Source organism: Paramormyrops kingsleyae, chromosome 7 (assembly GCF_048594095.1).
Source record: "Paramormyrops kingsleyae isolate MSU_618 chromosome 7, PKINGS_0.4, whole genome shotgun sequence".
Classification (NCBI taxonomy): domain Eukaryota; kingdom Metazoa; phylum Chordata; class Actinopteri; order Osteoglossiformes; family Mormyridae; genus Paramormyrops; species Paramormyrops kingsleyae.
This window is the reverse complement of record NC_132803.1, coordinates 3,657,044-3,729,132: the sequence shown is the minus strand read 5'-3', so window position 1 is coordinate 3,729,132 and position 72,089 is coordinate 3,657,044. Positions and strand designations below refer to the sequence as shown.

The following is a 72,089-nucleotide window of genomic DNA, read 5'->3' as shown; positions in this document are numbered from 1 at the left end:
CTGCTGCAGCCGCCCAGAGGAAGTCTGCACGCATCTTAAAGGGGATAAGGGAAACTTCTTCAATCTTCTGTTGTCCATGTGATGGATGCACCCAGGCTTTCATCTGTCTCTGTGTAAGCCCCCTTCGACCAGCCCTCTGGCCTCTCCTGCGCTGCCCCCCACTGGTTGATAGATGGAGGTGAGACGTTCACTGTTCGGCTCTAGTACCTGGTGGACTGGGAGGGTTACGGTCTGGTGGAACATTCCTGGGTTCCTGGACTATTTTATCCTTGATCCTTCGCTAATTGCAAGTTACCCGCAACTGATCTGTATCACCCGTGTTTTGGTTTCATCAAGTTAACATATCAGACCTCCAAGCATTTGAACTGCATTTCCCTTGTACTTGGTGGTGAAATGTGTCTACTGCTTCTCTCAGATTATGCATGAAATTGACATTATGAGAAACTTGTGTCACAAGCACATTGTGAAGTTCTCTCACTATTTGGAAGGCAAGGACTTCATGTGTATCTTTTTGGAGCTGTGCAGCAGGGAGTTAAGACCCCTTTGTATGGGGCCTTTACAGACAACTTATGAAGGCTAAGTCTTCTTGCTAATTCAGCCTTGGCTTCCCCGTTTTCCAGTCTCTTGAACATATTTTGAGAGCTCGAAAAACTATGACATACCCTGAAGTTATGTACTATCTGCGTCAACTTGCATCTGGGTTGAAGTATCTCCACAGAAAAGGCATTCTCCACAGGGACATCAACCTGGGTATGTGTATAAAGCAGCACACTTACCTTAATCGGCCGTATGCATGTAGCTCATATGGATTTTTGTATACTGATAACTCTGCAGATGGTTAACTGTTATTAGGTGAAGTATTTGAGTTGTCATGTATGTGTCCATATTCAACCATCCACATGGATAAAGACCACATGCTTCTGTTTGACTGTCTGCACTGTGCCCTAATATAGCAATAGCGAGACATTACCGAAATACAAACACCTTTTTGTTTTTTTCTTTCAACCCAGGTAAACGCTACTGTTTGGTACATTACTTTTCTGGGATGTGGATTTGAAGGAGACTTATTGGTGTGTCATGGAGGTGCAGTACAGTCTGCCAGAGACCCTCTCTGAAGCAGCCTGGAAGCTAATTTCTGTAATTTTCCAGAAGGATCCATGTGATCGCCTCACGTTGGATCAGACACTCCAACATGAATTCCTCACTAAGGTTAGCACTCTTGTAAGCTGTTCTGCTGTAGTTTACTTGCTTGTGTGCCAGATTCACCGATATTTCTCAACTTTGTGGGAACAATTTGAGGATGGCCCCTTCCTGTTCTAACATGACTGCGTACCAGTGCACAGTGATTTGCTTAATAACATCTTGAACCACCATTCTAGGGCTTCACCCCTGTAAAATTGCCACCAAGCAGCTGTGTAACAGTGCCACAGTTTAAACAATCTAACCGGCTAACCGGGGCACGGACCTCCTTGGCAAGGACCGCCCAGCTGGGCAGGAATACCCGCTGACTAAAGCCCGGGAATGCCTCCGTCGCCTGCAGCGCCAGCTCACCGAGCGACGGGAGGAGCGCATCGCTCGGAGCATGGACGAGGCATCGGGGCCGGCGCCGCCTTCCGCCGCCATCGATCTGGAAGGTAAGCAGGGGAGAGATCGAGAGCAGCAGGAAGAAACTCCATCGCTCTTCCTGGGAGCCTGCTCTCTCCTCCCCGCCTGGGATGACACCGCCGCTGCCTGCCTGGCGAGCTTCCACCAGGAGAAGCCGCCTCTGTTGGAGGCATATCCTTACCGGCCGGAGCACATCGCCGGTAAGATGATCAGCCCGGTGAGAGACGCTATTCCCCGGGTCTCCAAAGCCCTTAAAGGGGCAGTCCGAAGCTTACCAGCTCCGGATCTGCCTGTTCCGGATCTACCTGCTCCGGACGCGCCTGTCCTGGACCCGCCTGCTCCGGACCTGCCAGCAGCACCGCCCGCTGCTGCCGCCGTTCTGCCAGCGGCACCGCCTGACCCGCCTGTCCTGCCTGCAGTCCCTGCAGCTGCCACCGCTCTGCCTGCGGCACTGTCCGAGGTGGCCGCGGATGCGCCCCCTGCTGGCCGCGTGATGGCGGCGCCCGCCGCGGCGCCCCCTGCTGGCCGTGTGATGGTGGCGCCCGCCGGGGCGCCCCCTGCTGGCCAGGAGCTGAGGATGCCCGCTGCAGCTCCGCCCGAGGGCCTGGCTTCGCTTCCGCCTACAGCGGAGCAAGCCACTCTGCCCGTGGCGCCCCCTGCTGGCCGCACGCCCAAAGCGCCGTCTGAGGCGCCCCCTACTGGCCGCACGCCCGGCAGGCACCACCACCACGTGGCCAGCAGGGGGCGCATCTGTGGCCACTCCCTTGCCCTTGCCCCGACAAGGCCGACACTCCCCAGGACCCCGCCTTTCCATATCCCATAAGGGACGGGGACATAGGCGTCGGGCCCGGGTCCCGCCCGCCCTGCCCCCTGGCTCGCCCGTTCGGCCCCTGGCTGTGGCTCGGTGGCTGCCTGCGGGTCCTCCGGCTCGGGGTCGGCGGTCGCCTTCGGGTCCCCTCCCGGTGCCTCGGTGCCGGTCCTCGGCGTCACCTCCGGCTCCATGTTGGTCGCCTCCGGGCCCCCCTGCTTCGGCGGGGCGTCGGACGGCGCCTTCCCTCTGTGTCTCCCTTCTCTGTCTGCTTGTCTGCGTTTCCTGTGCTTTGTCGGGTGCTTCTTCTCGTCTCTGTTTCTGTTTTGTGTCTCGGTCCTGTTTCCAGTGTCCCATTGATGTTTTGCTTCTGTCTTCCAGGTTTTGGGCCCCTCGTCTCGTCCGTCGCCTCCTCTCGGGCGTGCCCGGTGTGCGCGCCTTTGGGGGGGGGTTATGTCACGCCCCGCTCCGTCCGCTCCTAATGTGTGCCACGCCCACCTCGTTACCTTGTGTTCATCCCTGATTGTTCTCACCTGTGGCTCGTTACCCGTAGCTTGTCTTTTGTATTTAGTCTTTGTCTCAGTCAGTCTACCGAGATCCGTCATTGTATTGTTTCGATGTTTGTTCCTGTCAGCCTTCCCTCCGTGAATAAACCCCATTTGTCCGTCTTCATGGCTCCATTCGCCTGCTTTTCAGCTCGCCTATCCCGCGATCGTGACATACTGTATATATATACACTCACCTAAAGGATTATTAAGAACACCATACTAATAACGGTGTTTGACCCCCTTTGGCCTTCAGAACTGCCCTAATTCTACGTGGCATTGATTCAACAAGGTGCTGAAAGCATTCTTTAGAAATGTTGGCCCATATTGATAGGATAGCATCTTGCAGTTGATGGAGATTTGTGGGATGCACATCCAGGGCATGAAGCTCCCGTTCCACCACATCCCAAAGATGCTCTATTGGGTTGAGATCTGGTGACTGTGGGGGCCATTGTAGTACAGTGAACTCATTGTCATGTTCAAGAAACCAATTTGAAATCATTCGAGCTTTGTGACATGGTGCATTATCCTGCTGGAAGTAGCCATCAGAGGATGGGTACATGGTGGTCATAAAGGGATGGACATGGTCAGAAACAATGCTCAGGTAGGCCGTGGCATTTAAACGATGCCCAATTGGCACTAAGGGGCCTAAAGTGTGCCAAGAAAACATCCCCCACACCATTACACCACCACCACCAGCCTGCACAGTGGTAACAAGGCATGATGGATCCATGTTCTCATTCTGTTTACGCCAAATTCTGACTCTACCATTTGAATGTCTCAACAGAAATCGAGACTCATCAGACCAGGCAACATTTTTCCAGTCTTCAACTGTCCAATTTTGGTGAGCTCGTGCAAATTGTAGCCTCTTTTTCCTATTTGTAGTGGAGATGAGTGGTACCCGGTGGGGTCTTCTGCTGTTGTAGCCCATCTGTCTCAAGGTTGTGCGTGTTGTGGCTTCACAAATGCTTTGCTGCATACCTCGGTTGTAACGAGTGGTTACTTCAGTCAAAGTTGCTCTTCTATCAGCTTGAATCAGTCTGCCCATTCTCCTCTGACCTCTAGCATCAACAAGGCATTTTCACCCACAGGACTGCCGCATACTGGATGTTTTTCCCTTTGCACACCATTCTTTGTAAACCCTAGAAATGGTTGTGCGTGAAAATCCCAGTAACTGAGCAGATTGTGAAATACTCAGACCGGCCCGTCTGGCACCAACAACCAGGCCACGCTCAAAATTGCTTAAATCACCTTTCTTTCCCATTCTGACATTCAGTTTGGAGTTCAGGAGATTGTCTTGACCAGGACCACACCCCTAAATGCATTGAAGCAACTGCCATGTGATTGGTTAATTAGATAATTGCATTAATGAGAAATTGAACAGGTGTTCCTAATAATCCTTTAGGTGAGTGTATATATATATAATGGCATGATGCCATTTTTGAAATGATATTCCTGTGGGCGCCACTGTATGTGTGTCCCCTGTTTGCGATGCTCTACACTGTAACCGTGATATTGTATTCTTACTTTTGTAGCACCATGACCCCACATTAAACAGATTTATGTCACTATACTCAGGGCTGTGGCCAAAAAGGGGGGAGGGGGGATGTGGGGCTGAAGGGGACCCCAGTCAGCAAAATCTACTAAGGGAGACTCCTCTGGTCACAAGGGGGCCCAAGGCATCAGATAAATTTCTCAGGGGCCCCAGAGGTCCTTGCTACGCCCAAGTGTACGCTTATCTAAAGTGAATTGAATTTAATCTGACACATGGTCCCTTACATCTGTGATTCCAAACGTGTCCACTAGATGGCACCCTCTCCCCTTTGTAAGAAATTAAACACCCTCATCCACGCAGAACTTGATTCACTCTTGGCTCTCTTCCTGGGGAATTCAGTTACAGCCTTTTCAGTTCAGAAAAAATCATTCTTCACACCCAATTTAAAAGCATGTTGCAGACATACATGCACTGTAAAAAGAATACTGTAAAAAGTACAGTAACTGGTTGGCAGCAATTAGCTAGTAAGTTGCTGTAATACATTTCACAGTATTGTTACTGCAAATTTAATCACAGTACCTGTAAAATACCATAATTGTTTTTACAGTAATTATTACAGTACTGTAATTATCATCACAGTATGACGGTGCTGTATATTTCATCACAGCAAACATTAGACTACTGAAATAGCTTTTACAGCATGTAAACTGATAACAAAAATAGTTTATTATATAAAGTCATCAATATGTCAATGTAACAGATACAAAACATTTGTGCAAACAATTCAACAGCTATTAATAAACAGTTTCTAACAGTATGTAAATTGCTTAGCCTGGAATTATTTGTTTTAACTTCCCATGTGAATTTTCAGCTTAAAATAGTTAATTTGACTGTAAGGAAGCAGTTGTTAATCGTAACAGTATTTGCAAGTAATTTATTGTTTTACATTTGCTTTCTGTTTCCTACATTCAGTGCTAAAAACACGCAGTAACCTCATATTATAGGTTTACAAGATATTTGAACAAAAAAGTATTTTTAGCAAATAAAACAGTAAAATCCAAACAATTAAAATGTTTGGTTAAAATGTATCAAAAAACAAACACGTAATATGAACCAAAACTGTTGAATTTTAAATCATAAAATGCTTAAAACTGACTTTCTTGTTGCTGAACTGAACCCTGTTTCCGGAATTATACATCCTGAACCGGATACCACTTCCTGGGCTGGAGTCTTCTTTGCTGAAGAGGAAGGATAAAAAGGAATTGATTCCTGATGTAGACAAATATAGGCAAGACTGATGACAACTTTTGCTGGCTCCTTGCTTCCAACCAGAAATCCATTTATATGGTTCATTCATTGTTCTGCCAGTCATACTGAATAAAGTCCCTGATAAATGATGCCACATGTGGATTCAAGGACTCATTCTTCTGCTGGACCATCTTGCCAGTCCTTCTGCTCACCTGGACCTTGGAAGCACACTTACTCTGCTCTGGATTTATCCAGACAAAAAAATCTGTAAATACAAGACATTACTTTTCATTAGCTAAGGTGAAACCATTGATTTGAGTGATTTCTAATACATATAATGGTGTCTATACACAAAATTGAGACCATTGCAAAATTATCAGTTTCTCTGATTTTACTATTTATAGATATGTGTTTGAGTAAAATGAACATTGATGCATCCCATGCTAGCAGTGTATTTAACCAATATACATTGGAGGTGCTAATGCAGGTACTAGTTCTATTTTGGAAGCTAGGAGGATGAAAACAATGTTTAAATTGAAAATAAAATAAAACACTTTTCAGCTTTGTATAACTTCTCTAAATTATATTGTTTTCTGGTTTGTATGTATCTACTTCATTCATTTTGGAGCCAGGAATTAACAGACCAGACCTGCAGCAAAATTCTACCTCTGTTATATCATCATTTCCAATATCAACAGTATCATCAAGCACACCTGCATTATCACTGTCCACGCCTCCACCTCTACAAGCCCCCAAGTGCTTTGCATGATTCCTGCTAATGTGTGAGGTGAACGAAGATTTGACACTGAAGAGCTTCCGACAAACAATGAAAGGGCAAACATTTTTTCCCATCACTTATATGCCACTTTAAATGCTCAGACTTGAAAAACAGGAAGATTTGAATGTGCATTAATCAACCTGACAATTCAAATCCACATCCTTATGGGATCTAGCTGGTTTAGAGGTTGTGTGACTTCGGTACATGTGTGTTTGTAATGCACAAAATGTCTTGAAATTACAAGGGCACTTGGAAATCCCACATGGAAACCTGAAGTTTACAAGGTTCCTATGCTTGATACAGTATATCTAGGGACTGAGTATGCAGAGAAACAATATTGTTTGCACTTGAAAAACATATTTTACGCATAGCCTGCTAGTTTATGCCTGTACAAAGTGATTGTTGTGATTTTTTTTTTTTTTTTGCTGTACCTACTCAGTCTAAAAGAATCTGTGAGACGTTAACGTTGGAAAAGCAAAAATCTTAAAGCAGTGTAACGTATTACGCTTCCATGAGTCAGAAACGAGACCACTGTGTTTTAAAATTAAGCTAGGAACAGTCTTCCCTGCCATGAAGGGCATAACACAAAGACCAACAAAAATGTTGTGCTGTTTAAAGTCTCTCCTGTTGTAGCGTTTCGCCTTAGTCCGTTTCAGTGCGTGGATCCCAGAACAGATGGTAGTTACGAACGGCGCTATAGCTTGTTAGGGCTCCAACACTCATACACGAGGGCAAGCATGCGCGATTTTGATTTAAATGTTATCCGCCGATGTTACCCCTTGTACCAAATGTATTAAGTTAATGCCGCCAGATGATAAATTCTAGAAAACATTAACATGCTAGTTGTTTACTTTGGCAATATTGTGCACGGTAGCTTACAAGCAAGCTCTGAACGTATCTCTCCCGGTGCACTTTTAAAGTTACATACACGATGAGCGTTGCGCGACAAAACGTCACGAAATTAATGCAATAAATACACAACAACTACTAGCTATACACACTACTACTACTCCCAGTAAAAAATATAGAAAAGAGATATAATATAGAAGATAGAAAGACGTTGGTTCCTCGTCGTTCTACAGAAAACAAAAACTACAACAACTGTATTAGACATAATACAAAATACTACCGTCGAAAAAATCCCGCTCAATATTACTGTATTATGATTCACAGGAAAAGTATATTAAGTAATAATGCTGTGAATCATTGCCACTGAATATAAGAATCTGATCATATGAGAATAATATTATTTTACCCACTAAGGTTACTGACAACACACAGCGAGAGAAATGCCAAAGCGACCTTGCAGGTGTTATGCCGAAAAAGGCGTCCCTGCAGTAGAATGCATGCCTGTCTCTAAATGACCGATTGGTCGCTGATCTGAAACGAGTTGAGCTACTTTATCGAGTAAGGCTATCGTAGTGCTAATCAATAGCCCCCAAAAACCCGTAAAACTCTAACCCTAACCCCCAAAAAACCTCTAAAACCCAAACCCTAACCCCCAAAACACCCCAAAAACCCTAACCCTTACCCCTAAAAAACCCCTGACCCCCCAAAAACCCAAGCTCAACTCGTCGGAACACCGGCATGCATTCTAAGGCAGGGATGCCTTTTTCGGCATAATACCTGTTAGTAGATAACCCGGCCATCACTCACTTCTCACTGCACTGTTTCAGGCAGAAAGGCAGAATGTTATTTGCATCCAGGTAATCTACCATTTTCACTTGTTTGTCCGTTATGAGTGAAATTCCGTTATGTGCGAATCCGCTAAAACGGGACTATACTGTAATTCTACTATTAACATAACTTGGAATGAAATTTCTGGGCTTGTAGTAACGTTGTTAGCTTGAACATCGTTACTACACTTCTGATTGCCCTGTTTCAGGCAGAAAGGCAGACTGGGTCATTTTGGAGGAGACGGTGTCTTTGCTTCGGTGTGACTCAACCCTAAATAAGTGGCTTTACTGCTGGACTTGGAATGAAATTCCAAGTTCCTAATTAACCAATGAATTACCACATTTCGTGGGTCACTCAACACACACATTGTGTCCTAGGTGGTCATGGAGACTTGGTTGGTGATGTTGGGGGATTGGAAGCAGCCTAGGGTATCTACATCTATAGAATTTGCTTTGTCTTTCCTGCAGATTTCTCCAATAACCCAAAAGCAAGCAATTTAAGTGACATTTTAATCTATACGGCCTGCTAGTTTGTCTGATGGGCGGGGCTTTTCATGTAAACGGGATTAAAACTTTAAGTAGGAATGAGTGGCCACACAGAACACCTAGTCATGCTTATGTCATGTTTGCAAATATTTCTTATGAATTCCAGGAAATTTGATACATGAACCCATTTTCAATGTATAAATATTTTTATTAATTTGTTAATTTGAGACACTTATATACAGATTTGGTCTTATGAGATCAAAACAGAGTCAATGCATTATGTGGAATATCAAAGAAACACTGTTATGAGAACATCATATCTATTTAATTCACCAGAGTTTAGGAAATTTCAAGAAAATCTTATTTGGTTAATATAATTACACAAACCAAATACAGTACAATCCCGTTATAACGGACTTCAAGGGACCTGGCAAAACAGTCCGTTATATCCAAAGTCCATTATATCCAGAGTTGCTGTATGACCAGAACACAACTACAGGACACCATTTACTCATGCCACACCCCAGCAGACACACTTGTGGTACAGATTATTATATTGTTCATGTAGTAATCCAACTTTACCTGAGCAGATCTGTGACTATTAATAATCCCGACTACGTATCTGCGCGGATATCACCGGCACGCCACGCGCCTTGTAGGCAGAGCCTGCATGTCCGTTATAGCCGAACAAAACTACAGCTAAAAGTGGCCCTGGGGACCAAATTGTTTAAGAACATAAGAAATTTACAAACGAGAGGAGGCCATTCGGCCCATCAAGCTCGTTTGGGGAGAACTTAACTAATAACTCAGAGTTGTTAAAATCTTATCTAGCTCTGATTTAAAGGAACCCAGGGTTTTAACTTCCGCTACACTAGCAGGAAAACTATTCCATACTCTAACTACACACTGTGTAAAGAAGTGCTTCCTCAAATTCATTTTAAAATGTTCCACTTATGGCCACGAGTTCTAGTATTTAAACTAATATTGAAATAGCCATTTGGCTGAACAGCATCCAGACCTGTAAGAATCTTATAGACCTGGATCATGTCCCCTCTTAGTCTCCTTTGCTCAAGGCTAAACAGATTCAGCTCAGCTAACCTCTCCTCATAAGACATTCCTCTTAGACCAGGAATCATTCTCGTAGCCCTCCGTTGCACCTTTTCTAAGGCAGCAATGTCCTTCTTAAGGTATGATGACCAAACCTGCACACAATATTCTAGGTGGGGTCTTACCAAGGAATTATATGAATGTAACATCAGCTCCCTTGACTTAAACTCCACACACTTAGAGATATAACCCAACATTATATTGGCCTTTTTTATTGCTTCCCCACACTGGCGGGAGTGGGACGTGGAAGCATCAACATACACGTCGAGATCTTTCTCATAATCAGCTACCTTTATTTCAGTGGAACCCAAATATCTGTACTTTATATTTCTGCTCCCTGCATGGATTACCTTACATTTATCTGTGTTAAATTTCATCTGCCAGGTATCAGCCCATTCGCTAATTAAATCCAGATCCCGTTGTAGCCTCTCTGCTGCTAGATTAGTATCTGCTACACCACCCACCTTGGTGTTGTATGCAAATTTAACCAGTTTACTGTATGTATTCGTGTCAATATCATTAATGTAAATTAGGAACAATAGTGGTCCTAAAATTGAACCCTGCAGTACCCCACTATGTACGCAGACCCACTGTGACATTGTGCCTCTAATAACTACTCGCTGCTTCCTGTCAGTTAGCCAGTTTTCGATCCAAGCTGCTACAGTTCCTAAAATCCCTGCAGCTTTGACCTATAGCAAGAGCTGTTTGTGGGGGACAACATCAAAGGCTTTCTGGAAATCTAAGTAAATCACATCGTAGGCCTACACCTCCGACGCCTCGTCGGTCACCTGCGGGTCCCCCCATTCTGGCTCGTCAGTGGACGGCGCCTTTGCCTGCTGTGGCTTCCCCTCCCTCCTTGCCTTCGCCAGAGTCCCCTCCGACTTCCTCCTCGCCTCCCCTGGCCTCTTCGCCCCTTCCGAGGTCCCCTCCTGCTCCGGCCTCTCGGTCGCCGTGGTGGTGTTTCTTTACCGAATTTGCAGTTTTATTATTAGTCAGTTCAGATAAAAAACATAACTTGGTTCTTGGACAGACAAACTTCTTTATGGCTTTATGGATTGGAGGCCTCAGCTATAACGGCAAGATTACTTAAATCTCTTCCTTTCATTGATAACTTCAGTCAGATTAAGTCGGTTCTTAACAATCCAGTTATTTATAATACATTACTGACTTGGAGAGATGTAAAGAAATTTTTGAAAATCTCAAATTCAGTCTCATTATAATCTTCAATTGCTCTCAACCCAGATCTTCCTTCTCAGTTCAGAGGTTTTTGGCTGATGGGTTGGATGTCTAAGGGTCTTGTTAATTTCTCAGATTTGTTTGTCTAAGTAACTTTGAAATCTTTTGAAGATATCTCTTTGGCATATGGTCTTTCAAACCGAGATTCCTTTACATTTCTACAGATCAGACATTTCTTGGATTCTTCATTAAGGGAGAACAAAATCCATCTTGAGCTGTGCGAAATAGAGGACCAATTATTAAACTCTACTGCTCTTAAAGGAAAAATTTCAGAGTTATACAGTATACCTTATTGTCCGACTAGGTTCCTTCTTCTTGGGATGCCTTAAAATCTCCAGGTTGAGTATGCGCTTCTCCAGGTTGAGTGTGACGTCAGCCATCTGCACATATCCCAGTGTGGCATATAACTGCAGATAATGCTATTCTTGATAATTATGATGATCCCCTCCAGATGAGGATGTCATCCAAAGGACACCCCTCAGCTTCCAGCTTGCAGTCATTTCTGTCACCATTCTATGCTGAAAGTGTTGAGGGCTGAGGGAATCCCAAACTATAGAAGGTTGAAATTGATTAAATGTCACCTGCTCGTAGATTACATTCTTTGAGTTTATCAAAACCTACTTTCACAGCCTTGTACTGCTTCTATGTTGCGTCATTTAGTAGCAATTCTCTAAGCGCATCTTCAGCTTCATCTCCTGTGGTTTTCTGCATTTACATTTATTCAACAGGCGCTTTTGCCCAAAGTAGGATGAGCCAGTACCTGGAGCAACTGGGGTTCAGGGCCTTGCTCAGGGGCCCAATGGTGACATCACTCTGCCAACCATTGGATTTGAACCAGTGACCCTCTGATCACAGACATAGACTCACTGAGTCACATACCACCTGCCATGATGATGCAGGTTGTGGGTGAATCTTTAGATCCACCACCCTCTCTCCTGTGTGAAAGATGCACAGATGGGGGATGGGGAGATGATCTGGTCATCTTTAAAAATAAAGCACCCTGCAGAATCTGGCAGTCAATGAAATGGAAATAAAATAAAATAAAAATGTTAAGTTTTTTATTCTTTCTCTGTGGCCTGGTACCAAATGATCCACGGGCCAGTACCATTCCGGGGACTGGTGGTTGAGGGCCACAGGTTTAGAGAAACTGAGTGGATCAGGAGGCTGTATGATGAGCGTTGGGCTGGGGGGTCACTGCTGCTGTCATCTGTTGTTCCTTCATCTCTCAGCAATTGATTTAAAATCCTGGACAGTTTAGCTCATCTGATCACATCTGACATTACTCAAAAAATGCCATAAATACTATACCTTAACCACGATAAAACAGTAACTGTTTCTAAACACCATGTGTTTAAACTACATATTGATCAAAATGTTCCTCAGAATTTTCCACAGTGTTGACCCCTGCTCTAGACCCTGTTTGTGGGAGCTGCAGACCCCCTATATTTTGTCTCAGTGTGTAACACCCCCCACCCCCTGTTTTTCTCTTTTACATTCTTAAAGAAGAACAGAGCCACATAAACGAGACATGGCACATTTTACAGACAAGACAGTGACCACAAAAAAATGGAAAAACAATAGCTAGAAAAAATGACGTAGAAATATCTCAGGTTGCAGTAAATACAGCACAATTTATAGCACTTTTCACCGCACAGAAGCAATTAAAATCGAAATCAAAAGACTCACAATAATTATATTCACCTACTGATTATAATAGGAAAAGACTTTAATCAACAAAAGGCAGCTTTCCGCTCAGACTGCATGTCTGCTTATAAAGCACGGGCTGCCGAGCTGTGACCCTCACATGCTAAAACATGCTCATCACATCCACCCCTCAGCCAAGTTGTAGGTAGTTATAATGCACCTGGTACCAGGTGGTTACTAGTGCAAATCTCTCATGCCGCTGTGGTGATGATACATGCTCATCACCCCCCACCTCATAGCCGAGTTACGGGAAATTTTATTGAACAAAGTCATCACACAAATTCCTACGTTCTTCATTTATTGGATCCAAAGTTATGTCCCAGAGTGAAAAGGGAGAGAAACTGATGTCTCTATACCTTTGGGGGTGCAGTTTAAATGGATGCTTGCTCTGAAGTAATATGATGTGAATTTGCCATTTGGTGGAAACTGGGGGAGTTACAACTTGAACTGTATTATAATAGCATGTATAACAGCAGTTAGTACAATTCATTGAACCCCGTGGGGAAATTCCATTCTCCACCTATTCCATTTTGCTTCCCATCACATACAGACACATGTGTATGGAGGGCTAAGAGTGCCAAAATTAAATAAATAAATACACCAATAATTAATTAATTAAATGTGCCATGAATTGTTTAAAATGGGAAATGTAAAGATAAATTATTACTTAAATGTGTCATGAATTATTTAAAATGGGAAATAAAAATATCGTTAATTAAATGTGCCATGAATTATATCTACCATTAGAAATAAAATCATTATTAATTAATTACATGTGTCATTTATAATTATTTCACTATTTATTTAATTTTGGCACTTTCAGCACATCATGAATTAATTTTATCTGTCAGTGTGACCCATCAAAGTCAGTAGGCGGGACAAACAATGATCTATCTGGATCTTGTGCAGCCGATTGTTTTGGTCTGAAGCTGTGTCATTTCCAACATGGCGCTACCAATCATGGACCAGGCCCAATACTGCGCATGTATTCACATTTTGCGGCAGACTGTGATTCAGGGCATGGATGTCGTGTATCATCATTCATTGGTCACGTATTGTGAGATGGGTCATTGATGTTTATATTTATAGTTCAGCCGTCACTTTATTGTGGTATTTAAACCATATTGCTTTGCAGATTGTAATATTTGCATCTGTGTGCGCGTTGCTTTTAGTGCCGGTGTTCTGACAAAACATCCTACCTATCGAGACGTGCTATCGAGCCTTTCTGCGCATGTGCAGTTCCACCGTTTTGGGATTAGGGTTAGGTTGTAGGGGTTAGGGTTAGGGTAAGAGTTTTAGGGGGTTTTGGGGGGTTATGGTTAGGGTAAGAGTTAGGGTTAGGGCTATCGATTAGCACTACGGTAGGATGTTTTGATAAAGTAGGACGTTTTGTCAGAACACCGGACAGTAATCTTACACTTTCCCAATTGATATTGCTGAACAGATGCCTTTTCTTTAGAAATCGTAATAAAATTGGGGTGTATATCAATCTTGTGTACCCATATTGCTTATCAAGGGGCTGTGATATATGTACAGCATTTTCTAAAAAAAAAAAAGTCACTCCAAAATAATAGTTAAGAACTTTTATTTGCACAACATAAACAATGTTTATGTTGTGCGGTTTGGCCCAAGATAAAACAATCGGTCGTCTGTCAGAAACAAATATAATTTGCTTCATTTAGCACCACAAAACACAGCTGCCATAACTGACAGGAGTGTGTGGTAATTACACTGATACAATTAAGAAAAGAAATGACTAAGGAGAAAAAAGCAGGCTTAGTTTAAGTAACTTCACAGCACATCGAACTGGGAGTAGTACATAATGGTAACATTAAAGTAATGTCACCATTGACTAAAATTGATGGCCATACCCTGTATTTTACGTCGCTCCTTCTGAAGCACATTAGGCATTAAAGGCCTATGCGAAATAAAATCTTTTAAAGTCGAAGGACTCGATCATTATCCGGTTAATTCTCTTTCCTCTCGCTGTCGACATTATCATAAAAAATCAACAGACGATGAAATGTGACGCGATGCCATAAAAATAGCACGCCTTCTTCCAGAAGTCGCAAGCGTGCGCATGCGTAGTAGCGGAAGTTACATTTTCGGTAGTGACAGACACCCCTACCTATATATCGCTCAATTAAGGCCGTTGCGAAATTCTTCTTCTTCTTGATTATTATAGGTAGCAATGTAAAAACAAATACTGCCATCTATTGTCTCGGAGTATGTTGACGGGTCCCGTACCGATCCATTATCTGGGATCTATTTGTTTTGACTTGCTGTACAGGGTAACCAATCAGATGTTACTCTCGGTTGACGACCCGCAGTGACCCGCCTACTGACTTTGATGGGTCACACTGACAGATAAAATTAATTCATGATGTGGTGAAAGTGCCAAAATTAAATAAATAGTGAAATAATTATAAATGACACATGTAATTAATTAATAATGATTTTATTTCTAATGGTAGATATAATTCATGGCACATTTAATTAACGATATTTTTATTTCCCATTTTAAATAATTCATGACACATTTAAGTAATAATTTATCTTTATATTTCCCATTTTAAACAATTCATGACACATTTAATTAATTAATTATTGGTGTATTTATTTATTTAATTTTGGCACTCTTAGCCCTCCATACATGTGTAGGTAAGAACAGGTTTGGCAGTGAAGGGCAGCCACCTACTGCAGTGGCCCTGGAACTGGGGGTTAAGGGCCTTGCTCAAGGACTCACAGATATGTTCTGCCAAGGTTGGGCTTGAACCAGCAACCCTCCTAGGCTTTGTCTGCTGGGCCACATGCTCATGCAGCACATTTACAATATAACGATGTATAACATCAATCACTTGTCCTATTCAGGCTCACAGTGGGTCCAGAGCCCATCGGCACAAGGCAAGGAACAACCCAGAATGGGGCACCAACCCATCACAGGGCAGAGTCACACACCCACAGGTAATTTGGTAAATCCAATTAGCCTCAGCATCTTTATGTACTGTGTCAGGGGGGACTGGAGAATCAAGAGGAAACCCCACAACAACATGAGGATAACATGAAAACTCTACACACATGGAACCATAGCAGAGACTCAAACTCAGGTCCCGCACATTGGAGACAGCAGCGCTAACCACTGCACCACCATACGGCCACTTATCCTCCTATTATATTTCTAGATAAATGCCGTCTCAACAAAAAAACTGTCTTCCCTCAGAGGCTCCATGATTTTCACGCCATGCCAACCGCGTCACTGCCAGTATGCCAGGCTGCCTTTGGTGGTTGGCCCCCTGATGCTGTTGCCATTGCAATCAGGGAGCTGAACATGTGCTTCTCAACAAAAACAATGGAACAGTGTCACTGTAAATCCCAGAAGATCAGCGTCTCATCAAATGTTTTCATGAGTACAGGCCTCTGTATCTATAGCTTTCCCTGGATTCAACCAACCATGGATCAAAAACATGTTTGTTTACTCCAGCATCACCACAAATACATATGATGCCACTAGGTGATTTTTTTCTGCTCCATTTTATTCTTATGGGAGCACCATTGTAAATGCAGTCTGTCGTTGACTGAAACTTGTTATGTAGTGTGTGGCTGTACATACCGACCTGGTTCTGTGTCTTGTTGCGAGATTGTTGGTTTATGTTAACTTCAAGCACTCCATGTGTATTTTACTTTTACTATTTCAGTATTGTTCTGGCTTATAATTCTGCCTGATGACTGAATTGTCCATCCATCCATTATCTATACTGCCAATATATGGAGCCAATCCCAGCATCATTGGGTGAGAGGTAGGGTACTCCCTGACCAGGTTACCAGTCCACCACAGGGCCAACACAGACAAACAGCCACACCTATGGGCAATTTAGAGTAGCCAGCTGACCTAAGCTGTATGTCTTTGGACTGCGGGAGGAAACCCAAACATGCATGGGGAGAACATGCAAACTCCACACAGAAAGGTGGAGTGACCCGGGGATTGAACCCAGGACCTTCTTGCTGTGAGGCAACAGCGCTAACCACTGCACCACCATGCCACCCCAACTGAACTGTTTGCCTTTGAATTGTTGTTGCTTTGTTTGAGATGTCCCATTTACAGTTTCTTCCCTGACCTTTTCTCGAAACCCTTGAAAATTATTACATGGAGGCTCCATTCAGTGATGCTTGCTAACCTTGATCATTCATTGAACCAGTGGAAAGGTATCAAGGAAGTCAGAAAATAGTCAGACCAAAGATTGTATATAGGCCTAAACAGCTTTCTTACCCTCTATAATCAGAATGATAATGAATAGAGGTAGCAGATATGTAGAATCATTTATATGATTCCTCGCTACAGGGTTAAAAAAAACTCCCCAATGGCTACAAACTAAAACAAAATATGTTTGTACTGCAACATCATATATCTGTGTATGTTTTTGCATCAGTATTATTAACGTCTTGATTTTTTAATGTAGTTTTTATATGATTTTATTCGCATCTGAAATTAGTTTTAGGTGTGATTTCATAAATTTTATTTCTAGGGGTAGACGGAAAGTTGTAGGACTTTGCTGGCTGGTAAAAAAAAATGTCACGATGCAGTGCCATAGGTTACTTCTGTGGTTCATGTGTATTGCGTGAGAATCCTATAGGTAAACTAATCATTACTTTAGCTATATAGAATTTTAATGCTTTCACATGAAGAGCCCCACCTGAAACATAGAGAATGGGTGATGAAACCTCACCCACCCCAGTTATTCCTGAGAAGAAAACCAGCCCAGCTTGAGGCCATCAGAAGTATCTGCCCATGCTTGCCCTGAGGTGTTGTTCCAGGAAAACAGACACACAGGCATGTCAATAATGATATTATTGTCATTTTAAGACCATTTCATGCCACTGATATAATGATAATATAATAGCATAATAAGGCAAGGAGCAATGAACTTGTAATTCTTAAGAATTTTGAGACATTGGAATTTGAATGTAAAAAAAATGTAAATATCATAAATAAATAAAACATATATAGAATCAGACAACCAAAAATAGTTGAAATGAACTCTCAGACTCTGTTAACAAAAATTGCACTAAATATTAACATATTAAACATTTGGCAAAGGGGTATTGAGAGTCATTCACTCCACAGTTGTTGAGGCTCATCCTACGATTAGCCGCAAACCACCCAATCCCACTGTAACTGCACGGGCGGTGAATCAGCTGAGGGGAGGAAAGGCTACAGGGATGTCTGGTGTCCAGGGTGATCTTCTCCAGGCTGGTGGGAAGGCTGTCCTCCTGGTATTGCAAGCAATCTTTGCTTCCATTTGGGAGACGGGCTGACTGGAAAATGGGACTTCTTGTCCTTATCTGGAAAGGGAGGGGTTATTGCCTGGATTGCGGCAATTACAATGGGATAACACTGCTCTCAGTGCTTGGTAAGGTGCCTGCTAAGGTCATCCTTAATAGGATCCATGATCACTTGCTCACCTACCAGCACCCAGAGCAGTCTGATTATACTGTATGTCTAAGAATTCTTCCATCGACTGCATCCTGGCAGTGAGGGTTGTCGTCGAGTAGAAATGTGAATATCAGCAGAATTTCTTTGCAGCCTTCATCAATTTTCATAAAATATTCGACTCAGTTGATCGAGTTGCCCTGTAGGACATCCTGAGACTTTGCAGGATCCCCCCAAAGTTGCTGGACATCATGGCCGGCCTGTACACTGGTACTATGAGTGCTGTGCAGAGTGGAGGCAGAAACTCTGCGTTCTTCCCAGTTGATTCTGGGGTTCATCAAGGATGTGTTCTTACTCTTACTCTGTTCAATGCTTGCATGGACTGGGTGTTGGGCCAGGTTGTGGGGTCCAGCGGCTGTGAGGTATCTGTTGGTGACGAAAGGTTCACTGATCTTGGCTTTGCCGACAATGCTGTGATCTTCGCTGAGTCAGTGGAAGCTCTGATCAGGGCTTTCGAGAGACTGAGCAAGGAGTCTCAGTGTCTGGGCTTGAGAGTGTCCTGGATAAAAACCAAGATCCAAGCCTTTAATGAACTCTTGAGCACAGCCATCAGCAGTGAGTCTGCCTGCGGAGAGAACGTTGACCATGTAGAGTGGTTCACTTACCTCGGCAGAGACATTCATGCCTCTCATTTGAAGTCAGTAAACAGATTGGAAGACCATGAGGGGTCATGAGGTCGCTGAACAGGGGTGTGTGGCACTCTTGATATCTTTGTAAGAGGACAAAGGTCCAAGTCTTTAGAGTCCTGGTGCTCCGTGTTTTGCTGTATGGCTGCGAGACATGGACGCTATCCAATGACCTGAGACAAAGACTAGACTACTTTTGTGCTGTGTCTCTTCGGGTACTGCTGATTTAAGTTTGTGTTAATCGAGCGGGTGCTCAGGGAGTCACGAATGAGGCTCATTACCTGCATTGTGAGGGAGAGTCAGAAATGGCCATGTCGTGCGTTTCCCTGAGGGTCATCCGGCTCGCAGGATCCTCATTGCTGAGGACCTGAGCGGCTGGACTAGACCAAGGGGACGCGCATGTAACACCTGGCTGAGGCAGATGAACGGCCATTTCCAGAGTGTGGGACAGGAGTGCGTGTCGGCCTGGGGGGGGATCCCAAGGTATTTCATCCTGTGTGGTTTCATAAGTTTTTATTTTGAAGATGTAAATATATTTAGTTGTTATATGTTTTATTACAGGTTTTAGCAATTTTATTTCTTGGTGTAAATGGAAAGTTGTAAGACTTCTTTTTAAATTTAGTATAAAATACCCCACCTTACGATGTCATTCAGCAATGGTACCAGTTTTTACGCCAGTGGAAAACCAACACCTTGAAGTACTGTACTTTTGGTACTTTCTTGAAGTATGATACCTGGTGCCATGGAAAAGCATCCTAAATCAGCCCTTTAAATAACTGGCAGTGCCATAGCTACAGGATGACTTAATCTAACAATGGCCACAGACTGCCTTCACAAGGTGGGGGACATCACTCACATCACTCACATCACCCCTGGGCCGAGGCTCAATGGGCCCAAGCCGCAATCCACCCATGTCTCTGGCAGAGCCGCGGATTGCGCAAGCTAGCAGCAGCGGATAATTGTAACATCAACCCGCATGATGAGAATGGGCAGAACGGCTAACTGGTCCATGTCACAAAGTGATAAGAAGGTGAAAGATCACTTGTTAATTTCTCACTTTATAAAAACAGAAGAAAACAGAGCTTTGGTGGCGATGAAAATTCACACACCCAACGTAGTTATTCCTGAGAAGGAAACCAGCCCAACTTGTGACAACTATGAGTATCTGCCCACACCTGCCCTAAGTTGTTGTTCCAGGGAAAGTGAAGCACAGGCATGTGTGAAACGTGAGACTCGGTGTGAAAAGGTCTTTAGTGCCTTTAGTATGGATGGTGTGGGAGGTGAGGAAACATACAGGATCTTATAATTGTTCAATGCTGTCAATGTTTTGTTTTGAATCGAAAATTAACCTGCATTTGTATTGTTGGGGTGATGTGGTGGTGCAGTGGTTAAGCACTGTTGCCTCATACTTCTTAGACCAAGGTCTGAGTCTCCACCATGGCTCTGTATCGTGCATGTGTGAGTGTGCCCTGCGATGGGTTGGCGCCCCACCCTGGGTTATTCCCTGGGTTATTCCCTGCCTTGTGCCCTGCGATGGGTTGGCGCCCCACCCTGGGTTATTCCCTGCCTTGTGCCCTGCGATGGGTTGGTGCCCCACCCTGGGTTATTCCCTGCTTCCTCATTGGAAGGCGTGTCGGTGGGATTGAGGAGGTCTTTGTACTCCCTCCACCGACCCACAACGTCCCGAGCTGAGGTCAGCTGCACACCATCCCCACCATAAACAGTGTTGATGCTGCACCACTTTCCCGCCCTGAGACGCCAGATGGAGGACCAGAATCTCTTCGAAGCTGTCCGGAAGTCGTTCTCCATGGCCTCGCCAAACTCCTCCCATACCTGAGTTTTTGCCTCAGCGACCGCCGAAGCCGCATTCCGCTTGGCCCGCCGGTACTCATCAGCTGCTTCCGGAGTCCCACAGGCCAAAAAGGCCCGATAGGACTCCTTCTTCAGCTTGACGGCATCCATCACCACCGGTGTCCACCAGCGGATTCGGGGATTGCCGCCGCGACAAGCACCGACCACCTTACGGCCACAGCTCCGGTCAGCCGCCTCCACAATGGAGGCGCGGAACATGGCCCATTCGGACTCGATGTCCCCCGCCTCCCCCGGGACATGGGAGAAGTTCTGCCGGAGGTAGGAGTTGAAGCTCCTCCTGACAGGGGATTCTGCCAGACGTTCCCAACAGACCCGCACTATACGCTTGGGTCTGCCAGGTCTGACCGGCTTCCTCCCCCACCAGCGGAGCCAACCCACCACCAGGTGGTGATCGTATTGACAGCTCCGCCCCCCTCCTCACCCGAGTATCCAATACATGCAGCCGCAAGTCCGACGACACGACCACAAAGTCGATCATCAAACTGCAGCCTAGGGTGTCCTGGTGCCAATATTTAGTTGAAGAATATTGTTTGTATACTTCAACTTTTAGTTCTTTGGTTCTTTTGTTTTTTTTTATCATTTTTATATTGTTAACATGTAATGGTATTTCATTATGTATTTTGGGATTGGGTGCCAGGCAAACAGCAAATGTGCCTTTTGGGTCCCCAGGTGAAAAAGTTTGGGAACCTCTGGCTTATATACATCTATATAGTCCAGCAGTTATAGTCCAGCAGTTCTCAACCAGGGGGCCGTGGCCATTGCTATTAGTATATTTTCAAAATGAGATATAGGGTGACACAATACTATTTATATTGTATACATTTATTATGCATTAAAATTAATACCTTATTAAAGATTTTTAGTGGAAATGAATAGCATTGCTTCCTGGTTGTAAACGGCCAGAGAGTTTTGGTTGTGACGTTAGACAGAATCCCAGAATTTACAGCTAAAATCAGTCCTTTCCATTAGAATCATCTCACAGGGAAGCTGATGGAGAGGAAAGGCAATTAATCTTCGCTACTTGGTTCATTTTGTTTTATAACATTTAAAAAATATGGAAGCCTAATACCTTAAAATGGATTGGTGTCAGGTTTCTGTTGTTAAAGCCATTTGCCAAATAGGTACAGTATTTGATTTCAAGTTTTTATTTATTTATTCATTTATTTTACTTTCTTTCTTTTGATGTGCTGCTGGTTTCTTCGTTTCAAGTACCAGCACTTTTTCCTTCATTTTTATTATTCTTTATTTTGGGTTATATGCTGCGCAAAAGTCTTGAGCCTCCAATCATTTCTTTGTATTTTGCTTCCAAAGAGTCAGACTTTCTTCTTCTTTTTTAATGTAGTCTTGAGGAATAGGTCTCCAGGCTTCCTGAAGCTTTTGTCACTCATTTTCACTTCAATCCCTGTTCCTGACCAGTTTCAGAGGAATCCTTTTGGTTTGTTAAGCCACACACTGATCTACTTATGAATCATTAAAGCATAACAAAGCCGTCTTACTTATGGCATGAACCAGAGAAGAAACAGGTGCAGATGAGTACACATGATCGGGCTGGTGATGAGTATAATGGTTATGCTGAGTGAATGGTACACCTTATCTAAGCACTTTGTATCTTTAGGTATTTTGCAGCCTGTCGCAGTACAACATTTGTTCCCATTTCTTTAATTTAATCTACTCAATATCCCAAAGATAACCTATATGTAAAATGTTTTAAAAATAATATATAACTCTTATGTGTTTTACCCAAATCATAAAAGCTCTTTATATGACACTCAAAATAATTATATAATCCATATTAACTTTGTGTGTCATTGGACATACACTGTATTGCCAGAAGTATTGGGACACCCCTCCAAATCATTGAATTCAGGTGTTCCAGTCACTTCCATAGCCACAGGTGTATAAAATCAAGCACCTGGGTCTGCAGGCTGCTTCTACAAACATTTGCAAAAGACAAACTCAGTGAATTAAAGCATGGAACCGTGATAGGATGCCACCTGTGCAATAAGTCCATTTGTGAAATTTTCTCGCTACTACTGTAAATATTCCATGATCAATTGTTATTGGTACTATAACAAAGTGGAAGCAATTGGGAAGAACAGCAACTCAGCCACAAAGTGTTAGGCCACATAAAATCACAGAGCGAGGACAACACATGCTGAGGCATACAGTGTGCAGAATAACCAACTGTCTGCAGAGTCTAGAGCAGTGGAGATGTGTTTTCTGGAGTGATGAATCACACTTCTGCCAATCCGATGGACGAGTCTGGGTTTGGCGGTTTCCAGAAGAACGTTACTTGCCTGACTGCATTGTGCTAAGTGTAAACTTTTGGTGGAGGGGGGATTATGGTGTGGAGGAACTTGACTGGCCTGCACAGAGCCCTGACCTCAACCCGACAGAACACATTGGGATGAATTTCAGTGGAGACTGTGAGCCAGGCCTTCTCGTCCAACATCAGTGCCTGACCTCACAAATGCTCTCCTGGAAGAATGGTTAAAAATTCCCATAAACACACTGCTAAACCTTATGGACAGCCTTCTCAGAAGATTTGAAGCTGATATAGCTGCAAAGGGTGGCCCAACTCCATATTAAATCCTATATATTAAGAATGGGATGTCTTTAAAGTGTGTAAAGGTAGGTGTCCCAATACTTTTGGCTATATAGTGTATATGTCCTTTATTCATGTAAAATGCATATGAAATTAATGTTCTGTCAAACATATAAGTCCTACATTCTTATACAATACATATTACAGTTTTTCTCGATTGCTTAAACACACTTCTTGAAACTATGCCTCGTATTCTCAAAACAGTAAACACAAATCCGTAACGTCTCACCCAATTTCCGAAACATCGTATTTTCAGGTCAAAATGAAGCTCTACACTCAAAACCATTCACTGTTGCTGAAAAACCAAACTCTGCCCACAGACATCACACACAAGGCCTCAAAAACACACACACTACAACATAGTCTTACACATTGGTGCAATAAATTAAAAACAATATTGCCAAAACTGGCAAGTTATTTTGCTTGTGGTTCTTCCCCTCAAATATCTTTTCACATGATGAACACAAAAGACGCAACCAATGTATATACAGTGACACATTTTTATTCATGTACTATACAGTACAACACACACCAAAAACATTATTCCACCTCAGCATCCTGTCTTTGGTCTGGGTCAGGTCAGAGAATCTCATCCACATCACAGGCTATATTGGCCCTAGCCAGGCAGCGGGGGTAAAATCCTCATGCATGCCTGATCCACCCCTGGCATGCATCTACTGATATGTCTAGGCAGGCTTCTTCCTTTTTTTTTTTTTTCCCTTGTCGTGTACGGCAGTTTAGCAAGCAGGATGTTAGTCTGGGTGCTTTATTGTGCCAACACTTTTATTTTGCCAAGTGGAGCTTCGGATTTAAGCTCCTCTTGTTACTTGAGGTATACTCTTTATTAATCGGTTATATGTCATTGCGCCACAAAGCCGGAGCTGACAGGGGGGGGTTAGTGGGAAAAAAATAGAGAGAGAAAGTGAGAAAGGGGTGAGAGACAGAGGAAGTAGAAAAATAAATAAATGCATAATAAAAATAAAATAAGGAAGGGGGTCAGAGAGAGAGACAGGGAAAGAGAAATAATACATAAACAGTAGAACAAAAAAGAAGGAGTAATAAAAGAACAGCTTCTGCATCTTGCTGCTTTACACCGTATCATCACACCAGCTGCTGTATCTGAAAGATAAGATCCAGGGACACACACAAACAGTATACACACAAAGAAACCAGTGGTACTATTATGACATGGGAATATGCTTGTGTCAGTATCTGCTCCTGGAATTAAATACGTTACAGTTTTTCCCAATTGTTTACACACATTTTCTGAAAGCATGCCTCATATTGTCAGAACTCTACACACAAATCAAAAAACACACACACAATGAGCAAAACCCTTCAATTCTCCTGCAAAATGAAACTTTACATTCAAAACAATGTAATTTCTTTTCAAAATGGTATTTTGTTTTCAAATGACACACACAAACCATCATATGAATAGACATTTATAAGAACCAGTTGATCACTGATGTGCTTAATGTAAAACACTATGACCACTTCTCCATTCCTCATAATGACTTACTGTAAGCCTTTTTTTGTTCAGTGTTACACTTACTACAGATAGTACATAGGCCTACATAAGTGCACTGTAAAATATTTGAGAATATTGTTTTTATACAAAACACACAAATACACGGTACCAAATGTATTTTACTGTATTTTTCCCACAAAAACAATGTACACAGTGTTCATGCCAACCAACACAAAGTTGCACATACCGGGGTCTACATATACGAACAGAAGAATTTACTGAATACAGTTACAGTAAAAAAAAAAAAAACTATGCTGCATCCTCTCTTCTGTTTCGGTCTGGCCACAGCACCTCATCCACATCACAAGCAATGTTTGCCCTGGCCAAGCAGCGGGGGAAATATCGCCTAGCATGGCGAATCCAGCCATGAAAAGCATCAACTGCTATATCTCCACATGCATCGTCCATAGCTTGGAGAAGGGGTATATGTGTGTGTGGATTTCGGTCATGCACTTTCCATCTCCAGGCAGAAAAAAATTCCTCAATAGGATTGAGGAATGGAGAATATGGAGGGAGATAAACAACTAAAAAACGTGGGTGGGCAGTGAACCAGTTACGAACCAGAGCAGCCCGGTGGAAACTTACATTGTCCCAAATGACAACATACCTGAGCTGCTCTGGGCCATCCATCTGATCTGGTGGAATGAGTGTGTTGTGTAGGATTTCCAGGAATGTGATCAGATGGGCAGTGTTGTAGGGGCCAAGGGTAGCATGGTGATGGATGACACCATGGTTGGTAATTGCTGCACACATTGTGATGTTTCCACCTTTTACAGTTTTTCTCGATTGCTTAAACACACTTCTTGAAACTATGCCTCGTATTCTCAAAACAGTAAACACAAATCCATAACGTCTCACTCAATTTCCCAAACATCGTATTTTCAGGTCAAAATGAAGCTCTACACTCAAAACCATTCACTGTTGCTGAAAAACCAAACTTTGCCCACAGACATCACACACAAGGCCTCAAAAACACACACACTACAACATAGTCTTACACATTGGTGCAATAAATTAAAAACAATATTGCCAAAACTGGCAAGTTATGTTGCTTGTGGTTCTTCCCCTCAAAAATCTTTTCACATGATGAACACAAAAGACGCAACCAATGTATATACAGTGACACATTTTTATTCATGTACTATACAGTACAACACACCAAAAACATTATTCCACCTCAGCATCCTGTCTTTAGTCTGGGTCAGGCCAGAGAATCTCATCCACATCACAGGCTATATTGGCCCTAGCCAGGCAGCGGGGGTAAAATCCTCATGCATGCCTGATCCACCCCTGGCATGCATCTACTGATATGTCTAGGCAGGCTTCTTCCATGGCCTGGAGGAGGTGAACACGGACATAAGGTTCTGTCGTACACTTTCCACCACCATGCCGAAAATAACTCCTCTATCGGGTTTAGAAAGGGAGAGTATGCAGGCAGAAAGATGTTAGAAAACCTTGGGTTATTGGTAAACCAGTCATGAACCAGAGCAGCGCGATGGAAGCTGACGTTATCCAGCCTCACTACAACAACGTAGTGAGGCTGCTCTGGCTGTGCTGGTTCCCTGTAGTCCAGCTGGAACATATGTTGTCTTAGACCATCAAGAAAAGCAAGGAGAAGCATAGTGTTATAGGGTCCTAGAATGGCATGGCGGTGGAGTCCCCCTCGTTGGCTGATGGCTGCGCACATAGTGACATTCCCTCCACGCTGACTAGGGACATTTACAATAGCCCGATGGCCAATTATGTTCCTCCACCTCCACCTCGTCCTCCCTGATGTCCTGGACCTCCTTCTACTCCTCTTCCTCGACCTCCTCCTTTGCATCTCTTTGGATCCATTGTTTCAAACCTGAATGAGCTGACTTTGGCCCTTTTATCTATCCATCAAAGTTTCTGATTGGTGTGTGATAAATTTTGACTCCTAGTGTTTCCACTTGGTTAATTGTGTGCTAACTGAGCTTAAACTCTGCTGACTTAAGTTAACATTATTGAATGCTAGTGCTTTCTAAATGACCACATGGTGTAAGCACTGAAAAATGTAGGGATTTCTGTGTAGAGTTTTGCAGTAACAGTTCACCAAATTTGACTCATGTGTTAAAGCAGGGGAATAGTGTTTATAGTTCAGGGAAATGGGTGTGCTTTTTGAAAAATAGCATTATGGTTTTGAAATTTTAGTTCAAAAGATTGGTTATAGTGTTTTAGCAATCGAGAAAAACTGTAAATCACCTTTCTTTCCCATTCTGACATTCAGTTTGGAGTTCAGGAGATTGTCTTGACCAGGACCACACCCCTAAATGCATTGAAGCAACTGCCATGTGATTGGTTGATTAGATAATTGCATTAATGAGAAATTGAACAGGTGTTCCTAATAATCCTTTAGGTGAGTGTATATATATATACATACATACACACACACATACATACACACACACACACACATACATATACACACACACACACATGCATACATATATATGCACAAGCAGACCACCAGGAACACTGTCTAAATATTGTCGTACCCGTATCTGCATCTAAGAGGAGGGAGTGGAAGCCACACACCAACTTTCACACATACTCTCACACACACACACACACCCAGACAAGGAGAAAGAGGGGTGAAATAGGGGAAGAGAGCCCTAGGCTCTCCTGTGTGTGTGTGCGTTCTAAGTGTATGTGTGTTGATATGAAAGTGTGTGTATGTGTGTGCGTGTGCATATGTACGTGTATGTGCGTGTGTGTACGCATACGTGTATGTGTGCGTGTACGCATATGTGCATGTGTGTATGCCTGTGTGTTGTGAGTGTATGTATGAGTGTGCAGGTTAACATGGAATGATTCCCAGTGAGTGTGCGAGGCCACAACACCTGGCCCCTAGACGGCCGGGAGAGCCTCGACGGGTCATGGACCCAGCCGCCCCACAGCGGCCAGGTACCCGGGCCCCCGCCACCGGAAGGCTGCGCGCCCACCCAAGGAAGGCAGGGAAGGAGGCACCGGGCGCCCCCCACCGGCGAGCACGAGGCAGGAACACAATACTGGGGGCCGGCCACGCAGGCACGGATAGAGCCCGGAGCCCGGAGCACCCGCACACCCCATGGGGGCCCCGCCAGCCCCGGGGAGACCCGCCCCCCCCCCCAAGAACCCCCACCCGGGGGACCAGGGGGACGCCCCGAGAGCCACCAAGCACACCCGCCCCTGGCTACCCCGACCCCCCCTCCCCCAAGCCCAGATCCCAACCCTCCCTCCCCAGCCCCCGCACCCTCCCTCCCCCAAGTCCCCTCACTGCCGCCCCCACACCGCCCCATCATCCACGTGCTCCCCGTACCAGGCAGGCTTCTTCCATGGCCTGGAGGAGGTGAACACGGACATAAGGTTCTGTCGTACACTTTCCACCGCCATGCCGAAAATAACTCCTCTATCGGGTTTAGAAAGGGAGAGTATGCAGACAGAAAGATGTTAGAAAACCTTGGGTTATTGGAAACCAGTCATGAACCAGAGCAGCGCGATGGAAGCTGACGTTATCCAGCCTCACTACAACAACGTAGTGAGGCTGCTCTGGCTGTGCTGGTTCCCTGTAGTCCAGCTGGAACATATGTTGTCTTAGACCATCAAGCAAAGCAAGGAGAAGCATAGTGTTATAGGGTCCTAGAATGGCATGGCAGTGGAGTACCCCTCGTTGGCTGATGGCTGCGCACATAGTGACATTCCCTCCACGCTGACCAGGGACATTTACTATAGCCCGATGGCCAATTATGTTCCTCCCCCTCGTCCTCCACCTCGTCCTCCCTGATGTTCTGGACCTCCTTCTACTCCTCTTCCTCGACCTCCTCCTTTGCATCTCTATGGATCCATTGTTTCAAACCTGAATGAGCTGACTTTGGCCCTTTTATCTATCCATCAAAGTTTCTGATTGGTGTGTGATAAATTTTGACTCCTAGTGTTTCCACTTGGTTAATTGTGTGCTAACTGAGCTTAAACTCTGCTAACTTAAGTTAACATTATTGAATGCTAGTGCTTTCTAAATGACCACATGGTGTAAGCACTGAAAAATGTAGGGATTTGTGTGTAGAGTTTTGCAGTAACAGTTCACCAAATCTGACTCATGTGTTAAAGCAGGGGAATAGTGTTTATAGTTCAGGGAAATGGGTGTGCTTTTTGAAAAATAGCATTATGGTTTTGAAATTTTAGTTCAAAAGATTGGTTATAGTGTTTTAGCAATCGAGAAAAACTGTAAATGAGTGTGTCATCAGTCATATATGTCATTTATTTTTGTAAAATTAAATGAATGTTTTGTCAATGAATGAATTCAGTTTAACCATGGACAGTGGTTCCACACAGCTTGAATGATTATTTTGAAAAGGAAACATTTTTTTTCAGTTGATCTTTCAATTTGTGTTCTGAGAACATAACATAGTTGAGTTAATCACACAGAATTTTCTCATGTCTAATTCAAACCAAGTGAATGTGGAGAGATCATACAGTTATGGCCAAAATTTTTTGAGAATGACACAAATATCAATTTTCAAAATTTTCTGGCGCTTTAGTTTGATTAAACCAATTTGCATATACTCCAGAATGTTATGAAGAGTGATCAGATGAATTGCAATTAATTGCCAAGTTCCTCTTTGCCATAAAAATGAACTTTATCCCAAAAAACCCATTTCCAGCGCATTTCAGCCCTGCCACAAAAGGACCTGCTGACATCATTTCAGGGATTCTCTCCTTGACACAGGTGAGAGTGTTGATGAGGACAAGGCTGGAAATCACTGTCATGCTGATTGAGTTAGAATAACAGACTGGATGCTTTAATAGGAGGGTGGTGCTTGAAATCATTGTTCTTTCTCTGTTAACCACGGTTACCTGCAAGGAAACACATGCAGTCATCACTGCTTTGCACAAAAGGGGCTTCAAAGGCAAGGATATTGCTGCTAGTATGACTGCACCTAAATCAACCATTTATCGGATCATCAAGAATTTCAATGAAATTTAACGTAGATAAATGTAAGGTAATCCATGCAGGGAGCAGAAATATAAAGTACAGATATTTTATGGGTTCCACTGAAATAAAGGTAGCTGATTATGAGAAAGATCTTGGTGTGTATGTTGATGCTTCCATGTCCCACTCTCGCCAGTGTAGGGAAGCAATAAAAAAGGCCAATAGGATGTTGGGTTACTTCTCTAGGTGTGTGTAGTTTAAGTCAAAGGAGGTGATGCTACAATTATACAATTCCTTGGTAAGACCCCACCTAGAATATTGTGTGCAGGTTTGGTCACCATACCTTAAGAAGGACATTGCTGCCTTAGAAAAGGTGCAACGGAGGGCTACGAGAATGATTCCTGGTCTTAGAGGAATGTCTTATGAGGAGAGGTTAGCTGAGCTGAATCTGTATAGCCTTGAGCAAAGGAGACTAAGGGGGGACATGATCCAGGTCTGTTCAGCCAAATTTAGATGCTGTTCAGCCAAATGGCTACTTCAATATTAGTTTAAATACTAGAACTCGTGGCCATAAGTGAAAATTAGTGGGAGAACATTTTAAAACAAATTTGAGAAAGCACTTCTTTACACAGCATGTAGTCAGAGTATGGAATAGTTTTCCTGCTAGTGTAGCACAAGCTAAAACCCTGGGTTCCTTTAAATCAGAGCTAGATAAGATTTTAACAACTCTGAGCTATTAGTTAAGTTCTCCCCAAACGAGCTTGATTGGTCGAATGGCCTCCTCTCGTTTGTAAGTTTCTTTTGTTCTTATGTTCTTAAACAGAGAGGTTCACTTGTTGTGAAGAAGGCTTCAGGGCCCCCAAGAAAGTCCAGCAAGTGCCTGAACCGTCTCCTAAAGTTCATTCAGCTTAGGGATCGGGCCACCACCAGTGCAGAGCTCACTCAGGAATGGCGGCAGGCAGGTGTGAGTGTATCTGCATGCATAGTCAGGTGAAGACTTTTGTATGATCACCTGGTGTCAAGAAGGGCAGCAAAGAAGCAACTTCTCTCTAAGAAAAACATCAGGGACAGACTGATGTTCTGCAAAAGATACTGGGATTGGACTGCTGAGGACTGGGGTAAAGTTATTTTCTTTGTTGAATCCCCTTTTTGATTGTTTTTGGGCATCCAGAAAAAAGATTGTCCAGAGAAGCAAAGGTGAGCGCTACCATCAGTCCTGTGTCATGCCAACAGTAAAGCATCCTGAGACCATTCATGTGTGGGGCTACTTCTCAGCCAAGGGACTGGGCTCACTCAAAATTTTGCCTAAGAACACAGCAATGAATAAATAATGGTACCAAAACATACACCAATAGCAACTTCTCCCAACCATCCAAGAACAGTTTGATGATGAACAATGCCTTTTCCAGCATGATGAAGCACCGTGCCATAAGGCAAAAGTGATATCTAAGTGGCTCAGGGAACAAAACATTGACAAAATATTTGGGTCCATGGGCAGGAAACTCCCCAGACTTTATTCCCTTCAGAACTTTTGACTAATCCTCAAGAGGCAGCTGGACAGACAAAAACTCACAAATTCTGACAAAGTCCAAGCATTGATTATGCAAGAATGGGCTGCCATCAGTCAGGATTTGGCCCAGAAGTTGTTTGACAGAATGTCAGGGCAAATTGCACCAGTCTTGAGAAAGAGGGGCTAATCATGCAAATATTGACTCTTTGTATAAACTTAATGTAATTGTCAATAAAGGGCTTTGACACTTATGAGATGCTTGTAATTATACTTCAGTATATTATAGAAACATCTGACAAAAAAGATCTACAAACACTGAAGCAGCAAACTTTGTGAAAACCAATACTTGTGTCATTCTCCAAACTTTTGGCCACGACTGTACATGTCTTTCATTATAACACTATAAAAGCAATATAAAATGTTAACATGAAACAAGTAACAATAAACAAATCTGTCTTAATAAAGTCATATGCTGTCATGTATAATAAAATGAAAAGTTTATGTAAAAGTGCTATAGTGTTCCTAAAGGCTTTTCCTTTGAGTGTCTTACATGTCAAGTGTGCTTTTGGTGGGAATGTGGCCATAATCATACAAGGGAAACACTGACTTACAGTATACTCAAGTCAGGTCAGGTTGGGGAGCGTGCACTGGTGCAGCATGATGTCACACCTACCACCCAATTAAATACCTCAGGATCCCAGCTGGCAACCCCCCAGGTGGACACACAGTCCAGTCCCACCCTCCAGAAATGACCATCTATCCGCCGCAGCCAGGTGTTACGTGGACGTCTCCTTGGCCTGGTCCAGTCGCTTGTGTCTTCAGCAATTAGGATCCTCGGAGCCTAAGAGATTGTGTGTCTTAGAGTGTGTATGTGTGCATGCATGGTTCTGTGTGTCTGGGAGTGTGTATGTGTGCATGCATGGTTCTGTGTGTCTGAGAGTGTGTATGTATGCATGCATGGTTCTGTGTGTCTGAGAGTGTGTATGTGTGCATGCATGGTTCTGTGTGTCTGAGAGTGTGTATGTGTGTATGCATGGTTCTGTGTGTCTGCATGTTTGTACTGGAACGGGGGGGCACGTGGATGATGGGGCGGTGCGGGGGCGGTAGTGAGGGGATTTGGGGGAGGGAGGGTGCGGGGACTGGGGAAGGAGGGTTGGGGGGGTCAGGGTAGCCAGGGGCGTGGGTGCCTGGTGGCTCTCAGAGCGTCTCCCTGGTCTCCCAGGTGGGGGTTCTTGGGAGGGGTGCAGGTCTGCCCGGGGCTGGCGGGGCTCCAGGCTCTATCCTGCACGGCCGGCCCCCGGGAGGGAACCGGCACGTTGCCGCCTGTGGCCGTGGGGCTCCTGGTTCATGCTTGCCGGTTGGGGGGCGCCCGGTGCCTCCCCCCTCTGCCTCCTGGGGTGGACGCACAGCCCTCCAGTGGCAGGAGGCCCGGGTGCCTGGTCACTGTGCGGCCCCGGGGCGGTGCTGTTCTGGCCTTGCACACTCATTGGGAATCATTCCATGTTAACCTGCACACTCATACATACACTCACAACACACAAACACACACACACACGTATATACTGTATGCACACACACACGTACATATGCACACACACACACACATGCACATACAAGATAGCCCAGGGCTTTCTTGCCCTATTTTATCTCTCTCTCTCCTTGTCTGGGTGTATGTGTGTGTGCTTGGCTTCCATTCTTTATTCTCAGATGCAGATACTGCTGCGGTGATATCCAGACCGCGTTTCTGTTGGTCTGCTTATGTATCTTTTTCTTTGGTATTACAGTTTTTTCCAATCATTTTAACGCGTGTCTCAATACCATGTCCACTTTTTCAAAACACTTAACACATGCACCATACCATTGGACCATGTGAGCTAAACTATGTATGCTTTTGCATTGCCTTGACACAATATGCATTCAATCACCACTTCCCCCAAATTTCATGAATACTTCTCTCAGTCAGTGCTCACCACCAGCAAAACTTCGTACAACTACAGCCGATTTTTCAGACGTTTAGATAATCTGTTCAAAACAGTTCACTTTCAGGTCAAAACCTAATGAAATTTAGAGCACTGTCAATTGAAACATGCTGCATTTTGACAGACAAAGGACACTATGCACTTGCACTAACACAAATAATTGTGCTTTTAGCAGAAATTTCCTAATTTTGTTTTTGTTTGCTGCTTCGTTACCATCTACATCATCTATACGAATGAGGCCATGGAGTGTCCCCCCCTTTCCTTTTTGCAAGGCAACACAATGTAATCGGTGCAAAAACAGTGGGTATGGCAACACATATATTACAGTACAACATTTACATTTATTCATTTAGCAGACACTTTTATCAAAAGCATCTTATAGTAAAGTACGGTCACTACAGGGACTGTCCCTCTGGAGCAAGTTGGGGTCTAGGGCCTTGCTCAGGGGCACAATGATGGCACCTCCTGGGAGTGAACTCACAATCTTCTGGGGTTCCTAATGGGAGCCCAGCCAGATCCCTAACCACTAGACCACCACCATCCCCCTAGATCAGAGATCTCCAAGTCCGGTCCTGGAGAGCTACTGTCCAGTAGGTTTTCTATCCTACCTGGCTTCTGATGAGCCACACCTGTTCCTGGTATTTACTTGAGTATAGGTGTGACTCATCAGAAGCCAGGTAGGATAGAAAACCTACTGGACAGTAGCTCTCCAGGACTGGAGTTGGAGACCCCTGCCCTAGATCACCCCAAGCATTTTACAATGGTTGAAGCTGGAAAGCTGAATGAAAACACACACCAGCCTGAAATTTCAGCTAAGAACCTATCTAGGAATTTGTTTGGTTAGTGCCAATTTGCCACATGTACAAAAGGGGCCATCTTTGGATTGGCATTTTCTGCTAGGAATGAAATATTTACATACTGCAAAAAAGAAACAGCAACACTTACATGATTTCTAATGAAATATATTGCAGCATTTCAGAATTGGTTGGTATTACAATTTTTACACACAAAAGTAGTTCTTGTTTATTTTATTTTTACAGTGCAACATGACAGTAATTTGTGCCAAACTGGAGGATACAGCCACACTTTATATATGTAATTTGCAATACTGAAAGTTGTTAGTGTTTTTTAGCCCAATGAACATTGAGTGCCCCAGTAGTGTTGTTGGCTGACAGCATTTGTCATGGTTATGGCAGCATGAGTCACTTTTGGGTGAATTGTGAAACGTTTTGGTGGTTGTAGGGCATTTTGCACCAAAGGTTAAGTGGTATGCTCAGTTGTGTATTGGTACAGCCCACTGTGTTAAGTGTTTTGAAAAAGTGGACATGGTATTGAGACAAGTGTGAAAATGATTAGAAAAAACTGTAATGCATTGCTTACCGGAGAACATAACGGAGTGAAGCAGGTGTGCATCTGGCCCCACCTACAAAGTAATTGAGTGAAGACACAAAACAGGAATTTTATTCTTTGTTTCCTCACTGACTTCCAGTGAAGAATTCCACAGAAACAAGTTGCTACTGTACCAACGGGGACGTCATAGACAGGTGTGATTTATGAGATTTATATCTTACTGTGATCTATAAGAAGCTGTTGTCAAGCATCCACAATACTGCTTAGTTTGCTGAGAAGGGTCACACTGATGGAGTACACAGTCAGGATCGAACCCGACGCCTCTGCTGATGGCATTTACATTCAGCTGAAAAATGGAGAAGAGCTGTCTGAAGAGGTCAGGGTTACAGGACAAAAGACAGTGAGTATGATACTAAATATATCTGTACTTTATAATGAATGCTTTATTATAGTATTTGTAAAAAAATACTGATATTTTTATTGTGTGGATAATACTGCCTTTTCCTTCCCAAAGATCCTTAAGTTTGACAAAAAACCACAAGAAATCATCATCCAACGGAAAACATCTTTTTGTAAAAGGACATTCACGACATTTTACTGCAAATACATTGAGGTGCAGAGCTCGGAATCTGTCTTCTACTTTCCAGTCTTCAAAAACATTTCCACCACAAAGGAGACCATAGCAGAAAGCTCAGGTATCCGGTCTGTCGCTGATAACACAGAGGAGGGAGGATGTGGTCATTTTATATATGAATGTGATGGTCACCCGCATGTTAATGAGTGTGATGGAGCTGCAAGTTCACTGTGTGATGGGTGCACGTGCAAGTAGGATTTACACCAAAGACATCATACATGTTAAGTAGTGTGTACTTACCATGGTGAAGACATGTCAGTAAACACATGTTCTATTCTAGGAAAGCTGCCTTGGGAAGAGGATGAGGAGAAGAGAAAAGAGGGAATAAAATGGAAGAAATATCTCCAAGGTAAGTGGTCATTTTAAAAGCTTCAGTCACATTTGTGTTAGTATGACCAGTGCTTGAAGTGGGCCGGGGATGCAGCGGAACACAGTTCCGGAACTTCTGTATTTTCGTCTTTTGGGTTCCGCCACTTTTTTCTGCGTTCTGGTACTTACTGAAACTGATCCGACGCAGCGACAGTGGCCCGAGAATAGACAATATCACAAGACCAATAAAAGACTACATTACCCAAGAGCCACGACAGTGCCCTATCATATGCATCCACTGAGTCCCAACCAATCGCATCAAACTTTAGCCCTAGTCTATTGTTAGGCCTACAAGTATCACACTGGTCATGTTGTTTTAATGGTTTTTCAGTATTCCATTTCTGAATTAGAAAAAAGTAGCCTATGCCTATAGGTTATTGCTTGGAAGAATGATTAAATTAAAATAGTTTTTGAACCAACACATCCTAAATACTTGATTTTTTTTTCACTGCACAAATGTCAAATGTCGGAAAATTAGAGTTCCTGCACTTATTTTTTCCCACTTCAAGCACTGAGTATGACCCTCAATGTCAGACTGCCATAGCTTACAGGATGTGAGCAATCAGGTCCCAGTCAGCAGCTTAAAGGCCATTTCACATCAAAATGCAACACCAAAAAAACTACATGAATATGTGAAATTTTTGCATGCAAATTTGATCAAACGTCTTCACAGCAAACACAATGCTAAATTCTGGCAACTCATTGAGAAAACTTTGCATACAGATAGAAATTGTAAAACTGATGACATGCACTAACATGAGTGACAGTGTGTTTTTCATGTTTCTTTTGAGCAAACAAGTGAAAAGAATAAGGTGAAGATACAGCATTCCTCTACTTCTACAGTAGCCTGAACTTTACAACATGCTTCATATGGTACTTCAGGATAACCATTGAAATCATGGCAGCAACATCATCTATCATCAGTTAATTAGCCAGAAATCCAGATAAAACACAGCCTATTATTAATTTTTAGCAGGATTTTTATTGGAAATTTATTGTACACTGACAGACCTATGAATCAAGCAAAAAAAAAAAAAGTTAAAAAATTAAGCAAAAACCAATATAAACAGAAGAAAACAGAACCGCTGCAAACAGCTCAATATGCACGTTGTCATCAAATAACAAGACAGGCTAGTAGGGACGAGCAGATTGATACTGATGTAGCAGTTCTTTCCATGAATGTTTTCATTTTGAGTCAAAATTCAGTGTTTTTTACCTTGTAATTTAAATGTTTATATTATTATAAGGAGCAGGATATGAGCAACAATCAGGCAGTGCTGCCCATGGGTGGGGAGAATGTCCTAGAGACTAAAGAAAAGTGTAAGGATCCATCCACTGGCAAACTTCCACCCCCCACCCTGCCAGCTCATCATTTTTAATTTGTCATTCGGGTTGGGCCAGCAATGAATTTCAGCATCTGCGGTACCAAACTTGTATCTAATCAAAATTGGATCAAAAATTAAATCAGTGGTATCGTCAGTCACTAAAGGCTAGTGTTGTGTACCAAATGAAAGGTTTTCTACCTATTCAAAAAAACTGATCACATGTGTAAAAACTGACATCCTATTGGTCATTCATTTTTTTTAACGCATCCAAAAATTGCAAAAAACGATTTCTCTCCAAATAAAAAAAATTATGCTTCACAACAATGAGAATTTGTCAGATGTGGTATGACAGAGAAATACATTTGTTCATTTTAGAATGATGTTCGTTTTTCGTGCATTGAATGACACTGTGTGGAATTCTGTATGGTGAAGGTCAGACATGGCTCTTGATACTGATGGTTCTCCTTGTTTTTCAGTAAAATTCCTTTCACCTTCTAATGGATTTTAATATTTTTTCTAGAGCGTGTTGGCTGGACAGCTCCTGATGGTAAGTTTAAGCAGTGACAGTTACAGTAGACTGTTGAAACACACCATAGTCTCCGTTTCTCAGTAAAATCTTGCAGTCACACTGTGCTGGACTGGCCATCTGGCAAACCCCTGATCTTATAAACTCTTACATTGCTTTCTGTTGGTATGAGAAGGAGTATAACATCAAAAGTATCAATGTAAAATAATAGATCATCTTCAGTAGTAAAATGTTAGCCAGTTTATAATGCATCATGAATTGTTCTTTCTTCACTATGGTCAGTTGCCTGGCCTGTGAATTATGTGTTTGGTCTGTACATGATATTATGACCAGGGCATGTCATTCGGTAAGTGGAAGTGCTCAGTTATGATAAACCCATCTTCCTTTCAGAGATCACCGCCCCCTTCATGTCACAGGGCAAATGTGCTTTCAATTACTCCTCTTCAAAGAAGACCCTCTCCCTCCTATCACTGGCCAAAGATGATTCCAGTAAGTCAGTCCTGTTCATTTCCATAAGATCATACAATAACTGTGATATTTTTGTGAACCTAAGGAACTGACCCATGATTGTTTCTCTGACTGTGGTCACATTTCCAGCTACACTTATGTAAATATTTGTTTCTTTGAAACAATGTAGCTTATATCCGCAGCTTTATCAGTGATTCAGGGAGAGCATTTGCATGTTCCCCAACATTTTGCTGTGTTGTGATAGCTTCTGTTTTTGGTGGTTGATGTTATTTTATACAATTGATGAGTCCAGAGCCTGATACCAAGAGAAAAGCACGTCTGGTCCTGCATTGAAAATACTTCAGTTAACCGGATTTGACTTAAAAAATATGCAAGTGAATGCATTACTCTGAGAATGTAAATAATACTTCCCCCAAAGTGTTACCGTAATTGCAAGGACTGACATTCAAACCCAAAAACAAGCATGCACTTAATTATCATTAATATTTCGACCCAAGGCATTTACTATATATCACGCATCCATTTGAAGGCTGTTATAACAGAAAATGCATGTAGAGAATTGAGTCCAAGTTTGTATCTTAGGTGGGATATTCTGGGAGCTGTGTCCAAAGGAGTGGAAGGAACCTTTGGATAAAACACAACGTAAGTGAGTCCAGCTATTAGCTTGAAATTCAGGGTGAGCTGTGATCTGTTTAGGACACCTTTGTGAGTAACAGAAACAGCCCAAAATATAATTTACCCAAAAGTGTGATCACAGTCTAACTGTATAACTTACACCAAATCATGCATTCTTTGTGACTTTATGAAATGTGAAAAACTGCATTGACTGTTTTGCCTAATTGTTATAAACAGACACACTGTGTTTACCAGCAGTTCACCATATCAAGTCATGTCTAATTGTTCGTATGACTTTGCAGCCGCAATTAAGAAGACATATGGCAAACTGAAGACCTCCCTGGATGTTTCACATATGAGTATGGCCATGACTGAGAATCAGGAGGAGCTTCTTCTGATCGGAAGTCCAGGTTGATACTCTAGGATTTCCATCAATGGCCCGGAGTGGCTAATCGGGAGATTTCCCAGTGGGACGCTTGACTTTGGACTGGTCGGAAATAAAATTATTCCATTTGACAGTCCTTGCATTAGTGATGTTGTTAACCTGTTGCACAATACTAACCAATTCAAATATTAGCGTATTTATACAGCTTATCATGACAAATCAATGTGTGCGCAAATGTAATTTTAAGAAAAAAAAAATGTATATAAAAAATTATTGCACGATCTGAGTATTGAGTAAAATGACCATTTAACCATTTTGTAGTTTCTGACCAGCAGTCCCCTGTCAGTCGACGTTCTGCCAAGAATGAGGGACTGATGAGCAGTGAGGATGCCAGGACGGCGGGGGGGGCAGGTATTATATATGTATTCAATTAAAGTTACTTAATTTAAATCCACATACAGTGATGCCCTGCTATATCACGCAAGTTACGTTCCAGATGCGCGACATAGAAAGACCATATAAACAAACTTTGTAAATATAATTTAAGCCTTAAATCGTACGGGTTAAAACAAAACAAAAAGTTCACAACAATCGGACGACAAGCAAGGTACGCGATATGCAGAGAACTGTGATGCGTCGGGGAAAAATCCGTGATATAGCGGGGATCACTGTATTCAGAAGGTGATGAGATTTACATTTTAGATTCAGAGGTAAACTACACAGAGTGTATTAGTGAAGTTAAAAGACTAATAAGTTGTATGATTTTATACAGCATATTTCAGGCACAGACGTATTGTGTTTTATATGAAAAGATATTTTGACACTTTCAATCACTCAGGTTGCCTGTGAGAAAAGCTTCTCTACCCTTAAATTTAACAGGTTGTGAAGCTCACTGACTCAGGAGCACTTGGAGGTCTTCGTGCTAATGTGCACAGAGAAGGAAATCCTTATGTTGATAGATAATGAGTAATAAACAAAGTTACAGAGACCAGTACTCTACTCAGGCAGCTGTTACCGTCATAGATGGCTACTGTTATAGATATGATGCTATTGGTGTTTAAGCCATTTACAGGTAAAAATTTGTATAGTAGTGCAACATGCCTCACGTGAAGAACTTGTGTTTCGTTCATATTTGAAAAAAGCAAATAAAACCAGTGAATAATATGAAGTGAAGTATTGCCTCCTTTATCCAGTTTTCACTTTCCTGAAAAAAGTGGGCTGGTCATGGGCATGAAGCCCCCCAGCTGAAAACTGGCTCCACTTCGGCCCTGACTTGCACTGAATTGGAAATATTTTAGAAAAATACACTGAATTTCGAGGCTTTACAGAACAGTGCGCTATTGTAGACTTAACATGTAAGGTTATAATTACAAGACTTTAATAATAATAGATCGTGATCTAAAGTAGGGCATGAAACTCCAGGGCTGAAAATGAGTCCCACTCCGGCCCTGGTATAACTTACATTCTTTGTGGCTTTATGAAATGTGAAAAATTGCATTGACTTTTCTGCCTAATTGTAACACACTATGTTTATCAGCAGTTCGCCATTTCAAGCAATGTCTAATCAGTTAATGAATTTTAATATGCCTGTTATTTTCCTGCCTCACTTAATTTTAGGAGTAAGGGGTCCAACCATAGCTCACCAGTACACCCTGAAAGAGAAAGTATGGAACTGGATCAGTGGTGTGATCCATTACCTTCTGTGAGTAGATGTGGCTCCAGCTTTCTACACCACTGTATCTTCACAGCACCCTGTAAAGTTCTTCCATGGATCTTTTGGATGCAAACATAATTGTACATCTTTAAAACCTGATTTATTTTTAATTTGAAATCACTGTTATTGACTGTTGTATTTTTCATTGTGTTTGAATGCACAGGCAGTGTCATGGCTCAGTGGATAGCACTGCACTCTCGCACTGCACTCTCGCACTGCACTGTCACACTTCTAGGTTGGAGTTTCCCTCGCTTTGCCCAGTAGCTCCTCTCTGTGTGATGCAGGTTTCCTCTGGGTACTCTGGTTTCTTCTCACAGTCCAGCTATATGCGGCTAGGATAAGTCGTGTTTTTATAATGGCCATGAGTGTGTGTCTGTGTGTGTGTCTGGTCATTTATATAATTCATGGTGAGTAGAGGTCGCCCGATATTTTGGGCTGATATTTGGCATTTTTTATCATCGGCCGATATCCGTGTGTGTGTGTGTGTGCGTGATTGTGCATGCATGTGTGACATAGGTATACCCGATGTCTGTGTGTGTGTGTGTGCGAGCGGGTTTACCTATCCTTATGGGGACATAATGGGTTTCCTGGTCCCCATAAGGGAAAACTCTATTTTATAAAAATCGGTGACTGCTATGAAAAAACTAAAAATGCAAAAACTCTTGTATTTTGTGAGGTTACTTATGGTTATGGTTAGGGCAGGGTGGGGGTTAAGGTTGTCATAGTTAGCGTTAGCATTTTTCCCATTGAAATGAATGAGCGGTCCCCATAAGGATATGTTTACCCTACATGTGCGTGTGTGTGACTGTGTGTGACATAGGTATACCCGACGTGTGTGTGTGTGCGTGTGTGTGTGTGACATAGGTATACCCGACGTGTGCGTGTGTGTGTGTGACATAGGTATACCCGACGTGTGTGTGTGTGCGTGTGTGTGTGTGTGACATAGGTATACCCGAAGTGTGTGTGTGTGTGTGCGTGTGTGTGTGTGTGACATAGGTATACCCGACGTGTGTGTGTGTGTGTGTGTGACATAGGTATACCCGACGTGTGTGTTTGTGTGTGTGTGTGTGTGACATAGGTATACCCGACGTGTGTGTGTGTGCGTGTGTGTGTGTGACATAGGTATACCTGACGTGTGCGTGTGTGTGTGTGACATAGGTATACCCGACGTGTGTGTGTGTGACATAGGTATACCCGACGTGTGTGTGTGTGCGTGTGTGTGTGTGACATAGGTATACCCGAAGTGTGTGTGTGTGTGCGTGTGTGTGTGTGACATAGGTATACCCGACGTGTGTGTGTGTGACATAGGTATACCCGACGTGTGTGTGTGTGTGCGTGTGTGTGACATAGGTATACCCGACGTGTGTGTGTGTGTGACATAGGTATACCCGACGTGTGTGTGTGTGTGTGTGTGTGACATAGGTATACCCGACGTGTGTGTGTGTGTGACATAGGTATACCCGACGTGTGTGTGTGTGCGTGTGTGTGTGTGACATAGGTATACCCGACGTGTGTGTGTGTGTGTGACATAGGTATACCCGACGTGTGTGTGTGTGTGTGTGACATAGGTATACCCGACGTGTGTGTGTGTGTGTGACATAGGTATACCCGACGTGTGTGTGTGTGTGATATAGGTATACCCGACGTGTGTGTGTGTGTGTGACATAGGTATACCCGACGTGTGTGTGTGTGTGTGTGTGTGTGACATAGGTATACCCGACGTGTGTGTGTGTGTGCGTGTGTGTGACATAGGTATACCCGACGTGTGTGTGTGTGACATAGGTATACCCGACGTGTGTGTGTGTGTGTGACATAGGTATACCCGACGTGTGTGTGTGTGACATAGGTATACCCGACGTGTGTGTTTGTGTGTGACATAGGTATACCCGACGTGTGTGTGTGTGTGACATAGGTATACCCGACGTGTGTGTGTGTGTATGTGTGTGTGTGTGTGTGTGTGAGTGAGGATGAGAGTGTGTGATGGACTGGCATCTTGTCCTACTGTAAGTGTCCCTTTGCTCCAAGCTCACTGTCACCCTGTATTATTAACAATTATGACAGGTAAATAAATTCTCATTTCCACTCCTGTCCAATCACTGTACAGTGTGCCCTCTTCCACATTCTCCAGTACACAGCTGGGTACACCAGTCTGGGTCATCACAGCTGCAGAATGGCTTCATGTTGGGAACATCAGGATTCACTGTCCAGGAACAGAGTGACACACTTTCTCCAGCATGGTTGCTTCCAGTCTTGCATTGTCAAATGGTTCCATTTGGAACTGGTTTCATTGTTACTGTATATTTCACCGGTTTCATCTCATTTTACTTTTCAGGTTATCTGGACACAACATTTCCAAAGATATTGAGTGAGTAATTCATACCATGCTTCATTTTACTGGTGTTTTGTTTGCTTTTTGTTTTTGCATGTATGTATATTTTAACAGATATCAAGTTGGAATACATAACTCCCTGAATTCCAGCTAACCCCATTATGTGTGTTTGCATAGTCACTGAAAATATGCAGTGAAATTTGCTTACTTTGAAGGACAAAAATTTTGGTTAATGGAGCAGATTTCCTCTCTTCACAGTAAGATCTACATAAGTGGTCTTCCAAGCTTTGCGAAACATGGTGACTTCCGCAAGCTGCCAAAAGACCTGTGGTTCGGCCCCCGTAAACTTCTGACATTAATCAAAAATGGCATTGTCGTGTAAGTGCTGAGTTCACAAAGTATGCAAAGAGTTCCAGAGAGTTCTAATCAGACATGGTCAGTTACCGGGATGATAAGTTATAGATATTATCCCAATAAAAATCTGTTTTTGGCATTTGTTTTGTCCTTTTAGGTTTGTTAAATACCATAGTAATATTGTCTTGTGTTTGCTAAAGGGCTATTCAGACTGGGCTAAGGAGACGTAGTAATTTTGGACGCGGATGGAGAAAGATTGATGACATCAAAAGTGTATTTTTATTTCCAAGTAAAAAGGCGGGTAAGTCTAATTTTTTATGGAAAATTATGTCATCATTCCTCTCCTTGGATTGCCACTTTATCGTGGTGCCTCAGTGACCCTGGGGGCTATGTTGTCAGTGGCAGTGGCCCCGGGTAGGGTCTCCCAAGGCAAAAAGGTCCCAGGTCAGGGGCCAGACAAAGAACAATCTGGTGATTGAAAAACCCTGATGAAAAGTAAACATTGCAAGGTCTTGTTTCCCTCGTCCGGACTTGGGTCAGCAGGGCCCCACCCTGGAGCCAGGCCTGGGGGAGGGGCCAGTTGGCGAACGCCTGGTAGCCGCACCTTGGCCCGTGGGTCCAGCCAGGCCCGGCCCGAAAGAGTTACGCGGGACTGTCCCCAGGTGGGCTCACCACCCACAAGGGTAATATCAGGGGTTCGGTGCCTTGTGGATTGGGTGGCTGACAAAGCTGGCTTTTGCGTTCTGGAACTGATCTCCTGGAGAGGAGCTGGATGCTCTTTTCATCTGGAGTTGTGGTGGGTGAGTGACACCAGGCTAGGGTGGGGCTACTGGTGTCCCCACAGCCCGGTTATTATTCAATTCAATTTTCAATTCAATTTTATTTATATAGCGCATTATCACAACATTACATTGTCTCAATGCGCTTTACATTTCTGCCTCGTAAGGACCCCCCATTGAGTAAGCCAAAGGCAACGGTGGCAAGGAAAAACTCCCTAAGAGGAAGAAACCTTGGGAGGAACCAGACCCAAAGGGGGAGCCCATCCTCCAGGGGCCGGCAGATGAGTCAAACAAACAAGATGAAATGACTAAGCTAATACAGGGGTTGAAATATATGTCTCAATGCAGCGGCCGACCGGTGCAGGCACGGGGTGCTTGATGCACGATGGCAGGATTAATAGAGGCACAGCCGCAGGGAAGGATAGCGAGGCATCGTGTTGAGCCAAGGGCAGGCAGGTTGGAGGGTAGTTGCCGGAGGTGGAGGTAGTTGTCTTGCAGGCAGCAGAGGCATAAATTCTTCAATGACATGGTGCTCCAGGCAGCACACCCCAGAAGGGGTGAGGGAGGAAGTAAGAAAAATTGTGTATTAGCCAGAGTTGAGGAAACCAGAGGCAGTGCAAGCAAAATGATCGAGTGCAATATTCGTCTAGGCTCCGGCAGATCTGGGTATAGCAGCATGAGAAAGAGGGAGAGACAGGCGGGAACACAGGCATATCGGAGTTTGAATGTGAAGGCTGTCTTCCTGCGCCTATGGTTCGGGGGAGAGGTCTCTGACTGTAATCTGCACTTATGCGCCGAATGACAGTTCGGAGTACCCGGCCATCTTGGACTCCCTGAGTGGTATGTTGGTTAGTGCACCATGAGGGGATTCCATTATGTTGCTGGGGGACTTCAATGCTCACATGGGCAACGACAGTGTGCCCTGGAAGGGGGTGATTGGGAGGAACGGACTGCCTGATGGGAACCTGAGTGGTGTTCTGTTGTTGGACTTTTGTGCAAAGCATGGTTTGTCCATAACGAACACCAAGTTCGAGCATAAGGGTGTCCCTAAGAGGACATGGCACGAACATGCCCTGGGCTACAGGTCGATGATTGATTTTATAATCGTATCATCTGATCTGCGGCCTTCTTTCTTGGACACTCGGGTGAAGAGAGGGGCAGAGCTGTCAACTGATCACCACCTGGTAGTGAGCTGGCAGGTCTAAGCGCATAGTGAGGAAGGAGCCTGGGAGTTCATCCATCCACTCTACATGTGTTTTGTGGACTTGGAGAAGACTTACGACTGGGTTTCTTGAGGTGCTCTGTGGGGGCTGCTTCGGAAGTATAGGGTTTGGGGTCCACTACTGTGGGCGATTCGGTCCCTGTATGAACGGAGCAGAAGCTTGGTCCGCATTGCCGGTAATAAGTCGGACATGTTCCCAGTGCCTGTTGGGCTCTGCCAGGGCTGCCCTTTGTCAACCGGTTTGTTGTGGGCAAGAAAGAACTGAACTGGAAAGCAAAGCTCTCGATCTATTGGTCCATCTTAGTCTATGGTCATGAGCTATGGGTAGTGACCGAAAGAATGAGATCACGGATACAGGCGGCCGAAATGAGGTTTTTCCGCAGGGTGTCTGGGCTCTCCCTTAGGGATAGGGTGAGAAGTTTGGATATCCGGGAGAGTCTCAGAGTAGAACCGCTGCTTCTACATGTCGAAAGGAGGCAGTTGAGGTGGTTTGGCCACTTGGCGCTGATGCCTCCTGGGCGGCTACCCGGAGAGGTTTTCCGTGCATGTCCTACAGGGAGGAGGCCCCGGGTCAGACCCAGGACTCGCTGGGGGGATTATATCTCTCGGCTGGCCTGGGAACGCCTCGGCATCCCCCTCGAAGAGCTGGTAGAGGTGGCTGGGGAGAGGGAGGTCCGGGTATCTCTCCAGAAGCTGCTACCACTGCAACCCGAACCCCGGACTAGCGGATGATAATGGATGGATATATTATAATTTTCGTAGTATTTAAAAATACTGCTACTTCAGAAGCAGGGAATGTGGATATTTTCTTTTATTACATGACTTTAGCACAGAATACCAGGACTCAGATGCAGCGGATTGGGGCACCGTACCACCACACCAGGCTTTTTCTTACTTTCAATTCTGTATGGAAATTATAGCGCAGAGCATTTATGTTTTTACATTTTTTCTGTCATAGAAAAAATGGAACCTTAGCTAGCTTTGCAGTTTTAATTATTATTCCTTTTATGGATCATCTAATATATGTTTAAAAATCAGTTTATAGTTTACCTTTTGAATAAGTGCTGCATGTGATCTCTGAGTCAATCGTAATCATTTTCATCCTTGCTGTTTGAATCACTCTAAGATGGGTTTGTGAGAAATTGCTGAACTTTATAAATACCCAAATATTTATTACATCAAAATCACATCACTATATTTACAACAAAATCGCATCAGTAGGACAGCACGCTAAATGCTATATATATCTGCCTGCTGTCCTATTATATTAAACAAAATACTTTCAAAATTTCTTTTCATGCCATCCTGATCTATTTGTTGTGTCCGTTCTTCTGACCACATTGCAGTTTTTTGTTTTACTTTGTTTATTGTTGTTTTCTGAGTTCATAACTGTTTTCAGGGCAGCATTTGTATAGTCTTTCAGAGGCAGGCTATTTGCATAACCAATCAACAAAGAACGCATTTCAAGTCCCACCCCAAAGTATTAAACTACCAAAGAAGTACCCCAGCTGGTTTGGTACTTTTGGTACTGGAACTTGACCGGTAGTCAGTGGAAAAGGGAAAGTACCAAAAGTACAATACTTCGTGAGGTGGAAAAACGCCGTTTGTGAACAGGTGATAGGACTCTGACAGACTAGGAACAGGGTGGAGCAAAGACTTATTCACACAGTCACAGGGACTGTCCTCATCTCCTCTTGAGTGGACATTGGGTCCGTGATCCTCATCCTGTCCCTCTGCTGAGGGGTATAGGGTCATCACAACCAAAGTACTTTCTCTTTCTTCCAGTGTACATCTCTGAAAACTGGAAGGATGATGCCTTTTTTGGGAGTCAGTTCCTTAATGGATGTAACCCAGGAATGATACAGAAGTGCACTGAAATCCCAGAAAAAATTCCGGGGATATCAGATGTGTGCCCTAACATCAGTGAGCTCATCCAGGTGGGACCATTAAACGACTTATCCCCTAGTCTGTGGAAATGTGATGCATTTTCAGTTCAACAGATCATGTTAATTGGTTATACTAGAATCAACCTTAATTTAATAGGTCAATCTCTTAACCAGTTTTGCAGTTAAGGGAGAAATTCTACTTTTTTATTATTATAATTAATTTTTTGTCTTGTTTGCTTAGAATGGGAACATTTATATGGTTGATTATGAACTGCTTGATAACGTTAAAGACGACATCATTCATGGCCATCGACAGTATCTGGCTGCACCAATCGTGCTTCTTCAGGAGACGGCGCAGGGACTGATGCCCATCGCCATCCAGGTCATGAAGGTTTATTCATGAAGCAGCCCTTTATTGTAATACATTGAGCGGTTAAGATGATGTCCATTTTCTGCACTTCCACAGTTGAAACAAAAGCCTGGTGAGGGGAATCCCATCTTCACTCCAAACAAGGAGAACCCAGAAGCCGAGGCCTGGCTTCTGGCGAAGATCTGGGTCCGTAACTCTGACTTCTACATCCATGAGCTGGTATCCCACCTTCTGAAGACACACCTGCTGGCTGAGATCTTCTTCGTCAGCATCTTCACATCGCTACATGATCACCATCCAATCCTAAGGGTAGAGATCCTTTTTCATAAGTGGGCAAAGAACATGGAATTATCTGGGTGATGTAAGAGTTTAAGGACACTTCCTTCCTGTGTCCACAATTAGATCTTTGCTGTCACCGGGCGATACACAATCCCAATCAACGTAGCCGCCAGAAATACACTCACCAACGACACTGGCTTCTTTAAGGAGGTTAGACATTCTGTTTTGTATTGACATGAAAATAATCTGAAACATTTCCACCTTAATATGCAACAAATCATATTATGCAGCAAACCTGTTAAACTCAGTACATGTGACAGTCATTCTGTCTCATTTGCCTCACAGTACACAGGCTTTGGCAAGGACGCCCAGTGCAAGGTGTTAGAGAGAGCAATCAAAAACCTGACATACAAGAGCCTCTGTCTGCCTGACAACCTGAAGATCCGTGGAGTGCAGAATCTGAAGAACTATCACTATCGGGATGATGCCATGCAAATCTGGGATGCAATATCTGAGTAAGGAGCCTCCTATTTTTTTGATGATTGTGTGTCATGACAGATCCAATCTGTCACCACTCTGCCAGGGGCCTTGGGAAGGACAGGCCACCTTTACTATTGTACATTAGCCAGATACATTGTGGCTTCGGCGTTTTGTAACTTGCTGTAAGTGTTAAAAGTATCATTACGTATTGAAAAGGCCATTAATAGTACTTATGGTCATTTCAGATATCTTCAGAAGGTTGTTGATACATACTACAATGATGACAGTGATATTAAAAAGGATGAAGAACTTCAGAACTTCTTTCACTGTATTTACCATTATGGATTTGAGGGACAAACAGGTAACACTGTCAATAACTGAAATAAATTTCTCTTGCTTATTTATTTAGGTAAATTATGTATTTGTATTATAAATCAGAAAGAAAGCATCACTGGTGATGAGTTTGTTAAGCATTAAGGAAAGCCAAGAAAGATTTTTTTAATGCATTTTATTAGATTTCCCTGAAACAGTGGATACTAAAGCAGAAGCAGTCAAATACCTGAGCATGGTGATGTTTACCTGCTCAGCTCAGCACGCCGCCGTGAACCACGGACAGGTAACATGGCTGATAATCACGTCACACCATCCATGCATGATAAGATCTTTATTAAAGCTGTAGCAGAGTTCAGCCATATACTTTACCCTCCCTACAGTATGATACTTACGCTTGGATGCCAAACGGTCCCACAACAATGAGGCAGCCCCCACCAAGGAACGCGGACGAGGTAGATGAGGATTACATAATGAATACTCTGCCTGATATGGAGACGACCCTGCAGGCCATGTCTGTAGCCCGGTTCCTCAGTCAAGCCACTGAAGATTTTGTAAGTGCTTATCTGTTTGCTGGTACTGAACCTTTTCCAGTTATTCCTTGATCCCTATGTTCTTATCCCAAACTGACTCATTCTGCTCTGTTAGCCTGTACTGGTAAGTGGCCTGATAATGGATGGATTGATTTGTTCTGTTTACTTTTCTGTGTGATAAAAGGATACTGAGTCACTGTCATTTTGCACCAATTTCATGGCACTTTGTTGTGGAATCTTCTTTTCAAGCTTTAGTGTAACAAAGTAAACAGCCTTGTTCCTCAGTTTTCCAATCTCAAGTAGGTCTGCTATTGGAAAAATATCTTAACATAATGTATATCACTCAGCCCTCCATGCTGCCCCCCATAGGTTGCCCTGGGAACTTATGCAGATGATGTATCCAACGATCCACATCTGAGGGATGTGATCAAGAATTTCCAGGAAAAGCTACATGACATTGGGGAAAAAATTAAGAAGCGGTCAAAGAGTCAGAGCTTCCCGTACGAGTATCTGTACCCAGGTGATATTGAAAACAGCATCGCCATCTGAAAGATGGGGGCATGACCCAGAATATAATGTCCTTCTTTATTTTTGTTTGATAACATTACTCAAATTACTGAGTAGTGGCTGGTGGATATTATTATAGTCATGTTCCGCATAACGACATTTTGGTCAACAAAGGACTGCATCTACGACGGTGGTCCCATAAGATTATAACAGTAATGAAAAATTCCTATCGCCTAGTGACATCATAGCTCAATGTATTGCTCACGTGTTTGTCGTGATGCTCATCCAAAGAAATCTACTGCACTGCCAGTCGTATAGAAGTGTAACAGATACAATTATAATAACTGATAATGATAATAAAAAAACTATGTTACTGGTCCATACATTTATTCTACTGTAGTTTTCATCGTTATTCTACAGTGCAGATCTGCTCTGTCTACTTATAAAAATGTTTTCTGCAGCCTAGGTGTGTAATAGGCTATACCAGGGTTCTTCAAATCTGGACCTCGATTCCAAATCCAGGCCTTGTTTTCAGTTCTCCCAGGTAGTTAGTTTAATAATACCTGATTCTGATTGGTCAGAGGCTTCACACCTGGCTCACAGGTAAAGGAAGGCTGGAAAACCAGCAGTGCTCGGACCTTGAAGACCGTGATTTGAATAACCCTGGGCTGTACTATTTTAATTTGTGAAAGTATACTCTGTGATATTCGGACAGTGACTAAATTGCCAAATCACGCATTTCTCAGAACGTATCCCCGTCGTTAAGTGATGTAATTGAGAGTTGAAACTGAGCACATAGAACATAGTTGGTGTTGGTGTTGGGCAGAGTATCACCTAATCACATGTGGCATTGTAATCCCTGGGGCTTTGGTCTTCTCCTAATCTGTATTTAGTCTGCATCGTGCTGGATGCCCATAAGGCTGCAGGCTGTCTTGGCTCCTACTCCTGATGTTCCAAACTGTTGAGGAATATGGAGAAGTGAGCAAAGACACATGTAGGACATGCCTGTGAGCTGTGGGGGGAAATATAGCAATAATCAAGGGGGCTTCATTCATTTTGATTACTGTGTTCTTTACATATATTTTTGATTATGCCTGAGATATGAAGCTCATACCTACAGTACAGAATCACTGAGATGGTTAAAGGATCACCCCCTCCCCTCCAAAAAGATATACTTGCCTTCCACCTGTGATCATTTGTAATCATCCTGATGAGTTCAGCATGAAACAGCTGTTCCTGGAGCATTCCAGTGTTTGGAAGTGAAACTGAAAGCAAACAATCAGCTATGGCAAGGGGCTGCCAAAGATCTCAGGGATAAAGTTGTGGACAGACACAAGTTAGGAGCTGGATACAAAAAGAAATCAAAGGTTTTATTCATCCCTAGGAGCAGAGTAAAGTCCATTATCAAGGAATGGAAAGTGTTTGGTATTATTAGGACCCTTCCAGGTCAGGCTGTCACGCCAAACTGAATAGAAGAGCGAGGAGGAAAGTGGTCAGAGAGGCTATCAAGAGGGCAGATATAGTAATCTTTGGCAAAGAGTGGTCATTGTGTGCATGTGACAACAATATCACACATGCTCCACAAATGTGGTTTGTATGGGAGAGTCGCAAGAAAAAGCCAGTCCTGAACAAGGGTCACATTAAGTCTCGATTGTGCTTTGCCAAAAGGCACCTTGAAGAAGGTGTTATGGTCAGATGAGACCGAAATCACACTCTTTGGTCTCAATGCCAAATGGCTTATCTGGCGGAAAGTCAATAGAGCTTTCCATCCAAAGAACAGCATAGCTGCAGTAAAGCATGGAGGTGGTAGCATTTTGTTGTGGAGTGTTTCTCTGCAGCAGAGACTGGGCCATTTGTCTAAATAGGCTGAAAAATGGATGGGGCAAAATACTGAAGCACAAAGTACTGACACAGGGGGGGTAATCCTTTAACCATCAGTGATTTTTTGTTTTCTTTTTAATGTTTTCCTGGACTGTTGCTATTACAGTATGTCTTTCACTTGGTTGTTATAAGTTGCATTGAGTAAATACAGCTGGGAAAAAAAACATTGTGTGTATCTTCATTTCCGGATGCAAAGCAACAAAATGTTAATATTTTGAATGGGGCGATTCTTTTCTATGCTAACTAAGTCAGAAGTCCTATGCATCAAGTTTCAAGTCAAGTCACAATCCTTACTTCTTAGAAGCAAGAATGTCAAGACATTTAGACACTTATGTTGCCGGGGAAGGTATCCACGAAACAACAAGCAACTTTTTATGTGGGATCTTTTATTCAATGTAGGATCTCCAGTTCTCCACCGAACCGGGACAATTAAGCTTCCCATTTATTAAACAATGAAAAGAAAATTACAATTTGGCCTTCGTAAAAATCCAAATTTAAGAAAACCCTTAAATCAGGCAAGCCAGAAGTTTTATAAACCCCTTATTCTCCTTCAAAAGTAGAAAATAAATAAAAAGAGAAAACGGGAAAAAGATCCCCAGTACAATCACAGTAGTGGCAGTCCTGCGCCAAACCAAACAAATACATTACTCAGCTTATCCATAATTAAATGCTTCATATGCACTACGCTGTTCATCCAACAAACACTTTTATCAGTCATTTCTCTACACGTGGCTTCCTCAACACATCTCTTCACCCAGCAACCACCACCCACTGAGCTCACCAGGCCAGACCACCACAGCGTCCACGCTCAATCTTCCCTCATCTGACTTCCTTCTAAATCTAACGCTTCTAATTACTCCTTGGTTATGATAATCCGCAGGGATTTCCCCAAATACCTCACTAGTAGTTCAGACCAAAAGAGGATCCCTCTTTTTCCAGTAAACGAATGTCCAGCACACCCGAACACACTTCCCTTTTCCCCTGTTCACAGAGTGATGACCTCACTCCCCAGCGCCACTCCCTTAAAGGGACTACGTTCCTCCCTGTATTTCCACCTGGTTACACCTAAGCAAGTCATGTCAAGTCTTGGCTAATCCTCAAGTAATTTCACCATTAGTAACTATGATACATGTAACTGTGGTCAATTTAATACTAATTTTGTCCGTGTGTATTAATATTTGTATCTCCCTAAGTAAAGAGTTCCTGTAATAAACAACTGAAAGTAGAAATAAAATGTGTTTTTTACTATTTTGCTGCATTTTGACGTATTCAGCAATTCATATATAAAACTATTGTAATGAAAACTTTGACTTGCAGAAAAGTGAAAAATGCTTTAACGCTGTCACACACACTGTATATAGAAACAAATAATACTATTCCCTAAGTTTTTTATTAGGTGAAATTTGCACTTTGAACCGACAAATTATTGATGTTATGTTCACAGATGATCTGATTCTTTCCAGTGGCTCTTTGGTGTGAACGAAGGGAATCTTGTCGTATATGAGACATATATGTCCAACTTTCACTGCCTGCTCTCCAATGCGCTGCACTCCTCTTATGTGAACAGTGAGAACAAGCCAGTCACAAGAGGCAGAAGCTGTCAGCATCAGGTATCTTAAAGAGTTAAGTGTTACCCTATAATTCTCTTACTGATTATTTTGAGGATAAACCTAATAACCTAGTGTTCAGTAGTGTTATGAAGCCGTGCATACATTCGTTATTACAAACCGCGTAGTGTTCAGGAGTGTTATGAGGCTGTGCATACATTCGTTATTACAAACCGCGTAGTGTTCAGGAGTGTTATGAGGCTGTGTATACATTCGTTATTACAAACCACTGGCTTCTTTCATGGCAAGTTTCATCTGCCTCTGCTGGAGGATGAAAATACTTCTCAGCAGAAGGACTTTCCCCTTCTTTGGACAATAAGAATCCAGAGCTGCGTCATCTCGAAAGGCAAATAGAGAACTTAGCACTTTGTGACCCTTAGGGTTTACAGCAGGGTTCTCCAGTTTTGGTCCTTTTGCAGTTTGCAGATTTATCTGCTAATTACCAAGTTTAGTAGGTGTGTTTGAACAGGAAAATCTGCAAACTATGATGAATTCTGCCCCCCCCCCCCCCGGACTGGAATTGGGGAACCCTGGTTTCCAAGTTCAGGAGGTTGTTCTTTTTTGTTCTTTCAAGCAGTTCCCAGCAGCGGCATCTTTTTTGACTGCTTGTTTCGCAAGAGATAGACTGCAGAAAAAATGACCTACAGTAACATTTCTGCCACACCCTTCTGCTCCTTCAGTCAGCTGTAACACAACCCACTCGCCTTTATTCTGCTCTCTTTCCTGCCCTGCCTGCCTGTATAAACCTGAAGGCAGTGAAAAGATGACGTTTTCCTGTCTCATAGTATCTATAATCTGATACAATATTTTCTAGGCTTGCACAGAATATACTGTTTGAATGAGACACGACCACGGCGGGTAAGGAGCAGCTCATCAACAGTAACATTTTCACCAGGAACGAAAGCATCTCTCAGTGTAACTTCCCACATACCAAATACGTATCGAATTGGAGAAAATTTGTCATACTTTGACTTTCTCGTCTGTGAATCTGATGGGAGATCAAATTTGTTGAAATCAATTACGAGTCATGCTTCACTCAGAAAGAACATGTCTATCTTCTACAGTCCACAGCTGAAAGATAGATTCATCCCTTGACTTGTAAACACCATATAGCATAAATGCACCAACAAAACAAAGATATTCTTCTTCTGTTACATCCTACGTTCTCACCATAGATGCACTGACCTTCATTGCTTGTCCATTTCACATCATGTACACCAGCAGTTTCCTCATGAATGTTTGCAAAAGCGTATTTTGTTGGTCCTGGAGGGGTATACCTGATTTTTGCTGTAGACTGTCTTCCAGCATTTTTGTTCCATACTGTGTTGTACTTGGCCAGCCATGTTTCTGTGTCACTTCTCTGTGACCTGGGTTTGTAACTTCAGCCTCCCCATCACTCATCAGTCTCCCCAGCATCTTCTTCAACTTGTGTGTCACTTCGCTGAAAGTTTGGTTCATAGTCACTGTCACATTCTGCTACATCATAGGACTCATTGTCACTTTCAGCATCTTGATGTATTATTTCTAACACAGGTGCGGCAGTATATTTCTTTTGTGACAATCTTCATTTGAAGTCTCTTCTACTTTCAAACTACTTCTGTAGTGGTGGCAGCAGATTACCATCTTCTCACAAAATCATTGGCTCATTCTGACCCCAGTGGTAGGAGCATTATCAAACAGCTTTGGCATCATCTTGGCCCGGTTACATTTTACTCTAAGCATCAAGGATTGAAAACTTTTTCCAAAGCCACTGTGCAACAACACAATACACTATTGTTTAAGTGAGGCACTATTAACAGTAACTCACTTTTTCTCTAATAATTTTTTTCCAAGTTGCATTAAAAAGTCAATTTAGGGAATTCTTTAGCTGCCTGGACTCCTTCCTTTGGAAACTCTGATGTATACATTAATTTTATTGTTTTCTCTTTATTTTATCCTGTCCAGAATAATCTGTAAATCTCATTACAGGCGTTTCATGACCCCCCTGCATGGGTAAGTATGTCTTGGGTGGTCGCTGGTCCAGGGAATGATGTTAAACTGCATCCGGCCCTGCAAGCGGTCCTCCAGCTTCCAGGGAAGACATTTTGGGGGTGGGGGCAGGATTGTCACTCCAGCTACCGTAAAACACTTCACAGCAGCTCATTCTAAACAGGTGTGAACCCCTTCTGCTCTCCACGGAAGTACTTCTGCTGCAGCCGCCCAGAGGAATAATAAAGGGGATAAGGGAAACTTCTTCAATCTTCTGTTGTCCATGTGACGGATGCACCCAACCTTTCATCTGTCTCTGTGTAAGCCCCCTTCGACCAGCCCTCTGGCATCTCCTGCGCTGCCCCCCACTGGTTGATAGATGGAGGTGAGACGTTCACTGTTCGGCTCTAGTACCTGGTGGACTGGGAGGGTTACGGTCTGGTGGAACATTCCTGGGTTCCTGGACTATTTTATCCTTGATCCTTCGCTAATTGCAAGTTACCCGCAACTGATCTGTATCACCCGTGTTTTGGTTTCATCAAGTTAACATATCAGACCTCCAAGCATTTGAACTGCATTTCCCTTGTACTTGGTGGTGAAATGTGTCTACTGTTTCTCTCAGATTATGCATGAAATTGACATTATGAGAAACTTGTGTCACAAGCACATTGTGAAGTTCTCTCACTATTTGGAAGGCAAGGACTTCATGTGTATCTTTTTGGAGCTGTGCAGCAGGGAGTTAAGACCCCCTTTGTATGGGGCCTTTACAGACAACTTATGAAGGCTAAGTCTTCTTGCTAATTCAGCCTTGGCTTCCCCGTTTTCCAGTCTCTTGAACATATTTTGAGAGCTCGAAAAACTATGACATACCCTGAAGTTATGTACTATCTGCGTCAACTTGCATCTGGGTTGAAGTATCTCCACAGAAAAGGCATTCTCCACAGGGACATCAACCTGGGTATGTGTATAAACCAGCACACTTACCTTAATCTGCCATATGCATGTAGTTCATATGGATTTTTGTATACTGATAACTCTGCAGATTAGGGGTGCACCGATTGCAGTTTTCTGGCCGATCAACGATCACCGATCCTTAGGCAACCTTACCTGCCGATCTCGATTTTTTTTTGCCGATCTTGTTTCTTTCATAACTAAAAGACAGTTACTTCAATGTTTCCATTTTTATTGAGTAAATTGATATGAATACTCACAAAACATGAGGTAGTGTCCTCAAATATAAACGAACATATAAATGAGCATTGCTGTTTGAACTACAAAATCATATTTTTTCTTCCAGACTTTAATTTCTCTAATTTTGTAAAAAAAATATATATATATAGCTGTTATGACACACTTGTCCAAAAAATAGGGAGGGAGGCAGCCTGCACTGCACCTCTCTCGGCAATGGGAGAAAAGGCTGATTTAACCCTCTGGGGCCTAGGGGTAGGAAACACACTTTCACTGACTGGGGCATGATCACACATTTCATCACACTTAATTCATGGCAAATAAATTATTTCTTATATATTTATTTGTTTTGCCATTACACTCATCTTTATTTTAATATATATTGTAAATATGTCAGATTTTTGTTAAGTTTGAAATTTGACATCAAAGTATAGACATTGCAAAATGCAGTTTGGAACACTTGCAGAAACATTATAAAAGTACATAGTAAGCAATGCTGGCAGTTTGTTTTGATCCCAGATATCTGATCACCAAAGTCTTGGCTACATGAAGATGACTAAATGGTGTAGATGCAACATTAATTTGGATAAATAAATAAGAAAAACCTAACTCATGTAACTATTTCTGGCTCCTTTCATTGAATATGTAGCAACTTTCATGTGTATGAATGAGCCATTGTCACCTGGCCACGTCCCCAACCCCCTTTTATGGCGCTGAAGGGGATGTATCTGGATCGCGTTTCACCGTTGCGCTGTTAATCAAATTACCATGCGAATGCGATTTGAATACGCGCTAATGCGGCTATTTAGAATGTGAATAGCGATCTTCGGGTGAGAGCGGTACTACACGCCCCCGATGCAGGTAAAACAAAGTAAGATGACATGGTTTACTTTTTTGCCGATTTAACCTAATTAAAAAAACTTTAATACTTCCGACAATGGACGTTTTGAAAAGAAGACAGATTACGGATTTAGCCAGCGTTTTTTTCATGATTATACATTAAGATTTCAGCGAGATATTTATAAACTGAAATAGACGCGAAAAGTACGCGAAAAGTACGCGATGTCGTCGACGACATACTCGACCCCAAAGAGTTAAAAGCATATAACTAAGATCGGTGGATCTCATGGGAATATGGTCGATTTCTGATCCCCTCAAATTAACGTGATCGAGGCCGATCGATCGGTGCGCCGATCGATCGGTGCACCCCTACTGCAGATGGTTAACTGTTATTAGGTGAAGTATTTGAGTTGTCGTGTATGTGTCCATATTCAACCATCCACATGGATAAAGACCACATGCTTCTGTTTGACTGTCTGCACTGTGCCCTAATATAGCAATAGCGAGACATTACCGAAATACAAACACCTTTTTGTTTTTTTCTTTCAGCCCAGGTAAACGCTACTGTTTGGTACATTACTTTTCTGGGATGTGGATTTGAAGGAGACTTATTGGTGTGTCATGGAGGTGCAGTACAGTCTGCCAGAGACCCTCTCTGAAACAGCCTGGAAGCTAATTTCTGTAATTTTCCAGAAGGATCCATGTGATCGCCTCACGTTGGATCAGATACTCCAACATGAATTCCTCACTAAGGTTAGCACTCTTGTAAGCTGTTTTGCTGTAGTTTACTTGCTTGTGTGCCAGATTCACCGATATTTCTCAACTTTGTGGGAACAATTTGAGGATGGCCCCTTCCTGTTCTAACATGACTGCGTACCAGTGCACAGTGATTTGCTTAATAACATCTTGAACCACCATTCTAGGGCATCACCCCTGCAAAATTGCCACCAAGCAGCTGTGTAACAGTGCCACAGTTTAAACAATCTAACCGGCTAACCGGGGCACGGACCTCCTTGGCAAGGACCGCCCAGCTGGGCAGGAATACCCACTGACTAAAGCCCGGGAATGCCTCCGTCGCCTGCAGCGCCAGCTCACCGAGCGACGGGAGGAGCGCATCGCTCGGAGCATGGACGAGGCATCGGGGCCGGCACCGACTTCCGCCGCCATCGATCTGGAAGGTAAGCAGGGGAGAGATCGAGAGCAGCAGGAAGAAACTCCATCGCTCTTCCTGGGAGCCTGCTCTCTCCTCCCCGCCACTGCCTGCCTGGTGAGCTTCCACCAGGAGAAGCTGCCTCTGTTGGAGGCATATCCTTACCGGCCAGAGCACATCGCCGGTAAGATGATCAGCCCGGTGAGAGACGCTATTCCCCGGGTCTCCAAAGCCCTTAAAGGGGCAGTCCGAAGCTTACCAGCTCCGGATCTGCCTGTTCCGGATCTACCTGCTCCGGACCCGCCTGCTCCGGACGCGCCTGTCCTGGACTCGCCTGCTCCGGACCTGCCAGCAACACCGCCCGCTGCTGCCGCCGTTCTGCCAGCGGCACCGCCTGACCCGCCTGTCCTGCCTGACCCGCCTGTCCTGCCTGCAGTCCCTGCAGCTGCCACCGCTCTGCCTGCGGCACTGTCCGAGGTGGCCGCGGATGTGCCCCCTGCTGGCCGCGTGATGGCGGCGCCCGCCACGGCGCCCCCTGCTGGCCGCGTGATGGTGGCGCCCGCCAGGGCCGCCCGAGGGCCTGGCTTCGCCTCCACCTACAGCGGAGCAAGCCACTCTGCCCGTGGCGCCCCCTGCTGGCCGTACGCCCAAAGCGCCCTCTGAGGCGCCCCCTACTGGCCGCACGCCCGAGGCGCCTGCCGAGGCGCCCCCTGCTGGCCACGGGAGGGCGGTGCCCGCCGAGGCGCCCCCTCACGGCTTTCCCGTCCAGCCCGCGGCTCCGGCTGCACTGCCAGCGGCCACGCCCCCTGTTCTGCCCGAACCTCCACCCTCGGGGACCTCCCTCATGACTCCCTTGCCCTTGCCCCGACAAGGCCGACACTCCCCAGGACCATATCCATATCCCGTAAGGGACGGGGACATAGGCGTCGGGCCCGGGTCCCGCCCGCCCTGCCCCCTGGCTCACCCGTTCGGCCCCTGGCTGTGGCTCGGTGGCTGCCTGCGGGTCCTCCGGCTCGGGGTCGGCGGTCGCCTTCGGGTCCCCTCCCGGTGCCTCGGCGCCGGTCCTCGGCGTCACCTCCGGCTCCATGTCAGTCGCCTCCGGGCCCCCCTGCTTTGGCGGGGCGTCGGACGGCGCCTTCGCCGGCTCCGGCTACGCCGTCGCCTGCTGCGGCTTCCCCCTCCTGCCCGCCTTCGGCGGTGTTCCCTCCTGCTCCCTCCGTCTCTCCCTCGTCCCGTTCCCTCGGCCCCTGTGTGGTTCCCTCCTGCTCCCTTCTCCCTCTCGCCTGCGGCCCCTCCAGCTGCTGCCCGTCGCCTTTCTGGGGTCCTTCGGGCGCCCCTTGTTCCTCCTCCCTTTCCCTTTCTGCCTCCTGTCTCTGCTCCTCCGCCCTCTGTGTCTCCTCTGTTTCCTCCTCGTCCCTTTGTCCCTCCTGTCTCTGCTCCTCGTCCCCCTCTGGTTCCTTCGTTCACTCCTGGCCCTTTTGTTCTGCCTGTCGGTGTTCCCTCTGTGTCTCCCTTCTTTGTCTGCTTGTCCGCGTTTCCTTTGCTTTGTCGGGTGCTTCTTCTCGTCTCTGTTTCTGTTTCGTGTCTCTGTCCTGTTTCCAGTGTCCCGTTGATGTTTTGCTTCTGTCTTCCAGGTTTTGGGCCCCTCGTCTCGTCCGTCGCCTCCTCCCGGTGTGCGCGCCTTTGGGGGGGGGTTATGTCACGCCCCGCTCCGTCCGCTCCTAATGTGTGCCACGCCCACCTCGTTACCTCGTGTTCATCCCTGATTGTTCTCACCTGTGGCTCGTTACCCGTAGCTTGTCTTTTGTATTCAGTCTTTGTCTCAGTCTACCGAGATCCGTCATTGTATTGTTTCGATGTTTGTTCCTGTCAGCCTTCCCTCCGTGAATAAACCCCATTTGTCCGTCTTCACGGCTCCATTCGCCTGCTTTTCAGCTCGCCTATCTCGCGATCGTGACATATATATATACACTCACCTAAAGGATTATTAAGAACACCATACTAATACGGTTTTTGACCCCCTTTCGCCTTCAGAACTGCCCTAATTCTACGTGGCATTGACTCAACAAGGTGCTGAAAGCATTCTTTAGAAATGTTGGCCCATATTGATAGGATAGCATCTTGCAGTTGATGGAGATTTGTGGGATGCACATCCAGGGCACGAAGCTCCCGTTCCACCACATCCCAAAGATGCTCTATTGGGTTGAGATCTGGTGACTGTGGGGGCCATTGTAGTACAGTGAACTCATTGTCATGTTCAAGAAACCAATCTGAAATGATTCGAGCTTTGTGACATGGTGCATTATCCTGCTGGAAGTAGCCATCAGAGGATGGGTACATGGTGGTCATAAAGGGATGGACATGGTCAGAAACAATGCTCAGGTAGGCCGTGGCATTTAAACTATGCCCAATTGGCACTAAGGGCCCTAAAGTGTGCCAAGAAAACATTCCCCACACCATTACACCACCACCACCAGCCTGCACAGTGGTAACAAGGCATGATGGATCCATGTTCTCATTCTGTTTACGCCAAATTCTGACTCTACCATTTGAATGTCTCAACAGAAATCGAGACTCATCAGACCAGGCAACATTTTTCCAGTCTTCAACTGTCCAATTTTGGTGAGCTCGTGCAAATTGTAGCCTCTTTTTCCTATTTGTAGTGGAGATGAGTGGTACCCGGTGGGGTCTTCTGCTGTTGTAGCCCATCCGCCTCAAGGTTGTGCGTGTTGTGGCTTCACAAATGCTTTGCTGCATACCTCGGTTGTAACGAGTGGTTATTTCAGTCAAAGTTGCTCTTCTATCAGCTTGAATCAGTCGGCCCATTCTCCTCTGACCTCTAGCATCAACAAAGCATTTTCGCCGACAGGACTGCCGCATACTGGATGTTTTTCCCTTTGCACACCATTCTTTGTAAACCCTAGAAATGGTTGTGCGTGAAAATCCCAGTAACTGAGCAGATTGTGAAATACTCAGACCGGCCCGTCTGGCACCAACAACCATGCCACGCTCAAAATTGCTTATATCACCTTTCTTTCCCATTCTGACATTCAGTTTGGAGTTCAGGAGATTGTCTTGACCAGGACCACACCCCTAAATGCATTGAAGCAACTGCCATGTGATTGGTTGATTAGATAATTGCATTAATGAGAAATTGAACAGGTGTTCCTAATAATCCTTTAGGTGAGTGTATATATATATAATGGCATGATGCCATTTCTGAAATTATATTCCTGTGGTAGCCACTGTATGTGTGTCCCCTGTTTGCGATGCTCTACACTGTAACCGTGATATTGTATTCTTACTTTTGTAGCACCATGACCCCACATTAAACAGATTTATTTCACTATACTCAGGGCTGTGGCCAAAAAGGGGGGGAGGGGGGATGTGGGGCTGAAGGGGACCCCAGTCAGCAAAATCTACTAAGGGAGACTCCTCTGGTCACATGGGGGGCCCAAGGCATCAGATAAATTTCTCAGGGGCCCCAGAGGTCCTTGCTACGCCCCAGTGTACGCTTGTCTAAAGTGAATTGAATTTAATCTGACACATGGTCCCTTACATCTGTGATTCCAAACGTGTCCACTAGATGGCACCCTCTGCCCTTTGTAAGAAATTAAACACCCTCATCCACGCAGAACTTGATTCACTCTTGGCTCTCTTCCTGGGGAATTCAGTTACAGCCTTTTCAGTTCAGAAAAATTCATTCTTCACACCCAATTTAAAAGCATGTTGCAGACATACATGCACTGTAAAAAGAATACTGTAAAAAGTACAGTAACTGGTTGGCAGCAATTAGCTAGTAAGTTGCTGTAATACATTTCACAGTATTGTTACTGCAAATTTAGTCACAATACCTGTAAAATACCATAATTGTTTTTACAGTAATTATTACAGTACTGTAATTATCATCACAGTATGACGGTGCTGTATATTTCATCACAGCAAACATTAGACTACTGAAATAGCTTTTACAGCATGTAAACTGATAACCAAAATAATTACATACTGTAAAATAAAGACACTGTTACTATCAGAAAAATAGTTTATTATATAAAGTCATCAATATGTCAATGTAACAGATACAAAACATTTGTGCAAACAATTCAACAGCTATTAATAAACAGTTTCTAACAGTATGTAAATTGCTTAGCCTGGAATTATTTGTTTTAACTTCCCATGTGAATTTTCAGCTTAAAATAGTTAATTTGACTGTAAGGAAGCAGTTGTTAATCGTAACAGTATTTGCAAGTAATTTATTGTTTTACATTTGCTTTCTGTTTCCTACATTCAGTGCTAAAAACACGGAGTAACCTCATATTATAGGTTTACAAGATATTTGAACAAAAAAGTAATTTTAGCAAATAAAACAGTAAAATCCAAACAATTAAAATGTTTGGTTAAAATGTATCAAAAAACAAACACGTAATATGAACCAAAACTGTTGAATTTTAAATCATAAAATGCTTAAAACTGACTTTCTTGTTGCTGAACTGAACCCTGTTTCTGGAATTATTCATCCTAGCTATACACATTACTACTACTCCCAGTAAAAAATATAGAAAAGAGATATAATATAGAAGATAGAAAGACGTTGGTTCCTCGTCGTTCTACAGAAAACAAAAACTACAACAACTGTATTAGACATAATACAAAATACTACCGTCGAAAAAATCCCGCTCAATATTACTGTATTATGATTCACAGGAAAAGTATATTAAGTAATAATGCTGTGAATCATTGGCACTGAATATAAGAATCTGATCATATGAGAATAATGTTATTTTACCCACTAAGGTTACTGACAACACACAGCGAGAGAAATGCCAAAGCGACCTTGCCGGGAAGTAGATAACCCGGCCATCACTCACTTCTCACTGCACTGTTTCAGGCAGAAAGGCAGAATGTTATTTGCATCCAGGTAATCTACCATTTTCACTTGTTTGTCCGTTATAAGTGAAATTCCGTTATGTGCGAGTCCGCTAAAACGGGACTATACTGTAATTCTACAATTAACATAACTTGGAATGAAATTTCTGGGCTTGTAGTAACGTTGTTAGCTTGAACATCATTACTACACTTCTCACTGCCCTGTTTCAGGCAGACTGGGTCATTTTGGAGGAGACGGTGTCTTTGCTTCGGTGTGACTCAACCCTAAATAAGTGGCTTTACTGCTGGACTTGGAATGAAATTCCAAGTTCCTAATTAACTAATGAATTACCACATTTGGTGGGTCACTCAACACACACATTGTGTCCTAGGTGGTCATGGAGACTTGGTTGGTGATGTTGGGGGATTGGAAGCTGCCCAGGGTATCTACATCTATAGAATTTGCTTTGTCTTTCCTGCAGATTTCTCCAATAACCCAAAAGCAAGCAATTTAAGTGACATTTTATTCTAAACTGCCTGCTAGTTTGTCTGATGGGCGGGGCTTTTCATGTAAACGGGATTAAAACTTTAAGTAGGAATGAGTGGCCACACAGAACACCTAGTCATGCTTATGTCATGTTTGCAAATATTTCTTATGAATTCCAGGAAATTTGATATATGAACCCATTTTCAATGTATAAATATTTTTATGAATTTGTTAATTTGAGACACATATACAGATTTGGTCTTATGAGATCAAAACATAGAGTCAATGCATTATGTGGAACATCAAAGAAACACTGTTATGAGAACATCATACCAAAGTTTAGGAAATTTCAAGAAAATCTAATTTGGTTAATATAATTACACAAACCAAATACAGTACAATCCCGTTATAACGGACTTCAAGGGACCTGGCAAAACAGTCCGTTATATCCAAAGTCCATTATATCCAGAGTTGCTGTATGCCCAGAACACAACTACAAGACACCATTTACTCATGCCACACCCCAGCAGACACACTTGTGGTACAGATTATTATATTGTACATGTAGTAATCCAACTTTACCTGAGCAGATCTGTGACTATTAATAATCCCGACTACGTATCTGCGCGGATATCACCGGCACGCCACACGCCTTGTAGGCAGAGCCTGTATGTCCGTTATAGCCGAACAAAACTACAGCTAAAAGCGGCCCTGGGGACCAAATTGTTTAAGAACATAAGAAATTTACAAACGAGAGGAGGCCATTCGGCCCATCAAGCTCGTTTGGGGAGAACTTAACTAATAACTCAGAGTTGTTAAAATCTTATCTAGCTCTGATTTAAAGGAACCCAGGGTTTTAACTTCCGCTACACTAGCAGGAAAACTATTCCATACTCTAACTACACACTGTGTAAAGAAGTGCTTCCTCAAATTCATTTTAAAATGTTCCACTTATGGCCACGAGTTCTAGTATTTAAACTAATATTGAAATAGCCATTTGGCTGAACAGCATCCAGACCTGTTAGAATCTTATAGACCTGGATCATGTCCCCCCTTAGTCTCCTTTGCTCAAAGCTAAACAGATTCAGCTCAGCTAACCTCTCCTCATAAGACATTCCTCTAAGACCAGGAATCATTCTCGTAGCCCTCCGTTGCGCCTTTTCTAAGGCAGCAATGTCCTTCTTAAGGTATGGTGACCAAACCTGCACACAATATTCTAGGTGGGGTCTTACCAAGGAATTATATGAATGTAACATCAGCTCCCTTGACTCGCAGCATTTGACACGGTTAACCACAATACTCTCCTATCCATCCTTAGGAGTCTTGGCATTGGTGGTTTGGCTTGGCAATGGCTTGCATCCTACCTCGAAGGCCGATCATACAGAGTGACATGGAAAGGACTCACATCTACCCCACGTAGTCTCTTCACTGGCGTCCCTCAGGGCTCAGTTCTTGGCCCACTCCTGTTCACCCTCTATACCAAATCTCTTGGTGAGGTCATATCCTCTCATGGCTTCTCTTACCACTGCTATGCAGATGACACTCAACTCATCCTCTCCTTCCCTCCTTCAGACACTCATGTCTCCACTAAGATATCTGCATGTCTAGCTGATATCTCATCTTGGATGACCGCTCACCAACTGAAACTCAACCCTAGTAAAACGGAACTGCTGTACATCCCCGCTGACTCATCCCCCCTCCTGGACCTTGCGATCTCCCTCGACAACTCCCTGATCCGTCCTTCGGTTTCTGCTCGCAACCTTGGGGTTACCATGGACAATCGTCTGTCCTTTTCCTCTCATATCGGCAACGTTTCCCGCTCTTGTCGGTTTCTCCTGTTTAATATCAGAAGGATACGTCCATTTCTTTCCACACAGGCTACCCAGATACTCGTTCAGTCCCGCCGTCATCTCCCACCTTGACTACTGCAACTCGCTCCTAGCGGGTTTACCACTGAGCGTCATTCGTCCCCTCCAACTGATTCAGAATGCAGCTGCTCGACTTGTTTTCAACCTCCCCAAGTTCTCCCACACCACTCCTTTGCTACGCTCCCTACACTGGCTTCCTGTGGCTGCCCGCATCAGATTCAAAACACTGATGCTCGCATACAAAGCCAAAAATGATCTGGCTCCATCTTACTTAAAAGACCTCATCACACCCCGCACTGCACCACGATCTCTCCGATCTTCCAGCACTGCTCGACTGGTCCCACCACCCCTCAAGGCACAAGGAAAACACACCTCCCGGCTCTTCTCTGTTCTGGCACCAAGTTGGTGGAATGAACTCCCCCTAGATGTCCGAACAGCTGAGTCACTGAATGTCTTCAAAAGACGACTTAAAACACACCTTTTCCAGAAATACCTGAATTAGCACTTCTGGCATTATACTTTCTGGCATTCCTTAAAAAAAAAAAAAAAAAAAAAAAAAGCACTTTTCCAACAGAGTATTAGATCGATGGTATTCATAGCCTTGGTTTTATTGAGCTAGTATCGGGAAAATTCATTGTGGAGTCTTAAAGCACTTATGTAAGTCGCTCTGGCTAAGGGCGTCTGCCAAATGATGTAAATGTAAATGTAAATGTATTGTCAATATCATTAATGTAAATTAGGAACAATACTGGTCCTAAAATTGAACCCTGCGGTACCCCACTATGTACGCAGACCCACTGTGACATTGTGCCTCTAATAACTACTCGCTGCTTCCTGTCAGTTAGCCAGTTTTCGATCCAAGCTGCTACAGTTCCTAAAATCCCTGCAGCTTTGAGCTATAGCAAGAGCCGTTTGTGGGGGACAACATCAAAAGCCTTCTGTAAATCTAAGTAGATCACATCGTAGGCCTACACCTCCGATGCCTCGTCGGTCACCTGCGGGTCCCCCCACTCTGGCTCGTCAGTGGATGGCGCCTTTGCCTGCTGTGGCTTCCCCTCCCTCCTTGCCTTCGCCAGAGTCCCCTCCGACTTCCTCCTCGCCTCCCCTGGTGCCCCCTCCGACTTCCTCCTCGCCTCCTCCACCTGCCTCTTCGCCCCTTCCGAGGTCCCCTCCTGCTCCGGCCTCGCGGTCGCCGTGGTGGTGTTTCTTTACCGAATTTGCAGTTTTATTATTAGTCAGTTCAGATAAAAAACATGATAACTTGGTTCTTGGACAGACAAACTTCTTTATGGCTTTAAGGATTGGAGGCCTCAGCTATAACGGCAAGATTACTTAAATCTCTTCCTTTCATTGATAACTTCAGTCAGATTAAGTCGGTTCTTAACAATCCAGTTATTTATAATACATTACTGACTTGGAGAGATGTAAAGAAATTTTTTAAAATCTCAAATTCAGTCTCATTATAGTCTTCAATTGCTCTCAACCCAGATCTTCCTTCTCAGTTCAGAGGTTTTTGGCTGATGGGTTGGATGTCTAAGGGTCTTGTTAATTTCTCAGATTTGTTTGTCTAAGTAACTTTGAAATCTTTTGAAGATATCTCTTTGGCATATGGTCTTTCAAACTGAGATTCCTTTACATTTCTACAGATCAGACATTTCTTGGATTCTTCATTAAGGGAGAACAAAGTCCATCTTGAGCTGTGCGAAATAGAGGACCAATTATTAAACTCTACTGCTCTTAAAGGAAAAATTTCAGAGTTATACAGTATACCTTATTGTCCGACTAGGTTCCTTCTTCTTGGGATGCCTTAAAATCTCCAGGTTGAGTATGCGCTTCTCCAGGTTGAGTGTGACGTCAGCCGTCTGCACATATCCCAGTGTGGCATATAACTGGAGATAATGCTATTCTTGATAATTATGATGATCCCCTCCAGATGAGGATGTCATCCAAAGGACACCCCTCAGCTTCCAGCTTGCAGTCATTTCGGTCACCATTCTATGCTGAAAGTGTTGAGGGCTGAGGGAATCCCAAACTGTAGAAGGTTGAAATTGATTAAATGTCACCTGCTCGTAGATTACATTCTTTGAGTTTATCAAAACCTACTTTCACAGCCTTGTACTGCTTCTATGTTGCGTCATTTAGTAGCAATTCTCTAAGCGCATCTTCAGCTTCATCTCCTGTGGTTTTCTGCATTTACATTTATTCAACAGGCGCTTTTGCCCAAAGTAGGATGAGCCAGTACCTGGAGCAACTGGGGTTCAGGGCCTTGCTCAGGGGCCCAATGGTGACATCACTCTGTCAACCATTGGATTTGAACCAGTGACCCTCTGATCACAGACATAGACTCACTGAGTCACATACCACCTGCCACGATGATGCAGGTTGTGGGTGAATCTTTAGATCCAACACCCTCTCTCCTGTGTGAAAGATGCACAGATGGGGGATGGGGAGACGATCTGGTCATCTATAAAAATAAAGCACCCTGCAGATTCTGGCAGTCAATGAAATGGAAATAAAATAAAATAAAAACGTTAAGTTTTTTATTCTTTCTTTGTGGCCTGGTACCAAATGATCCACGGGCCAGTACCATTCCGGGGACTGGTGGTTGAGGGCCACAGGTTTAGAGAAACTGAGTGGATCAGGAGGCTGTATGATGAGCGTTGGGCTGGGGGGTCACTGCTGCTGTCATCTGTTGTTCCTTCATCTCTCAGCAATTGATTTAAAATCCTGGACAGTTTAGCTCATCTGATCACATCTGACATTACTCAAAAAATGCCATAAATACTATACCTTAACCACGATAAAACAGTAACTGTTTTTAAACACCATGTGTTTAAACTACATATTGATCAAAATGTTCCTCAGAATTTTCCACAGTGTTGACCCCTGCTCTAGACCCTGTTTGTGGGAGCTGCAGACCCCCTATATTTTGTCTCAGTGTGTACCACCCCCCACCCCCTTTTTTTCTCTTTTACATTCTTAAAGAAGAACAGAGCCACATAAACGAGTCATGGCACATTTTACAGACAGGACAGTGACCACAAAAAAATGGAAAAACAATAGCTAGAAAAAATGACGTAGAAATATCTCAGGTTGCAGTAAATACAGCACTATTTGTAGCACTTTTCACCGCACAGAAGCAATTAAAATCTAAATCAAAAGACTCACAATAATTATATTCACCTACTGATTATAATAGGAAAAGACTTTAATCAACAAAAGGCAGCTTTCCGCTCAGACTGCATGTCTGCTTATAAAGCACAGGCTGCAGAGCTGTGACCCTCACATGCTAAAACATGCTCATCACATCCACCCCTCAGCCAAGTTGTAGGTAGTTATAATGCACCTGGTACCAGGTGGTTACTAGTGCAAATCTCTCATGCCGCTGTGGTGATGATACATGCTCATCACCCCCCACCTCATAGCCGAGTTACGGGAAATTTTAATGAACAAAGTCATCACACAAATTCCCACGTTCTTCATTTATTGGATCCAAAGTTATGTCCCAGAGTGAAAAGGGAGGGAAACTGATGTCTCTATACCTTTGGGGGTGCAGTTTAAATGGATGCTTGCTCTGAAGTAATATATGGTGCCAATCCCAGCATCATTGGGTGAGAGGCAGGGTACTCCCTGGCCAGGTTACCAGTCCACCACAGGGCCAACACAGACAAACAGCCACACCTATGAGCAATTTAGAGTAGCCAGTTAACCTAAGCTGCATGTCTTTGGACTGTGGGAGGAAACCCACACATGCATGGGGAGAACATGCAAACTCCACACAGAAAGGCACTCTGGGTGACCCGGGGATCGAACCCAGGACCTTCTTGCTGTGAGGCAACAGCGCTAACCACTGCACCACCATGCCGCCCCAACTGAGCTGTTTGCCTTTGAATTGTTGTTGCTTTGTTTGAGATGTCCCATTTACAGTTTCTTCCCTGACCTTTTCTCGAAACCCTTGAAAATTATTACGTGGAGGCTCCATTCAGTGATGCTTGCTAACCTTGATCATTCATTGAACCAGTGGAAAGGTATCAAGGAAGTCAGAAAATAGTCAGACCAAAGATTGTATATAGGCCTAAACAGCTTTCATACCCTCTATAATCAGAATGATAATGAATAGAGGTAACAGATATGTAGAATGGTTGACCTGAAAAAGTCCAGAAATACTGGCATTTATACAGTATGATTCCTCGCTACAGGGTTAAAAAAACTCCCCAATGGCTACAAACTAAAACAAAATATGTTTGTACTGCAACATCATATATCTGTGTATGTTTTTGCATCAGTATTATTAACGTCTTGATTTTTTAATGTAGTTTTTATATGATTTTATTCGCATCTGAAATTAGTTTTAGGTGTGGTTTCATAAATTTTATTTCTAGGGGTAGACGGAAAGCTGTAGGACTTTGCTGGCTGCTAAAAAAAAATGTCATGATGCAGTGCCATAGGTTACTTCTGTGGTTCATGTGTATTGCGTGAGAATCCTATAGGTAAACTAATCATTACTTTAGCTATATAGAATTGTAATGCTTTCACATGAAGAATGAATCAGCCCTGAGCCCCACCTGAAACATAAAGAATGGGTGATGAAACCTCACCCACCCCAGTTATTCCTGAGAAGAAAACCAGCCCAGCTTGAGGCCACCAGGAGTATCTGCCCATGCTTGCCCTGAGCTGTTGTTCCAGGGAAACAGACACACAGGCATGTCAATAATGATATTATTGCCATTTTAAGACCATTTTATGCCACTGATATAATGATAATATAATAGCATAATAAGGCAAGGAGCAATGAACTTGTAATTCTTAAGAATTTTGAGACATTGGAATTTGAATGTCAAAAAAATGTAAATATCATAAATAAATAAAACATATATAGAATCACACAACCAAAAATAGTTGAAATGAACTCTCAGACTCTGTTAACAAAAATTGCACTAAATATTAACATATTAAACATTTGGCAAAGGGGTATTCAAGTTATTCACTCCACAGTTGTTGAGGCTCATCCTCCGATTAGCCGCAAACCACCCAATCCCACTGTAACTGCACGGGCGGTGAATCAGCTGAGGGGAGGGAAGGCTACAGGGATGTCTGGTGTCCAGGGTGATCTTCTCCAGGCTGGTGGGAAGGCTGTCCTCCTGGTATTGCAAGCAATCTTTGCTTCCATTTGGGAGACGGGCTGACTGGAAAATGGGACTTCTTGTCCTTATCTGGAAAGGGAGGGGTGATTGCCTGGACTGCGGCAATTACAATGGGATAACACTGCTCTCAGTGCTTGGTAAGGTGCCTGCTAAGGTCATCCTTAATAGGATCCATGATCACTTGCTCACCTACCAGCACCCAGAGCAGTCTGGTTATATGTCTAAGAAGTCTTCCATCGACTGCATCCTGGCAGTGAGGGTTGTCGTCGAGTAGAAATGTGAATATCAGCAGAATTTCTTTGCAGCCTTCATCAGTTTTCATAAAATATTCGACTCAGTTGATCGAGTTGCCCTGTAGGACATCCTGAGACTTTGCAGGATCCCCCCAAAGTTGCTGGACATCATGGCCGGCCTGTACACTGGTACTATGAGTGCTGTGCAGAGTGGAGGCAGAAACTCTGCGTTCTTCCCAGTTGATTCTGGGGTTCATCAAGGATGTGTTCTTACTCTTACTCTGTTCAATGCTTGCATGGACTGGGTGTTGGGCCAGGTTGTGGGGTCCAGCGGCTGTGAGGTATCTGTTGGTGACGAAAGGTTCACTGATCTTGGCTTTGCCGACAATGCTGTGATCTTCGCTGAGTCAGTGGAAGCTCTGATCAGGGCTTTCGAGAGACTGAGCAAGGAGTCTCAGTGTCTGGGCTTGCGAGTGTCCTGGATAAAAACCAAGATCCAAGCCTTTAATGAACTCTTGAGCACAGCCATCAGCAGTGAGTCTGCCTGCGGAGAGAACGTTGACCATGTAGAGTGGTTCACTTACCTCGGCAGAGACATTCATGCCTCTCATATGAAGTCAGTAAACAGATTGGAAGAGCATGAGGGGTCATGCGGTGGCTGAACAGGGGTTTGTGGCACTCCTGATTTCTTTGTAAGAGGACAAAGGTCCAAGTCTTTAGAGTCCTGGTGCTCCGTGTTTTGCTGTATGGCTGCGAGACATGGACGCTATCCAATGACCTGAGACAAAGACTAGACTGGTACTGTGTCTCTTCGGGTACTGCTGATTTAAGTTTGTGTTAATCGAGCGGGTGCTCAGGGAGTCCTGAATGAGGCTCATTACCTGCATTGTGAGGGAGAGTCAGAAACGGCCATGTGGTGTGTTTCCCTGAGGGTGATCCGGCTCGCAGGATCCTCATTGCTGAGGACCTGAGCGGCTGGACTAGACCAAGGGGACGTGCATGTAACACCTGGCTGAGGCAGATGAACGGCCATTTCCAGAGTGTGGGACAGGAGTGCGTGTTGGCCTGGGGGGGGATCCCAAGGTATTTCATCCTGTGTGGTTTCATAAGTTTTTATTTTGAAGATGTAAATATATTTAGTTGTTATATGTTTTATTTCAGGTTTTAGCAATT

At 43.7% G+C, this 72,089-nt stretch overlaps 1 protein-coding gene across 1 annotated transcript; it reads left to right on the top strand.

The window, feature by feature from the left end:
* The first annotated feature begins 43,584 nt into the window (after positions 1-43,584).
* On the top strand, positions 43,585-51,668 carry LOC140592066 (polyunsaturated fatty acid 5-lipoxygenase-like). The gene is made up of 9 exons (XM_072714110.1): positions 43,585-43,599; positions 47,085-47,236; positions 47,427-47,567; positions 47,652-47,864; positions 47,958-48,044; positions 48,180-48,349; positions 48,830-48,930; positions 49,028-49,198; positions 49,547-51,668. Exons 2-7 carry the CDS (start codon positions 47,156-47,158, stop codon positions 48,837-48,839), a joined length of 702 nt encoding a protein of 233 aa, XP_072570211.1. The 5' UTR covers positions 43,585-43,599; positions 47,085-47,155; the 3' UTR covers positions 48,840-48,930; positions 49,028-49,198; positions 49,547-51,668.
* Positions 51,669-72,089: the final 20,421 nt, after the last annotated feature.

Excerpts from the sequence above, each read along its gene's own strand:
- LOC140592066 (XM_072714110.1), top strand. The coding sequence starts at position 47,156 with ATGATACAGAAGTGCACTGAAATCCCAGAAAAAATTCCGGGGATATCA. Across the intron at positions 47,237-47,426 it reads ACATCAGTGAGCTCATCCAG|AATGGGAACATTTATATGGT; the intron begins GTGGGACCATTA and ends TTGTTTGCTTAG. Across the intron at positions 47,568-47,651 it reads TGATGCCCATCGCCATCCAG|TTGAAACAAAAGCCTGGTGA; the intron begins GTCATGAAGGTT and ends GCACTTCCACAG.